The 72,089-nt window shown below is 40.0% G+C and overlaps 1 non-coding gene and 1 pseudogene across 1 annotated transcript; both read right to left on the bottom strand.

Moving 5' to 3' along the window:
- Positions 1-36,520: 36,520 nt before the first annotated feature.
- Positions 36,521-38,041, bottom strand: LOC111763935 (magnesium transporter NIPA2-like; annotated as a pseudogene).
- A 31,043-nt stretch (positions 38,042-69,084) lies between these two features.
- Positions 69,085-69,248, bottom strand: LOC111763936 (U1 spliceosomal RNA). The gene has a single exon (XR_002796660.1). It is a non-coding gene; the product is annotated as a U1 spliceosomal RNA (small nuclear RNA).
- Between the last annotated feature and the right edge of the window lie 2,841 nt (positions 69,249-72,089).

Below are 72,089 nucleotides of genomic sequence, written 5' to 3'. Positions count from 1 at the left end.
ACTCAGCTAGCCACATGGGCACTGGTTTGCTGTGCAGGCACACTTTTTCTTTTTCTTTTTTACCAGGAGTCCCCAGAGATCGAACCTGGGTTCTCCCATTTGGTAGGCAGAAACCTAGGACCTCATATGTGAGAAGCCAGCACTCAATCACTGAGTCACATCAGCTCTCCTGAGTTGTTTTTTTCATGTATTTTGATTGCTGTTTGTTTTTGTTTTTTCTAGGAGGCACCAGAAACTGAACCCAGGACCTCCCATGTGGGAAGTGGGTGCTCTTCTGCTTAAGCCATATCTGCTCCCCTCCCCCACCATGTCCTCTTAATATTCTTTATTTCTTCCTTCACTTCATTAAGTTGACTCATGATATTTGTTTGAATATCCTTGATTATGTTGTTTCACTTTCTGTGTCTCCTCCTGCTCTTTAATCTGTTCATTAGGCAGACCATGTCTTTTCTGTTTCTTAGTATGGCTTGTAATTTTTCGCTGGTGTCTAGGCATCTGTTTATCTTGATGGGCTTATTCAGTCAGTTGGCTTCTCTTTCTACTCTAGGGTTTTATTTCATTTTGTTTTGTGTTAAGGATCCTCTTTGGCACTTGGTTCCACTTATTCTAAATTGGTTATCATTTCAGGCTCTTCACATCTCTGTCACTCCATCTCAGTCCTGGATGATGCACAGCATTTTCCTGGTCTGCAGATCCCCCAAAGCTTGTACAGAACTTTTTTACCCTAATTTGCCTCTGAGGGTTTTAAACTTTCTGGTGATTTCAATATACAGGTGACTGATCCTTGAGCAGCTTAGGTCCCCATCATCTTTTTCCCCAGTGGTGGTGTTTTCCATCCCCCTCAACCACCCAATCCCTTGGGCAGCCCCTTCTAGACTGTCACTACCACATTCTTTTTAGTTTTTCTTTTTCTCTCTTTATTTTTTTAAAATATTACATTAAAAAATATGAGGTCCCCATATACCTCCCACCCACCTTGCCCCACTCCTCCCACATCAACAACCTCTTTCATCATTGTGGGACATTCATTGCATTTAATGAATACATTTTGGAGCACTGCTGCACCACATGGACAATGGTTTACGTTGTAGTTTACACTCTCCCCCAGTCCACCCAGTGGGCCATGGCAGAACATACAGTGTCCAGCATCTGACCCTGCAGTACCACCCAGGACAACGCCAAGTCCTGAAAATGCCCCCACATCTCTTCTTCCCTCTCCCTACCATCAGCAGCTACTGTGGCCACTTTCTCCACATCAATGTTACAATTTTTTCCATTACTGATCATAATAGTTCTATAGTAGAATATCAGTAAGTTCACTCTAATCCATACTCTGTTCCTCTATCCTGTGGACCCTGGGATGGTTATGTCCAGTCCACCTCTACACTGAGAGGGAGCTTAGATTCCACATGGATGATGGATGCAATTCTCCTGCTTGCAGTAGTAGGCACTCTTGGCTCCCTGGTGACTACACATTCTTAATGCCAGTCATCCACTTTGTGGCCAAAATCCCCTGATTTTGCAGATCATGCCTTCTGTGCTCTGACTATAATCCTTAGATCCCATGGCAATTGCCTATCTTTCTATCATATTTTCATTGTCCCTCACCCACTCTATGCCCTTGTTCCCTTACTTACCCAACTGAATTTCATGCATGATAACCAGCCTTGATTGAACACACTTTGAATTTCCTTGTCCCTCTTCTGCTTTGTTGCGCTTGTTTGATAAAACCCCAAGGCTGATTAAATCCAACTCTGCCCACTCTGTACCTGCACTTGGGCAGTTTAGCATCACTGGAGAAGAACAAAAACATGCTGGTTGTTCTCACTTTAAATTCAAAAGCACACATTCAAGCAAGTCCTCAATGCTCATGGTAATCATTCCATACATCTCTAGTCCCTTTCCTCTCCTATTTGTGAACTATTTGATAACTTCTTTCTCCTTGAACCTCTGGTATCTCTTCTCTGCAACTAGCTTTACTATTAGCTGATTCCTTGCATCCTACTTCTCTGAGAAAATGTAAGCAATTGGAGGAGAACCTCCACTGGTTCTTACAATCACATGTTCACACTCAGCAGTGTTTTTCTCCTCATATGCTACTTCCCCCTCCACCCCCACTATCAGAAGTGAAGTATCCATGCTCCTCACTAAAGTAAAGTCATTTCTCCACCTGTTCTCATCCCTTCTTACCCACTGAAGGACACTGCCTTAGCAATTATCCAATCTCTCTCCTGTATTATCAAAATATTTTTTCTCTACTGGATCATTCCCAGTAGCATACAAACATGCTGCTATTCATCCATCTTTACCTACAAGCTATTGCCCCATTTCTTTGCTATTCTTTGCAGCAAAATTTGTTTGAAAGGATTGTCTATACTTGTGATATCTGATTTTTCTCCTTCCAATCGCTCCTGAATCCGCTCCAGTCAGGCTCTTGCCTGCCTCCACCACACACTGAATTGAAACTGCTCTTGTGAAGATTATTCATGACCTCCATGTTGCAAAATCCAATAGTCAGTTCTCCCTTCTCATCCTACTTTGCCTGTCCTCGCTTGGTTTCAGGTACAGCACATCTTCTTGAATTTTTTCCTATCTGGTTAGTTGTTCCTTCTCAGTCTCACTTGCTAGTTTTTCTTTTCTACCTGAATTCTTTTTTTAAAAATTATTATTATTTTAAAACATTTCCTTTTATTTATTTACTCCTCCCCCCTCATTGTTTTGCACTTGCTGTCTGCTCTCTGTGTCTGTTCATCTTCTCTTTAGGAGTAACATAGGAACTGAACATGGGATTTCCCCTGTGGGAGAGAGGCACTCCATCACTTGAACCACCTCAGCTCCCTGCTTTGTTGTGTCTGTCATTATCTTTCCTCTGTGTCTCCTTGTTGCATCATCTTGTTGTGTCAGCACACTGCACCTGCCCATCATGCCAGCTTGCTTGCTCATCTTCTCCAGGAGTCACCAGAAACCAAACCTGGGACCTCCCATGTGGTAGGTGGAGCTCAATTGCTTGAACTATATCCACTTCCCTACCTGACTTCTTAATGTTGGAGATCTCCATGCTCAGGCTTTCTTTTATCCTCTAGCTATACTTACTTTCTCAGTGGTTTCAGCTACTTGCATGACTAAATAGCACTTAAATTCCTAATGCTCCTAATTTCATCTCTCCAATCCAGACCTCTCTCCTGAACTCCAGGCTTGCATATAGTTCCCAACCAGCAGCTGCACATGGTTATCTCAAATTGAACATGTCAAAAACTGAACTCCTGATTTAGCCTCCACACTTGAATCTCCTACAACCTTCCCCATTTCAGCTGATGGCCACTCTATCTTCCAGGTCTCAGGTCACAACCTTGGCATCATTCTTGACCCTTGTCTTTATCTCATACCCCACATCCCATCCAATTCTTTAGGAAATCTGTTGGCTCTACCTTCATAACATGTTGGGGATCTGACCATTTATCACCACCACCTCTGCCGCCATTACCAGCCTCCTAACTTGTCTCCCCATTTCCATCCTCGACTCTCCTGCAGTCTGTTCTCAGCACAGAGCCTTTCAAACCTACAACTGATCAGGCTACTCCACTTATGAAAATCCTCCAGTGATTCCCCAGTTCACTAATAGTGAAATCCAAAAGTCCTTACAATGGTCTACTGTTTCATATGGTTCTGACTTTCTTGCCTGTTTGACCTTTCTCCTATTCTTCTCCCTTTCACTTACTCATTTCAGCCACATTGGTCTCCTTGCTGTTCAAACATTCTAGGAAAACACCCATCTCAAGGTCCTTGCACTGGGTATTCGGGATGAAAAGCTCTTCAGCCTCTGTGCAAATGTCTTCTCAGTAAAGCCTGCCTTGGCCACCCTGTTTTACAGTGTACCTCCAATACCTCCTGCTCTCTTGACCCCTTTTATCCTGTTTTCTTACTTTTTATTTTTACCCATATTTTTGATTGCCTTCTAAAATCTATATAATTTACTTATTTATTATGTTTTTTTATTAACATCTGAAATATAAGCTCTCACAGTGTCAGGAGTCTTTATTTTGTTCACTAAAATATTCTAAGTATGAGAACAATAGTTGGCACATAGTAGGTGTTCAATAAATATTTGTTGAGAAATGTCAATAGATAAGATTATTCATGTAGAATAAGCAAACATTTTGAAAACACTTATTATTATTTTTTAAAGATTTATTTATTTTTTATTTCTCTTCCCCCCCACCCCAAGAGTCTGCTTTCTGTGTCCCTTCACTGTGTGATCTTCTCTGTCCACTTGTATTCTTGTCAGTGGCACCCAGAATCTGTGTCTTGTTTTTGTTGCATCATCTTGCTGCATCAGCTCTTTCTGTGTGTGGTGCCCTCCTGGGCAGGCTGCACTTTTTTCATGCTGGGTGGCTCTCCTTATGGGGCACACTCCTTGCACGTGGGGCTCCCCTACAGGGGGAACACCTCTGCATGGCATGGTACTCCTTGCACGCATCAGCATTGCGCATGGGCCTGCCCATTACACGGGTCAGGAGGCCTGGGTTTGAACCTTGGACCTCCCATGTGGTAGGCCAATGGCCTATCCGTTGGGCCAAATCCGCTTCCCTTGAAAACATTTAATCTTCTTGTTTCCATCAATATTTGTTTACAAAAACTTGTGCTCTGATTTAAATGTAATTTCTAACTTGGGTTTGGAACAACTTACTTAAAACTTCACCTTTCAATTCTTCTCTAGAAAGGATAACTTTCAAAAATGTTTTGATGATGAATAAAATGAGATAGAATAACCAGGTACCTGAAAGTACAGTGAAGAATTACGACAACCATCTGGATATTTCAGAACTCCAGTGGTGATCTCCGGTCATCCAGTGGAATATTTAAGTCCCAAAAGAAATACTTCAATCTGTGAATTGGAGCAGGGATGGTCATGTGTTGGATTGTCATGGGGTGGCGGGGTTGGCAGTGAAAAAGGAGGCAGAAAGTAGAATGGTAGGAACATAAATGTGCTAGAAAAGGCATCAAATACCTAACCCTTGTCAACGACTACACCTTCTGGTACTGGATGGATATGCCTATGCTTTTCTGATGGAGAAAATTGTGATGTGCATTTATAGCACAGCATAAAAAGAATGGCCTTTATTTTCCCTTCAAATCTGAAATACATTTCCAGCATTGGGTTTTTTTGTTTTCAACTTGCACTGAAAATGGAACTGTAAAAAGTTTGCTTAAAACACCCCTATTCCCCATTCCAGGACCTGAGCTCATGCTGCTACTCCAAATACTCGAATCTGTTGGGGGGAAACCAGGGTGGTTTTAGAGAGATTCTTTTCAAGCATGAAAGCATTTGAATCCAATCAGGTAGACAGGAGGGGCAACTACTAAACAAACACCTGCATTAGTCAAGGAGCTCTCAGAAATGGGGCCCAACCCACCTGGGGGAAAATTTGCTAAGAAAAGCCCTTTCCTACAGAAGATGGAAGCAAAACCGCCTCATAGGAAACAACACGTGTATATACACGGTTCTGCAGCTGTTTTGAATCATTTCCCCCAATCTGCTTTAATCAGAGTTCCTTATTAGTTTTTTTCCCAGTTGATTTCCAGTGTTGAGAAAAATTACTTTACCATTCAATGGCCAGTGTAGGCGTAGGGTGGGGGGAGGATTAGGGCACAGGGCAACTGGAAAAAGTAGCAACTCTTCCTCCCTAGTATTGCTATATTTTACTTATTTGTGGGAAATGAAAGGAAGAGACTAATCCTGTCAAGTGTGTTCAGACTCCAGGGGCAGTGGGTAGCCAAGGCAACAGGAAGAGTTTTCTCAGGAGAACAGAGCAACTGACAGGAGAGGGCGGGAAGTAGGATGTGCTAGGATGTGTGGTTGTTGGGGAAAATCGCAGGTTCCAATAGGATGATCAGGGACTATTTTACCTCGAAGAAAAGATTTGAGCCACAACCTAAAGGGAATGAGGGATGAAGTCATGAGTGGGAAGAGCATTCCAGGCAGAGGAAGAGCAAAGACTTTGGAATGGGAACATATGTGGTGGTTTGTGTGGCTGGAGCTGAGTGATCCTGCGTTATCTCTCCCTGTAACATTTGTCACTATCTGGCATGCAATATGTTTTCTAACTGAAGCCTGTATCCGCAGCCCGGGACAGTGCCTGGCATAAAGTAGGCACCGTGGTAGGTGCAGCAAGGTGCTACCCAGGTCCCCCTTCAGGAATGAAGACTTCTGGGAGTGCTGCCAAGGGACAGGCATCACTTCTCAACCCCCACTGGAGATTGCCATGGCCACCTTCCTCCCTGTCTGCCCCCAATTACTGATTGAAGCAGGGATGTAAATGCCTGGATGCCTGGCCTCAACGAGAAGGTCCACCCCAAGTTCCAGAACTTTCCATGGAGTTGGCTGAGACCTTTACTGAGACTGCATCAGAGCTCAACTTCTCCATCTGCCCAATTTGGCTTCCTTCTTCTCTCCTTCAGGTGTCAGTTTCAAGAGTACTCTCTATTTAACATGCTGTATGCTATGCTACATCTCATAGTTGCTTCCCAGGGAACCTAACTGAGATGGTGTCAGGAGGGCACTAAGAAAATAGATGCTAAGATGAGAATTTGGAGGTAGATCACTTGTCAGCTGGCTGGTAATATGGGCTGCAACACTGGTGGTATGTGCAGCAAGAGAGTCCCTCACATTAGATAGCTGTTCAGTCTGTTAAAGTTTTGCTGGTGTAAACCAGGATTGTTTATTAACTGGTAAGAATAAATGCATTTGTTGGTACATTGTACAAGCATTTGAAAAATATAATCTATAAAGTCTTTACAATTGGGTGGCTAATGCTAAGCTCAATTAACACTCAGGAAAAATATATTTTTTTAAAGCTAAGAGTGATTACTCAGCAATTAAAGCCAATCTTGAGTATGCCCAGGAGACTTGAACCTCTGGGCTGTCCATGTGCCAGCTGGGCCCTGAGCCTCAGCAGAGTTGCAGCATCTACTCTCGTTTGTTGGACTTACCAAGGTCAGCCGCAGGGAGGTGAGGATGGACAACCATCAAGGAACCGAGAAGAGTCTACAGCTGTGGGCATGAGAGTCCCATCCACCAGCCATGTGGGTTTGAATTTCCCTCTCAACTGAGAGTGGGCATCGCCATCCCAGGGTCCTCAAGATTGCGGAATAAAATATACATTAGAGTGGACTTAATGGTATTCTACTATAGAATTATTGTGACTCTAGCAATGGAAGAAATTGTATCATTGATGTGGAGACAGTGGCCCTGGGAGTTGCTGAAGGCAGGAAGAGGGAAAAAGAGATGTGATATGGGGGCATTTTTGGGACTTGGAGTAGTCCTGAACGATATTGCAGGGACTGATGCAGGACATTATATATCCTGCTATAACCCACTGAATGGACTGGGAGAGAGGGTAAACTACAATGTAAACTATAATTCATGCTGTGTAGCAGTGCTCCAAAATGTATTCATCAGATGTAATGAATGTACCACACTAATGAAAGAAGTTGTTGATGTGGGAAGGGTGTGGGGTGTGGGGTGTGGGGTGTATGGGAATCCCCTATATTTTTTAATGTAACATTTTGTGTGATCTATGTATCTTTTAAAAATAAATGAAAAATATATTAAAAAAAAAAAAAAAAGCCAAGGTTGAAAGCCTCCTTGTTTCCTGCAGTGGAAAGGCATAGAAAGCTGAAGACCAGGCCCAAGACTTAGTTAGAAGACAAACTCCAAACAACAGCTGGGGGGGTACTGGGCTCCTGGCCGGGGGGTCACTGTTGTGGGCCCTGGGAGAGCAGCGGCAATCCTCCAGGTGCAACGGCAAGAACCAGGAAGGAAGGAGGGCCCAACAGTGGGCTCGTGATACTAATGGTTACACTTTTGAGCCTATACACCTGCAATAAGAACAAGGCCTAGAGTAGCATTGTGCCTGGGGGTTTCCTCCTGACAGCCTGCATGTTACTCAAATGTGGCCACTCTCACAGCCAAACTCAGCGTGTAGATGCGATGCATTCCCCCCAGCGTGGGACATGACACCCGGGGATGAGCCTCCCTGGCACCGAGGGATCACTACCACATACCAGCTGAAGAAGCAACTAGAAAATGACCTTGAATTAAAGATTCAATGCGGAACAGCAGAATATACCTGTCTACATATAATGACATGACTTCGGGAAGCTGTTTGACCTAATGTAAGGGGGAAATGGAAAGGAGAAATGAGATTATAAGGCTGTGAGTCTCTAAAAAAGAGTCTGGAGGTTGTCAGAAGAAATACCCCTATGTACAACTGAACAGAGTCTAAGAGACAGATAAGGTAGATACAACCCCAGGTATTGGTTCTTTTGAGGGATAAAGAGACCCACGGGTTCTATGGTCATGGCAGAAGGGGTTCACTGCCATGACAGATAGCCCTTCTTTGGAGCTGGTGTTTCTGCGTGATGGAATTGGACTCAGAGGGGATCTCTTTTCACAAGACTTGCATGCTACTTTATTGGAATTGTAGTCGGTGCTGGGTTTAAGATATATGTAGGGGATTTGAATCTCTGGACTGATAATATGACACCCAGGCCCAGAGCCTCAACAGACTTCAGCTCCTACACTTTGATTTATTGGACTTACTCCACTCAGCTAACATGGAGTTGAAGAATGTCAACCACCACAACATGGAGCCTAGAGTGTCTACAACTGGAAGTGGGAGGAGTGCATCCAGTACCCATATGGAATCTAAGCCCTCACTTGACATAGATGTGCAATGGACACAACCAATCCAATGTCCACAGAGAAAATGTGGAATGGGTGTGGGAACGGTAGCCATGGTGGCTGCTGGGTGTGGGGAACGGAAGGAAGAGATGAGATGTGGAGGCGTTTTCGGGACGTGGAGTTGTCCTGGATAGTGCTTCACGGACAATTACGGGACATTATAGATCCCCCCAGGGCCCACTGGATGGAACGTGAGAGAGTCTGGGCTATGATGTGGACCATTGACTATGGGGTGCAGTGATGCTCAGAGATGAACTTACCAGGTGTAATGGATGTGTCATGATGATGGGAGAGAGTGTTGCTGTGGGGGGAGTGGGGGGCGGGGGCGGTGGGGTTGAAAGGGGCCTCATATTTTTCATAATGTAATTAAAATAAATAAATAATTAATTAATTAAAAATAAAAAAAAAAAAGAAGACAAACTCCAAAGAATGTTAAGCTCCCAAATGCTCTGATCTTCTTTCCTAAAGTCAAGACCCTAGTTGTTAAAGAATCGGCCCTGATACATGGGCTGAGGATTTCTGAGGTGATGCATTTCAATTAATATCTCTCAAAGATATTTGGTAGACTGGGGTATTGGACTCAATTCTTCATCATGTCCTATACCCACACCTTTTGCCTTGTAATTTTGCATTCGCTCCTACTAAAGACGGAGCATACCTCCCTGGCGCTTGACTTTGGGCCTTGCCATGTGTCTTGTTTTGGCTCATAGAATGATAGCAGATATAATGCAACAAGGGTCATAAAATGCAGATATGTGGTTGGGCATGCCCCTGGGTGCACCATTGCCATCACCTTGACCAAGGAGGATGAGAAACAAGTGGGAAGACCCACTGCAAATTTGCAATGTGAAGCAAAGCCACCCATCTGACTCACAGATTTTTGAGAATAAAATAATCATTTCAGTTTTTGCATTTTGAGGTGGTTTATGCCCTATTAGTGTGACAAAAGCTAATTGATACAAGATGTAACCCTTTCCACAATAAGGCGAGATGTTTACCTCTATACAGAGTAGTTTAGTTACTTATTGTCCTGACCATCCCATTCCAGAATAGTATTTTGACTTTACCTTTTCATAATCAAAATGCAGATTAGAATCCTTTCTCAAAAAATAAAAAAGAGAGAAATCCTCCTATCAAGGTGAACTTTTCCTCCAATTGTAGAGACAGAAAATAAAAAACTACTTTTAAATGATTACTTTTCCATCTCTGAAAAAAAAAAATAAAGCCTTTCTGAGCATTATAATCTAGATGAAAATCCGGATTTACCACAAAGACAAATTAGTGGGTGATTTGTTTTCTTTCTAATGAAGTATTTGTCTATAAATGTGTCCCTCATTTTATTAAAGCATTCCTTTAACTAGTAATTCTTTTAATACGTCTGTCTGCTGTGGCTGTCTGTGCTCTGGTTCTCCTAAGGCGGGGCAGGGACTGTCTTGTTCATCTTCTGTCTCCAGCACCAATTCCATTGCCTGGCTCGTTGTCATTAGCCAATGGCTGCTTGCTAAGATTCTTTACAACTACATGAGGCTATTACAGTAATTTACAAGAGTGGAAAATAACTGAGAATAGGGATGGCTTTAGAAGGTTCAGAGATGAAGTGGTGGTGGTGGTGACCCTGAAAGACTATAGTATTTAGCTTGGCAGAGAAGAGATGGGAAGATGTTTTAAGTAGGAAGTGAAATGAACAAAATGTGATGACTAGAAAGCATAAAGCTCATTCAGAACCCTTTATAATATGCTTTACAAATATTTTTACAGGAAATTTTAAATGAACATCTGTTGTTAAGTATTAATCTGTACTGAACTCAAAGACCAACCAATGCTAATGGTATTTCTTCAGGGTATTGAAGAAAGTAACAAGTGTAGTGAAAAATTGGAAAAAAAAACAAACCCTCTTCTCTTCTCACTAGCATGTTGTAAAACGAGTAAGCAGACACATCTCAATTTCAGTTCTATTTCTGTCTTAATCTTATTGTCCCTAAAGATTTGTAAGGTTGTTTGATCGACACCAGCATTCTATGTAGAATTCCTCATTTCTCAGACTTACCTGGAAGAATATTTGAATCAAATGGGTTCAATATATTCCATCTACTCATTTGTCTTTAGGTCCTAGTTCATTGGTTTGCATGTAGCAAGTGCTCAAAGTAGTTACTATTATTATTATTATTATTTAAAGATTTATTTTATTTATCCCCTCTCCCCTCCATTGCTTTTGTGCTCACTGTCTGCTCTCTGTGTGTTTGTCTTCTTTTTAGGAAGCACTGGAACCAAATCCGGGACCTCTCATGTGAGAGGGAGGCTCCTGATTACTTGAGCCACCTCTGCTCACTCCTTTGTTGTTTCTCATTGTGTTTTCCTCCTTGTGTCTCTTTGTTGAATCATCTTGTTGGGTCAGCTTGCTGTGCCTGTCTGTCATGTCAGCTCACTGTCTTGCTCATCTTCTTTAGGAGGTACTGAGAACCAAACCTGGGATCTCCCATATGGTAGGCGGGAACCCAACCACTTAAGCCATATCTGCTCCCCTATTATTTTTTAGTAATAACTATATTATTAGCAATAGCCATATTAGCAATAGCTGAGGACATTGATTCATCATCTCAATTACTCTATGAGCTTGGTACTAAATTTATTATGTCAAATTTTCAGTTGGGGAAACTGAGGTTTAGAGAAATTAAGTGACGTATACAAAGTCACACTAAGGGTGAGCGGGAGTGCCGGGACTTAAGTTCAGACCTACTTAATACCATGCTATTGATACACATGTTTAAGAAGTTCTTACAGAAATTACTATTTCTCAGCCATACTGCCTATTTCATCCCTTGGCCAAATAAATCACTGCAATGTGAAGTTATAGTTTATACATTATATAATTTTGCATGTAAATATGTATATATATATGATAATTTGCTTCCTCACTTCCTGAAACTATTAAAACTTAAGGAAAAATTCTTTCTGTGACATACAAACTGCATATATATTTCTTTATTTCCCAGATGCTGCAAGGTTCATTTTCTTCTCTTCAGCTTGGGGGTTACAGCTCGCTCACAGCCAGCAATAGCCAGCCTGCTGCTGCCTTAAAGTCAGTGCTTAAAGAATCTCATAAAAATTGAAATTCCCACATTTATTCAAGTTTGTCAGGAAATCTCCCCATAGTCCTTTATATCTGAAAATGCATTTAGCTTGTTTAAAGCACTGTAGGAAACAGTTTTGCATTTTTTCAGGTGCACGTAAAATCACTTTATGAGCTACCAAAAGGAAAACTGGGAAAGCTCAGTGAATGGGGGCACCTCCTTCAAAAACTGTGTGAAATGGAGCTGCCATGTTTCCTGCTTAAATAACTAAGCTGGTTACTTTCTCTCACTTTGCTCCTAAATAGAAATGAGGAATTCTTCAGGACATGCTCATTAATTAAACCAACTCTGACTAGTAGAAATGAGTCATAGAATATACCCCGAAGGCTATTCTGATAGGCCTGACTATTATCCCCTCAGTATGATTGACAGTTCCCAGGTTGGGTTCCTAGTCATGGATGACACTAATGGGCACCCATGAACTATTTTAAAAGACCTAATGTATTATATTAACCTACAAAAAAACTGCTTAGGTTGGTTTTCTTTCCATTTAGCTGGAATGATACTTAGTAAAAGACCCTGATTATCTTGTGCTCTTCACTAGTCCTTATCAGTGGTTATACACACCTGAGCAATTAAAAAGGAGGAAGCAAATTAATATTTACTTGGTAAATGAAAGTCAAATCATGGGCGCTCTAGATAAACAAAACAATAACTCAAGGCATCCTTACGGTGAAAAGGCCAGAAACCACTGAATTAACTCCATATTGAGAGCAAAACTGTATACACTGAGCTCCCAAAATTTATCTGGCCCCTTAATTTTGTGATTTCTCCATGCAGGTCTGATAAATTACTCTGCTTATTTATTAAAAGATTATTTATTTATATCCCCCCACCCCCCTGTTGTCTGCTCTTTGTGTCCATTTTCTGTGTCTGCTTGTATTTTCATTAGGCGGCCCCGGAGACCAATCTGGGACCTTCCGGAGAGGGAGAGAGGCAGTCACTCTCTTGTGCCACCTCAGTTCCCTGTTCTGCTGCATTTTCTTACTGTCTCTCCTCTGTGTCTCTTGTTGCATCATCTTGCTGTGCCAGCTCTCCACGTCGGCCAGCACTCCTGCACTGGGGGCATTCCTGCACTGGGCGGCATTCCTGCATGGGCTGGCGCCCTGCATGAGCCAGTTTGGTGCATGGGCCAGGCTGCCTTCACCAGGAGGCCCTGGGAATCAAACCCTGGACCTCCTATATGGTAGATGGGAGCCCAACTGTTTGAGCCACATCTGTTTCCCTAGGCTGCTTATTAAATACATGTGTATGAGATTCTTCTATAAACCTTTAGTGAAATTTCTCATTTGAAGAATTTGTTATGATTTATAAGTACAGAGAGCATTTTAACTTTATTTTCTGATTATAAAAGTAACACTAGTTCACTGTGGAAAGATTGAGAATTGTAGAAAAGCATTTACAAAATCGCAGCCTGGAGTTATCCATCATTAACATTTTGATACATTTTATTCCAATTTTTTTTCTAGGCCTCTATGCATAAAACTTACAGAGAGGACAGGAGATATATGCATATCTTCCTATATTTTTTCCACAATATTTGATTGTAAATATTTCCTCATGTCATTAACATTACTTTGAGATGTTTTTAGTGGCCATATAATAATGTCTTCTGTACATACAGCATAATTTATTGAATTATTTCCCTATTTTTGGACATTTAGATTGTGTCTAAGTATTGTCTTAAAATAGATTTCTAGAAATGGGATTACCAGATCAATGACTAAAACTGTTTTTAAAGATTTTGCCTGTTGTGATTTTCTTTTCAGAAAGGTTGTGCCAATTTACATTTTGACCAGCAGTGTATCAGTGTGCCCATAGAGATTATATTTTCTGAACCCAAATTGAGACAAACAATTTGACAAATACTAAAATATTTACCAGATGAAAAGTAAAAAATATTTAAAGTTAAGAGTATTCCAGAAAATTTAGGATGAGATTTAAAAGATTGATAAATTAGTTTCTGTGCCCATAACTTGGTGTCCAGTGCACTTTCTCTTTAAAATAACTTAATATTCAAAAAATATACAAGTAATACATGAACACACTGTTGTAAAAATTCAAACTTACAGATAAATACAGAAGAAAAAGTGATTATCCTCTTCCTTCCCCATCCTCAATTCCATTCCACTTCTCAGTGATAACCACCCCTTCCCCCATGTTAGTGGAGATCATTTCAGACATTTTCCAGCTTCTTAAATTTTAAATTTAAATTTTTATTGTAGATATATCTGCAACTTATTTTTTCTTTTCTTTCTCTTTTTTCACATAATAGCATGTTTTGGAGATCTTTTCCCACCGGGACATAGAGATCTGCTTTTATTTTTATCTGCTATCTGGCAATATAACGTGGACATAGCTTATTTAACTGGGGTAGTTTGAGACTGTAGGTACCACAGTAAAGATCACATCCTTCGAGCTAATCCATTCCTGTGGGAGTGAGCCTATTGTAGGGGGCACCTGTTGATTAGATGACTCCATAAGGCTTGACTGAGGGAGGGTCTGAATCCTCTTACCGGCGTCCTTATGAACGGGACGGATATGGAGAGACACATAGAGAAGAAAGGCCACAGCGGCTCAGAGTGGAACCAAACAGAAGCTGAGAGAGAAAGCCACAGGCAGAGCCCCCGAAGCTGAAAGCAGCAGAGCCTAAGGAGAAGGCAGAGGTTGGCAGACTGTGGCAGAGGATTCCAGCATTACCCACAGCCGGTCTTTGTGGGGAGAAGCATCACCTGCTGAAGCCTTGATTTGGACACTGTCACAGCCTCAGAACCATAAGTTTATAAATTAATTAATAAATCCCCACTGTAAAATACAACCCATTTTTGGTATATTGCTTTAGCAAACTAAAACAGTAACCACACATTTCTGAGGATTTTCAACTTGTTTTAATCTCTTGCTTTCACAAATAAGGCTGCAATGAACAGCCTTGGCCATATATCTTTTTTTTTTTGTACCCTGTGCAAGTATCCCCATAAAATAGACACCTAAATATCCAATTGCTGGGCCAATGGGTATGTGCAGTGTAGATACCAGTCAATTATTGATCAATTCTGCCCAATTGACTTCCAGATAGGTTGTACTATCACTATTAATATGGCGGGCAGACTGTATGTACCCCCAAGATGTCCGTGTCCTCATGCCCAGAACCTGTGAGCATGTTCCCTTACACAGCAGGAGGGACTTTGCAGATGTGATTAAAGTTAAGGGCCTTGAAAAGGGAAAGACTCTCCTGGATTATCCAGGTGGGCCCAATCTAATCCTATGGGTCCGTGAAAGCAGAGAACCTTTCACAGCTGTGTTCAGAAAGGGAGCTGTGACTGAGGGAGAATGGTCAGAGAGATGCAGCACTGCTGGCTCTGACCTGCAGGAAGGAGGCTGGGAAGCAAGGAATGCAGGTGGCCTCTAAAACCTAGAAAAGGATGGAGTCTCCCCTAGCACCTCTTCACCTCTTGATTTGTGCCCACCCCGATCTGGGTCAGACTTCTGACCTACAGAACTACCAGATAATAAATGTGTGTTGTCTGATGCCACTAAATTTGTGACAATTTGTGTTGTAGCAATAGTATGAGAATTCAATAAAATAATACCCATTTCTTGAAATTCTTTTGCAGATCTGATAGTCAGAAATGGTGAGCCACTGTTTTCATTGGAATTTCCCTGATGCATCATGGGGCTCAGCTTCTGTTCTTATTTCCTTGGCTCTCTGAATTTCTTCTGTGATTTGACAGAGAATAACCTAAGTTCATTCTTTTGTTGGATTGTTTGACTCTTGTGAATCATTTGAAGAGTGTCTTTCTATGTTATGCATTCTTCTATTAGTATTTTACAGACTTTGTTATATGTGTAGTAACTATTTCTTCCCAACGTGTCATTTGTCATTTTACTTTCTTGTCACTCCTTTCACTTTATCAGGTTGCACCATCTACCTCCTTCCTGGCTCACACATCAGCGCTGTCTCCTGTTAAGTGCTCCTGCGTGTACCATGCACCGGGATGATATGGAAATGGGAGTGATCTATACTGGTGGGCTCCACCAAGGTTGATTGAACAAAACATTTACCCTAAGGAGAAGAGGTAGGGGGTTATTTATTTATTTATTTATTTATTTAATATAAAGGAATGGTACAAGGTACTAGGGAAGTTTGCTTCCTTGAAACACAATTCCTGGAAAGTCAATGAACTGAGAAGTTGGCAAGTTGATTCATAAGAGATTTTTTTCACCAGAGCCGGTGTGACCTTCTATACTGAGAAGAGGAGAAGTTCAGGTGAGTACTTGGCAGATGTGATTTTAGGGCCTGTTCTGATCTCACTTAACCAAACATTTAAAAAGGAAATGTATTGGTACTGGGCAAGTCAGCTATATTTAAAACACACTGTGTGACTAAAAACACTAAGAGCTAATATTTATTGGTGTATTCCTATGTGCCATTGTTATGTGGAATTTGTTTTTTCACGTAATCCTCACAATTCCTTAATGTAGATATTGCTTTCCTATTTTACAGATGAGAAATCTGAGGCTCATAGAAGTGAGTGACTTGCCCAAGGTGACATTCAGTGACAGAATCTGAACTTGAACCAGAACTGTCTTACTCAAAAGCCGGAGGTCGTAACCACTGTAACTATCTCAGATATCACATCTGAACACTAGTCCTAGTCACCCTGCAATAACATCTCTCTAATGACTGGAACTGGTGAAGCATTCTACTTATACCCTGTTTAATTATTTATCAGGATATATTTAGTAACTAGGAACATGGCTATAAAGTATCTGGTAGAGCAGATTAAAAAAATACTTGATTGAATTTATAATTAATAATAGGTTTAGCAGTTGATTATCTGCTGATGAATGCTTCGAAATCATGAAGAGTGCTTCCAAAATATCTCCTTTCCTCTGCAAACTTATTTAAGCTATAATTTACAAAGTAAGTCTTTTATTCAGAGATGGTAAATAGATAAACTTCATTATCCTGCCTATCTGATTTATCTCAAATTCTGTATTTATGGAATCCAAATTAATGAGTTTAACGGCTAGGTTTTGCTTTTCTTGTGCTCTTTGACGTACCTATACCTGGAAAAGGAGGTAATCAGCTGCGAGTGTGGTAGGCAGGGTGGACTAAAAGGAGAAAAATTTATTTTGGGGATATTGGCGGCCTGTTCTGAAGCCCTCAGAGCCCCAGGGCCGCTGGAGAGCCCAGGCGGGCCCTGCCCTGGAGCTTTCTGCCCTGAGGGTTGCCCGGGGACGAGCTGACATGGAGCAGACTCCAGTACGTATGCAGCACCCAAGGCCCCCTTCCCACACTTTTCTCAAGAATCTAAGACACTCTTTGTTCACAGAATAGGTGGGATCAGCCTCAATAAAACTTCCTTCCCCGTATTCTTTCTAGAAGAAATTAACTTCGTTACTGCCCAGAAATACTTAGGCCTCAATTTGAACAAATAATGGAAAAAAGTGTGAGTGTACGTGTGTGTGTGTGTTACTTTTAAATTGTGAAAGGGGGCGCCTGATCAGAAGAGAGTCCAGGTAGGACTTCTGTTGGGTGTTGTTTCTCTCCTTTTTTTTAAAATCTCATTTCCCAAATCCCCAACATTGGCATTTTTGAAATTATAATAGTAACCCACACCCTAACGTTATTATTACTAAAGATGTGGAGGTGTCCTGAAATGGTTGTTTGCCAGAATCCCTTTCTTTGGAGAATGAGCTGCTCTGTGCCCCCCTATTCCACGAGATGGGAGCAGAAGTCTGAGCCTTGTCTCTGGCTCCAGCGATTGCTTCAGGAAAGGCCCAGGGTTCCTACTGGAGAAGCAGGAACATCTCTCTCTTACTTAGCAGGCCATTCTATTAATGGCCTATTAATAGACCTATTAATGTTTTTACCACCAATAATTCTATTATTAGTAAGAATTGAAGTCAGCTTCCCAGTTGCGGCGGCTTGCTCGGTCGGTAGAGGTGGGGTCTGGCTGCGGACGAGGGGTTGGTCCAGCTCTGGACGAGGGGTCGGTCCTGCTTGGGACGAAGGGTCGGTCCCGCTTGGGACGAGGGGTCGGTCCCGCTTGGGACGAAGGGTCGGTCCGGCAGCAGACGAGGGTTCGGTCTCACAGGGGTTGCGCGGTTCGGCTGATGGGGTCGCCCGGCAAAGCCGGCGACAAAGGGGTCGCCTGGAGAAGCAGGCGACGAACTGGGGACAAGGGAGGCCAGGCCCTTGTCGGGGACTCTCAGGACTGGAGGGCGCACGGCAGAAGAACTACCGCGGAGACAAGGTAAACACGCAAGTCCACTTTATTGAGGGAGAGGCAACAGTTTTATAGGGGCTGGGGAAGGCTGATTGGTCGAAGCCACGCCCTGTTCTGATTGGTTGCCGGCGAAAGGTCAGTGGGAGGTACTGGACGGGGGAGGGGTGGTGGTTAGGGATTGGCTGTCGCTGTTGCTGGGGGAAGGGGCAGGGTTCAGGGATTGGTGGCTGCTGTTGCTGGGGTAGAGGGCAGACTGGAGTTTCCCGCCCATGCCTGGCTGTTGCTGCTGTCGGGGGAGGGAAAAGGGCAGACTGGATTTTTCCGCCCACGCCTGGCTGTTGCTGCTGTCGGGGGAGGGGAAAAGGGCAGACTGGAATTTTCCGCCCTGCGCCTGCGCAGGGAGAAAGAAGAAGAAGGGTGCCGCCCCACAGGCATCGTGTGGCGCCATCCAGGAGGAGGGGCGGCCGCGGAAGCATGGCTGCCGAGAAGGGGAGACCCGAGGGCACTCTGCGCCTATGCCGAGCTCCCTTCGGGGGTGGCGGTGAGTCCGACCAGCCACCCTATTATGGGGGCAGCGGCTTGGCCTGCCGCAGCTGCTCCCCCGCCAGGCCAACAAACCACACTTCAGCCCGAGGGGTGACCGCACCCAGTGGCTGTGTTCTTCAGCTCCATGAGGGAGGTGGTTCTCTGGAATGACAGAGATTGATGACAAATCACAGGGGGAAGTAGAGTCTATGGAGAGACAACTCAGGACTTCACCTGAGACTCCAGATCCAACTGTATTTTGCACTAGTTTCACCCGTAGATTCCCAGTGACGTGAACCAAACCAGCTCTTTTGGCTCTAACTAGTTTCAGCCAGGTTCTTTCACTTATGACTAACAGTCCTTCGTAAGACTTTCTTCCATGTATATTCAAACACCCACACACTTTTGCACAATAAGATTATTTTATACATATTGCTTTAGAACTTGCTTTACACTTAATGTGTCATTGGCACTTTTCCAGACAGTACATTTAGAGCAACCTCATTCTTTTTAAACCAGCAGAGCATGCCATATGAATTCATCCTTCTTCTATTTATCTTTTAACTATTCTTCACTGAGTGAACATTTTGTTATTTCTTAGTTTTTGATGTTACAATTCAGACTGTGATATATATCTTTATAAAAATATCTTTAGACACTTATGCAAGTGTTTTTATAAGATAAATTCATGGCAATGGCATTTCTGGGTCAACAATTTCATAGAATTTTTCATAGAAATTTCCCAGTTGCCTTCAGGAAAGCAGTGTTAATGCTATGCTTGTGACCATAGCCTAACGAACGGGCCCCTTTCCCCTCACTCTAACTGAGGCGAGGAATATTATTGCTCCTTTCAATCTTTAATAAACCAAGAGGCAAAAACCATCTCACTGCATCAAGATATAATTCTTTATTTGTTCGTGAGATTGAGAATCTTTCCTTCTGCTTATTGGCTGTGTGTATTTCTTTATCTGGGGCATGCTCGTATATGTCCTCGCCCAGTTTCTGTTGAGGTATTCATGTTTTACCTGGTGATTTGTAATAATTGTTCATTATATATTAAATGTATTGATCTGTTGCTTGCCATAGTCTGTCATTTTTTCCTCATTCACCTTATTTTTCAAAGTTTCTTATTTTTGATGTCTTTTGTCAGGTTGAAATTTTAACTTTCACATAGCCAAAATACAGAAATATTTTCCTCCTTTTATTCATTTTAAAAACTCAATAAGTGGGAAGCAGATTTGGCCCAACGGATAGAGTGTCCACCTACCACATGGGAGGTCCAGGGTTCAAACCCAGGGCCTCCTGACCCACGTGATGAGCTGGCCCACGTGCAGTGCTGATGCGCACAAGGAGTGCCTTGCCACACAGGGGTGTCCCCCGCGTAGGGAGCCCCACGTGCAAGGAGTGCACCAGTAAGGAGAGCCGCCCAGCGTGAAAGAAAGCGCAGCCTACCCAGGAGTGGTGCCGTACACATGGAGAGCTGATGCAGCAAGATGACACAACAAAACGAGATACAAATTCTGGGTGCTGCTGACAAGAATACAAGCTGACACAGAAGAACACACAGCAAATGGACCCAGAGAGCAGACAACTGAGGGGCGGGAGAGGACGGGGAGAGAAAAAAAAAATAACCTCAATAATAAGTATTATGATTCCACACCTAACACTTACTCCCAGATATTTTAATGACTACCTAATAAAGAATACAATTTTATTGACTAGATGAATTGTATTAGGTATTATCAGTGATAGTTTTGTGAGGAAATCACTATACATCTCTTTTAAAACTGTTCTATTTCAATGTATATGGTGATTTTTACTCTGGACAAGTTGTTTGTAGCCGTCTTGGTTTGCCAGTGCTGCTATGACAAATATAGCTTATACAACAGAAAATTTTTGACTTACAGTTTTGGAGGTTAGAAGTCTAAAATCAAAGTGTCAGAAGGCATACTTAATCCAATGTCTGTAGTGTTCTGGTGATGGCAATCCTCCATCACAGGTATCTCCCTCTGGCTTCTCCTATGTCTGGCTTCTACTGATTTCTGGCTTCTATTTCCATATCCAATTTCCTTTGCCTATAATGATGTCAGCCATATTGGTTTAAGGCCCACCCTCATTCAGTTTGACCACACCTTAACTAATAATAGCATCTTCAACGTTTTTATTTGCAAATGTGTCCATACCCATAGGACCAGGGGTTAGAACTTGAACATGTCTTCAGTCCCCATGATTTAATACTCAGCAGTAGCCCAGCCTAACTTAATAACTGGGAACAGTTGAACTGGGATGTTAGAGGACCAGTCTTTGCATCATCTTGGTCAGTGATCTTGGGTGAATCATGTAAGCCTCCTGGGCTTCGTTTTCTTCATCTTAAAAGGAAAAGGTTGGATAAGAAACCGCTGAGAATCTTTCTAGCATCAAAGTTCCAAGAGTCTACAAATTCTTTGCTCATATTTTTATTTACTTAAATCTTGCACTAGTTGATGCATCATTTTCTAATACACAGTAAATGGTATTTCACAGTTTTTTTGTTGTTTATTTTAGATTTGTTTTTTATTTATTTCTCTCCCCTTCCCTGCCCTCCCACTCCCCTCCCCCAGTTGTCTGCTCCATTCACTATGTGTTCTTCTGTGTCCGCTTATATTTTGTCAGCAGCACCTGGAATCTATGTTTCTTTTTGTTGCGTCATCTTGCTGCGTCAACTCTCTGTGTGTGCTGCACCATTCCTGGGCAGGCTGCACTTTCTTTGACGCTGGGCAGCTCTCCTTATGGGGCTCACTCCTTGCATGTGGGGCTCCCCTATGCAGGGGACACCCCTGCATGGCATGGCACTCCTTGCACGCATCAGCACTGCATGTGGGCCAGCTCATCACGTGGGTCAGGAGGCCCTGGGTTTGAACCCTGGACCTCCCATGTGGTAGGTGGATGCTCTATCCATTGAACCAAATCCTCTTCCCCACAGTTTTTTTTAAAGAGTTTTTTTTAGGGGGGGGGTTAGGTAAAGAATTACATTTATTAGATGCCTACCAGGTTCCAGGTACTGCAGATATATTGCTTCATTTAGTTTCCGTAATAAACTTTTGCAATAGAAAATGTAACCCCATTTGATAGATGTGGGAACTGTATTGAGGTTAAGTAACATTTCTGGGGGCACACAACTAAGACGTGATAGAGCTGGGATGTCCCTGGATCCTCATGATTGTTTGTTTGATGTAAGGTTTATTATCTTCTTTAGTTATTGTTGTTGGTAAACTAAATTTTTTGCTGGTTTCTTAAATTTATTTTTTATTTATTTATTTTTTAAAACATTTATTTATTTATTCCTCCCCTCCCCCCTTCCATTATCTGCTCTCTGTGTCCATTCGCTCTGTCTGCTTGTATTCTCATCAGGCAGCTCCAGGAACTGATACTGGCACCTTCCCGAGTGGGAGAGAGGCGATCATTCTCTTACATCACTTCAGCTCCCTGATCTGCTTTGTCTCTTATTATCTCTCCTCTGTGTTTCATTTTGTTGCATCATCTTGCTGCACCAGCTCTCCTGCACAGGGCAGCACTCTTGTATGGGGCAGCGCTCTGTGCAGGCCAGCACTCCACATGGGCCAGCTCACCACGTGGGCCAGCTTGCCTTCACCAGGAGGCCCTGGGCATTGAACCCTGGACCTCCTATATGGTAGACAGGAACCCAATTGCTTGAGCCACATCTGCTTCCCTTAAATTTATTTTTTGATTAGGTAAGTCATTTCTATGGTTTAAAAATCAAAACTATAAAAAGCTATAGAATGAGAAGTCTCACTCCATTCTTCCATCTTCAGTTAATTGTTGTTGGTTTCTTGTGAACCCTTCCAGAGTTTCTCTATGCACATAAAAGCAAATATGACTTATTTCCCTCTTTCTTACTTTAAAGGTAGCATATTTTATACACTGTTGAGTACATTGCTTTTTCATTTAATATTGTATCTTGGAGATTATTACAAAGAGTGTCTTCATTCTTTTAACAGGGTCATAGAATTCCATTGTGTGGAGGTACCATAACTCATTTAATTAGTTTCTCCCTTGATTGTCACAGTCTTTTAAACATTTTGCTGTTAAAAATGCTGCAGTGAAAAACTTTGTACATGTATCATCTCACATGTGCCAAGGTGTATCTGTAGCATAAACTCCCAGCATTTACATTTATAATTTTGAGAGACATTGCCAAATCACCTCGATAGTATTTGTGCCAATTTACACATTTTTCAGAAATTCACAATGGTGTCTGTTTCTCCATAACTTTACCAACAGTTTGCTATCACAGTTATTAATTTTTGCCAAACTAATTATTGAAAAATGGATTTTCAGGGTAGTTTTATTTCTCTCATAAATTCTCTTATAAGAGAATTTTCATTTCTCTTATTGTGAGTGATGATGAGAACTTTTTCATTATCTCTAAGTGCCACTTGTATTTTATTTTCTACACCTTATCTTTTCACATTCATTGTTTATTTTTCTATTAGGTTACTGGCCTTTATCTTATTATTTGTAGGACAGGAGTTCTTAACCTTTTTTGTTCCATGGACCCCTTTGCCAGTCAGGTGAAAACAATGGACCCCTTAGTAAGTCTACACTATCCTATATATTATTTAATAAATATATCACACCCACACCAACACGTCCCCACATGAATAATGTTTTTTTTGAATTTCAATTCAAGCTCATGGACTCCTTGCTAAGAACCCCCATTCTAGGATCTCTTTATATATTTTATATAATATAATAATTATATTTTTAAATATTATAAAGAACTTAATTTAAATAAATAAAAATTTAAGCAAAAGTTTAGCACTTTGAATTGCAAGTATTTGTTCCAATTTGTTATTCTGATTTTATTTACCCATAGTGGATTTTGCTGTGCATTCTAATATAATAAAATGTAACAAATATTTTTGTTTTTACTTCTGAATTTTGACCACAGAAAAGCCTTCTCAATTTCATGATTATACAGAAAATTTCCCATGTTTTATTCTAGAATCCTAGAATTTCATTTTTTATAAATAATTCCTTGACTGATTTGGAATTTAAGTTGGTATATGGTATGTGCTATTAACATTTTATAGGTGACTAACCAGTAGTTTCCATACCTCTTATCAAGTGGTTCATCTTTCCTCACTTTTATCGTAAACTAAATTTCTCTTCATTTGAATTTTTTGCTTTGTTTCTCTGAATTGTATATTCATGCATTGGTATCATTCTGGCTTTAATTGTTGAGGTTTCAAAATATGTTTTAATACTCACCAAGGCTATTTTTCCTTTATAGTTCTTTTTTACATTCACATTTTCCCAATGATTCTTGTTTGTTCATTTTATTTCTATGAGAAAAATTATAATAAAATGAGACCACATCCTGTATAGTCTATGTAGGGTCAGGATTCAATTTTTAATTAATCCAAATCTTATCAGCCAAAATCCTAGTGTGTTACCCAAATTGCAAGCATAACCTATTTACATTACTTTGATTGCATGGAATTACCAACTACAGTCAGCTGCCCTTAAGATTTGAATTGATTGGGGTTAAGGACATGTACAAAGGCAAAAATATATCATAAACTTTGGAATGCATTGAACTGTATTTGAGATCCATGGAAAGTGATGTTGGGCATATTGTGTTTTTCAAAGATAGTTGTACAATATATATCCCATCCCACATGCTCTTAACAAAATGATGCTGACGCTCCTCCTTGGAGAGATGAGATGCATATTTACTCCTTTGAAACTGGAAGATCTATGTAACTACCTCACCCTATAAAATATAGCAGAAGTGATGCTTTGTGATTTCCAAGGTGAGGACACAATATCTGCTACCCTGGCTCTCTCTTGGGACGCTTGCCCTTGGAACCACCAAGTCACCACCTTGAGGAGAGGCCAAGTGTGAGAATTCTGCCGAGCAACGCTAGCATCAATCACCATACATGTGAGGAAATCAGTTGTCCAATGATTAAAGCCCCTACGCTTTGAGTTTTCCAGCTGAAGGTCCAGACTTGGAGCAGAAATGACTCTCCTCAATGTACCTTCTGTGAATTCCTACCCACAGAAACAATGTAAGGGAACAAGACATAGGCAGCTCCAGAATTCCAGTCTACTTTTGTTTGTGGTGTATTAGGGTTACCTGCATCAAATGCGCAACTGAAACTCCAGCGTGTCTCAGTTCATATGGCAGAGCACCCTCATAGGCTGCTTAGTAAATGCTGCTTAAAATGAAATGTGAAACTTAACAGAGACTGGGGTAAGGAAATATGAGGGATTTTGTTTGCTTGCTTTGCCTTCTAGGGAAATCAGTGGAAGAATTCACAAGAACTGAGAAGAATGAGGAATCGAATTTAAGGGGAAAATATGGGAAGATGCCTTTTTTTTTTTTTTTAAAGCAGTCATTTAATTAAAAACAGAGGAACCAAAATCCTTTGCTCCTTGATCAATCGACTGCTCCTCTCCCCAGTCCAGACCTTCCAAATATGTCCAGTTGGGAAAAACTGCATAACACAGTTCTCTATTCCAGCTAAGGCCATCAGATTTTCTCCTTGTAACATGTGGACTCAAATTCCTGAAGGTGATAGAAAAATGTACACAGTCAATTAAATCCCAAGACCCCCAAAACTTAGAAACAATGAAATTAGAAATAAATATTCTGAATCTGAGGAACTTTAGGAAGTGTTTCTCCTAACAGTTTGCTAACAGGTCATTTCCCCAGATTGCTCCATGGCACCCAGTCCACTCAGCCTCCCTTTTGTGGCAAACCTCGTCCTCTTGGCACTGGGAAGGCCTAGTGGTAAGCTCACTGAATGAGGCTACCATCTCAGGTCACCCGTGATAGACCTGTGCAGACACACCCGTCCAGGGCTTTGAGTCTTTAGAGCTCAGGTTATCATGATCATGTACCTCATGTCTGTGGCCTGTGGATCCCTGTACTTTAGGCAGGGATTTAAGGTCATCAAATTTATGAAGATGATAGGCAGGAAATAGGTGGGTGATTGTCTTTCTACTTGGAATGGTATTAAGAAATTCAAGAGGGAAGCAGATTTGGCTCAACTGATAGAGCGTCCCCCTACCACATGGGAGGTCCAGGGTTCAAACCCAGGGTCTTCTGACCCCATGTGGTGAGTTGGCTCACGCGCAGTGCTGATGCGCGCAAGGAGTGCCATACCACACAGGGGTGTCCCCCGCGTAAGGGAGCCCCACACGCAAGGAGTGCGCCCCATAAGGAGAGCTGCCCACACAAAAAAAGCACAGCCTGCCCAGGAGTGGCGCTGCACATGCCGATAGCTGACGCAGCAAGATGACCAACAAAAAGAGACACAGATTCCTGGTGCCGCTGACAAGAATAGAAGCAGACACAGAAGGACACACAGCGAATGCACAGAGAGCAGACGGGGGTTGGGTGGGCGGGGGGTGGGGAGAAAAAAAGGAAATTCAAGAAGTGATCTGTTGCTTTTCTTTTCTTCTCAGTTTTTGGTCAAGATCAGCGGTTGCCCTGACGAACCAGAGGTGACCAACAGGTAGGGCTTCTCAATTCTACTAGACACTATTAAGGAACTTGATGTCGATGGATAAGTTGTTTTCAAGATGCATCATTAAAGTAACATGGAGTTTATATTCCCTTTGCAAATTTATTTGTCAAGTTACATCAACTTTTGTCAGCAACAAGAAGTAGTTTTTGTTGTTTATTTTGTTTTTTTCTTTGCTTTTTTTATTGTAAAGTTTTTGAAACATACAGAAATTTAAAGGCATAACATACAATTCATGCATCCCCTACCTAGTGTTATCAAGTAATTACATTTTTTCATTTGTTACCAATTATTCTTTTCAAGAAATAAAACGTTATAGATAGAATTGACATTTGCCATGTACACTCCTCCTTCTCAAGAGGGAAGCACTATCCTGAATTAGGTGTTAACCTGGCAAGTTTTGATGCTATTACTATATATGTATATATCCAACAACAGTAAATAACACTGTTTTCCAATTTTCAAACTTCATCTAATAACAACATGTTTATGACAGTTATCCATGTTGATATATGTAGTTCAAACTAATTCATTCATTTTACCTTCTGCACAAATTCCATTTTAAGAATGGACCACAGGCGATTTATCCATTCTCCTATTCAGGAATGTTTACTTAGTTCTCCAATTTGTTGCTATTACAACAATGCTGCATTAAACATCCTTATATATACCTGTCTATATAAGAATAAATGTAGAGAAATAAAGTGGAATTTCTGATTCAGAGTATATATATTTATTAATTGTATATATTCTTCAAAATTATCTTTAAAAATTGGTACAAATCCCCATTAGAGAATACTCATTTTCCATACATTTCTGAACATTAGACTTTAGTAATCTTAAAATTTTGCTAAACTGATAGGTAAAATAATCAGGTTTTTAAAAAATTTTTCTAATTAAAAGTTAATTTTTTCTATACTTAAGTTTAATTTTTTCTACACTAAGTGTTTATTTCTTCTGTGAATGCCTTTTCATATATTTTGTTTCATATTTATATTGGATTGTCTGCCTTTTTCCCACTAATATCTAGACATTCTTTAAATATTCTAGCTTTAAATGCTTGGTCGGTTACATGTGTTGCATTTAACTGTCTGAGTAAGTCTGTGACATGCTTTTTACCTTTATTTGTGGTAGCCTTTGTCATACAAAAGGTTTTCATTTTAACATGGTCATATTTGTCAGTCTTTTTCTGACAAATATGGTTTGTGGTTTTTGCATCTTGTTTGAAGACCTTCCCTACTCCCAAGGTCATAAAAATATAAACAAAGTTTAGAAATTTTTAAAATTTGCTTTTCTTCTTTAGGTTATAATCCATTTGAAATTGCTTTTTGCATACCATTTGAAATAAAGAGCTAATTATATTTCTTCCTTACTAAGCAATCATCCCAATATATTTTACTATATTGTCCATAGCTCCTATAACAAGTTGAAGTTGATAGGCTATCAGTGTGCTATTAGAATAAAGATAAATAAGTAGATCAATGAAATAAATTCTATGTAATAGAGACTTTCTATAGAGTATATAATATGGCCAATTGATTTTTAAAATATATTTTTATTAAAGTTGTGAAATTATGAAACAATCATGCTCATGTGTGGAATTCCCATACAATACCCCTCCACTAACAAACTACATTTTTGTGGAACGTTTGTTATAGATTATGAGATAATATCTTCAGACTATTACCACTAAGTAGGTCTATAGTGTACATTTGATATATTTTTTCCATACTCCCTGATTATTAACACAGTACATCTTTGGCATTAATGCAAGAATATTGCAAAAATAAAATGAAATAAACCTCAACCCTTACCTTACACCAATATATAAAAATCAACTCAAAATACATCAAAGTCCTAAATGTACGAGTTAAATTTATAAAATTTATGGAAGAAAACAGACACTTCATTAAAGAAAAAATGCAGATGTGAAATAAACACATGAAAATATGCTCCACATCATAGCCATTAGGAAAATGCAAATCAATACCATAATGAGATACCACTTCACACATGCTAGAGGACTAAAATTAAATAAAGGCCAACAATATCAAGTGTTGGTAAGGACGTGGAAGAACTGGAACTCTCATACACTGCTGGAGGAAAGGTAAAATGATACAACTTTGGAAAACTGTTTGGCAGTTCCAAAAAAGTTAAACATACAGTTACTTATGACCCAAGAGAGAAGAAATATGTGTCAGAGATTTGTACACAAATATTCACAGCAACTTTATTCAGAATAGCCCAAAACCAGAAACATCCTAAATACCTCTCAGCAAATGAATAGATAAACATTCTGGTTTATCTATATAAAAGAACACTTCTCTGCAATAAAAAGGTATGAAGAACTGATACACCTAACAACATGGCTGAATCTGAAAATAATTATGCTGATCTAAAGAAGACCGATAAAAGAGAGTAAGCTATAATTCCATTTATAATATCCTAGAAAATTGTAGTTAATCTACAGTGGCAGAAATCAAATTAGTGGTTTTCTGGGGAAAAGGCAAATCAGGCGGGAGGGAGGATGACAAAGTTGCATGGGGAATGTTTTTGGAGTGATGATATGTACGTTATACTGATTCAGATTGTGCACTTAAATATTTACAAAATATCAGTTAATTTTTGGTCCACTGTGCCTCGGATAAAGTTGTAAAAAATTTAAAAATTAATACATTCAGATAGAAATTACATTTGCAGAAATTAATAGATAAATGTGCTAATAATGAAGACAAAAAAGAATCCACATCTTTTAAACCAAAGCTTTTATCATCTTTTCAGGCTTATTTTTACGTTTTTAATGGCCAGCTTGATTACTTAAGTGTAAAGAAAACACTTCTTAGTTAATTGTGGCATGTATACACCGGTTTTTCCATATCACATTTCTGTTGCCTTAAAATTTTTTATTAACTCCAGACTGATTTCATTAATATTACCCAAAGCAATGAGAAATTAATCTCTTAGGCCTGGAATGGAATGTTGGGTATGTGAGATTTTTAAAAAAACCTAGAATATAGAAAGCACTTAAGATTCCTTGCCAAAAATGTGATCTTAGAATACTTTCATTCTGGTATTGTTAAAAAAAAAGAGTGTTTTATTTTCTTAAAAAATAAAAGAGCTTACTTTTGATAACCAGATAATTTAAACATGAACTTTACCATCCTGTTCTTTAACTGATGGTTTGTAAATAAATATTTCAGAATCTTTAAGTTCATATGAGCCCCACCTCCAAAACAGTCATGATATGAGGACATGTATGTAGTGACTTCTGAAGATACTGCCCTTTCTCTGTAAACATTTTGAAAATTTCTCTTTGGGATAGCCATCTCTGAATCAGGAGAATTGGTCTTTTCATTATATCCACAAATGACCCAAAGTGTTATTACCAAGTTTGATAAACCACTCTCTCTACCAGACCTAGTTCCCCATCATTTTGGACTATGTCCATAATCCCCAAGACAATTTCCTCTAAACAAAGAAAGATTTTGATTTATATGAACATTTAAAAAATATTCTACTCATATTTAAATACAGGGACATGTCTTTATTTTCACCAACAAAAAATTAAAGTCTTTATTTTTCACATTTAAAAAATATAATTTATTGCTATTAATGAATTAGTTCTTCAGGGGGGAATCAAAATATAAAATACCTATACAATAATACAGTGTAAGTAGAGACAGAAACCAGCCACATACTGAAGTCACTTTAGTTTGCTAATATAGCGTAAATATAAGAAAATTAATTTCTCTCAAACAATGTTGTTTTCAGATATGTTCTGAAATTCAAACTCATTTTATAATGTGAGGCAAACACTGGAGAAACTAAGGGAAGGAATAAATGCCTCTACATTTACAGCGGGGGACTTTAACACACCACTATCACCATTGGACAGAACACCTCAAAAAAGAATCAATAAAGAAACAAAGACTGTGAACAATATTTTAGAGGATCTGGACCTAATATACGGAACATTACATCCAAATACAGCAGGATATACATTCTTCTCAAGTGCACATGGGTCATTCTCCAAGATAGACCACATGCTAGGCCACAAAGAAAGTCCAATGAATTCAGAAAGATTGAAATCATAGAAAATAATTTCTCTGACCACAGTGGAATGGAGCTGGAAATCTGCAATGGCCAGAGACCTAGATTTGGCAACAAGATATGGAAGTTAAACAACATACTCTTAGAAAAACAGTGGGTCAAGGAGGAAATCTCAAGAAAAATCAATAACTACCTTGAAACTAATGAAAATGATAGCACAACATATCAAAACTTATGGGATGCAGCAAAGCTGTATGGAGAGGGAAATTCATAGCCATAAATTCATACATCAGAAAAGAAGAAAGCTAAAATTGAAGAACAAACTGCACAATTGGAGGAATTAGTAAAAAACAACAAACTAATCCCAAAAAAAGAAGAAAGAAAGAAAGAAAGAATAAAGGTAAGAGCAGAACTAAATGAAATAGAAAATAAGAAAGCACTAGAAAAAATAAACAAAACAAAGAGCTGGTTCTTTGAGAAGATTAATAAAATTGACAAACCCTTAGCTAGACTAACAAAGAAAAAAAGAGAGATGATGCAAATATACAAAATAAGAAATGAAAAAGGGTATATCACCACTGATCCCACAGAAATAAAGACTATCATAAGAGGATACTTTGAAAAACTATATTCCAACAAGGAAGACAATTTAGAGTAAATGGACAAATTCCTAGGAACACATAAGCACCCTACATTGACGAAAGAAGAAATCGATGATCTCAACAAACCAATCACAAATAAAGAGATAGAATCAGTCATTAAAAAACTCCCAAATAAGAAGAGCCCTGGGCCAGATGGCTTAACAGTTGAATTCTACCAAACATTCTGGAAAGAACTAACACCAGTCTTGCTTAAACTCTTCCAAAATATTGAATAGAACATTGCCTAACTCATTCTATGATGCCAACATTACCCTAATACCAAAGCCAAACAAAGACACTACAAGAAAGGAAAATTACAGACCAATCTCTCTAATGAACCTAGATGCAAAAATCCTCAATAAAATACTTGCTAATTGTATTCAACAACCATTAGATGAATTATACACCACAGTCAAGTTGGTTTCATTCCTGGTATGCAAGGATGGCTCAACATAAGAAAATCAATTAATGTAATAATTAATTTCACATAAACAGATTGAAGGAAAAAAGTCACATGATCATATCTATAGATCCAGAAAAAGCATTTGACAAAATATAGCATCCTTTCTTGATAAAAACACTTCAAAAGATAGGAATAGAAGGAAACTTTCTGAACATGATAAAGGATATATATGAAGAACCCACAACTAACATCATTTATGATGGTAAAATCTTAAAATCTTTCCCTCTAAGATCAGGAACAAGACAAGGATGCCCACAATCACCCCTTCTATTTAACATTGTGTTAGAAGTACTTGCCCAAGCACTGAGGAAAGAGCCAGATATGAAAGGGATCCAAATAGGAGAGGAAGAAGTAAAAAGTCCACTATTTGCAGACAACATGGTCCTATACATAGAAAGCCCTTAGAAGTCTACAACAAAGCTTCTAGAACTTATAAATGAGTTCAGTAAAGTTGCACATTATAAGATCAATGCACAAAAATCAGTAGTATTTCTGTACACTGATGATGAGCAATCTGAAGAAGAAATCAAGAAACAAATACCATTTAAAATAGTAAATTAAAAAATCAAATACCTAGGAATAAATTAAACTAAAGATGTAAAAGATTTATACACAGAAAACTACTCAACACTGTTCAAGGGAATCAAAGAAGACCTACATAAGTGGAAGAATATTCCCTGTTCATGGATAGGAAGACTAAATATTATCATGTCTATCCTACCAAAACTGATTTACAGATTCAATGCAATCTGAATAAAAATCAGCACAGCATTTTTTAATGAAATAGTAAAACTAATTATGAAATTTATTTGGAAAGGAAAGAGGCCCCAAATGGCCAAAGACATATTGAAAAAGAAAAATGAAATTGGAGGAATCACACTATCTGACTTCAAAACATGCTAAAACCTACTGTAGTGAAAACAGCATGGTATTGACACAAGGATAGATACAATGACCAATGGAACTGAATTGAGAGTTCTGATATAGATCCTTATATATACACTCATCTGATATTCGACAAGGCCACCAAGCCCACTCAACTGGGAAAGAATGGCCTCTTCAACAAATGGTGCTTGGAAAACTGGATATCTATGTGCAAAAGAATGAGAGCAGAATACCATCTCACACCTTATACAAAAATCTACTCAAGATGGATTAAAAGTCTAAATAGAAGAGCCAAGACCATAAAGACCTTGGAAGACAATGTAGGGAAGCAGCTACAGGACCTTGTAATAGGAAATGGCTTCATGAACTTCATACCCAAAGCAGAGGCAGCAAAAGAAAAAATAGATAATTAGACCTCCTCAAAATTAAAGCCTTTTGCACCTCAAGGGAGTTTATCAAGAAAGTGAAAAGACAGCCTACCCAATGGGAGAAAATATTTGGTAACCATATATCTGATAGGAGACTTACATCCTGCATGTATAAAGAACACCTATATCTCAAAAATAAAAAGACAAACAAGACATTTTAAAAATGGGAAAAAGATTTGAACAGACACTTCTCCAAAGAAGAAATACAAATGGCTAAAAAGTACATGAAAAAAAAATGCTCAAAATCACTAGGTATTAGGGAAATGCAAATCAAAACTACAATGAGATACCATTTTACTCCCATAAGGCTGGCAGCTATCAAAAAAACAGAAGACTACAAATGCTGGAGAGGATGTGGAGGAATGGGAACACTCAACCACTGCTGGTGGGAATGCAGAAGGATCCAGCCATTCTGGAAGACACTTTGGTGGTTTCTCAAAAAGCTAGCTATAGATTTGCCATTTGACCCAGCAATTCCACTGCTGGGTATATACCCAGAAGAACTGAAAATCAGGACACAAAGCAATATATGCACACCAATGTTCATGGCAGCATTATTCACTATTGCCAAAAATTGGAGTCAACCCAAATGCCTATCACCAGATGAATGGATAAATAAAATGTGGTCTATGCATACAATAGAATACCACTCAGCTATAAGAAGGAATACAATACAAACACATGTGATAACATGGATGAATCTTGAGGACCTTATGTTGAGTGAAGCAAGCCAGGTATTGAAGGACAAATACTACCTGACCTCTCTGAAATGAAACAAGCAAACCAAGCTGTCTCAGAGAGCTAGAGACTGGAAGATAGGTTTAAAGGAACTTGGGGGTAGAGGAAGGCTGCAAGCTGATGCCTACATGGGAGAAGTCTATGATAAGCTGGGGGTAAGTATTTGTACAGGGAAGGGAAAAGATGGTGGCATAGGGATACCTTTGGGTGGGGTTTGCAGGCTTGAGGGGGATAGGATTGGGAGGATGGGTCAGATGGCCCAAAGACTTGGGGGAGGGCTGGGGGGAACAGTTGAATATGGGAGATGGTCAGGTATATAGTTGAAACTATAATGTTGAGAAAACTCTTTAGAAAATATAATAAGGAAGGATTATGTGTTTAAGGTGCTTAAGGGGCGGCATCTGGTACAGGGACAGGTTTCTAGGGAATATGTACATGCTCATTTTGTCATAGTGTGTTATATCATTGGGTGGAGACCCATACAATGAGTGTGAAGATGTACCCACATCCTGGGGAGACCTGATGTTCTCAAACAGAGGGAACTGTGTCTCTCGAGAGAATCGGTGGCTCCCAGTCAGTTAGGGCAGTCTAGTGTGTCAAGCCCTCAGCATTGTTGCAAGTGTCTGTAAATTTGGTCCCTCAAGTAGTGAAGACTGATAGTAACTGTGGGTCCTGAGGGGAGGGGTAGAGAGTTATAGAACAGATGGAAGCAGGGCAACACAAGATCATATAATGAAGGATACAGGACATGTTAACTTACACCAAAAGTGTATGAAAGTCTATAAGCTAAAATGCAAACCATAATGTAAAATATAAGGAAACTAAAAATTTAAAAATGTGTACAGTCTAAAATATAAACCATAATGTAAACCAAAATGGAACCATATTTGGTAGCTATGTTTCGAAATCTGTACATCAGGTGCAGCAAATATAACATGAACATGTAAAAAGATCGTTGCTGGGGAAAGGGGAAAAGGGTTTGAGATTGGATATATGGGAGTCCCTATATTGTATATGTGAATTATTGTGATCTAAAACTTTTTTGAAGACAAAATTAAAAATTAGAAGAAAAACAAAAGAAAGAATATAGACACTGAAGAAGAAATTAAAGAAAGTGCCTTGCCACTGTACATACAGGGCAACACCTATTATAGTGATGAACGGCAAAATGTTAAAAACAAAATCTTATAATATTTTTCATTTTTCAATACATGAATTTATTTTTACTTTATTTTTGTATTTCTAAATTAGTATGTATTCTATTTCTAAACTTTAAACCCATCACTATATTTCAATTTCCTATTAATTGAATTTGGCAGTATATTAGGCTTCATTGTTGAAGAAGTTTTGGATCACAGAAGGGTTCAACTGGCAGGGGAGGAACATTGGTGTGGGGTGTTATTGATGGGGGGCACATGGGTGGGAGGGATTTCTCCAGGGCATTTATGTAGGGGACATAAAAATGTTCTGATATATGTTGGGTATTTTCAGAGTATTTACAGTTACAAACATCATCTGAGGGAGTGCTCAGTTCCTACCCAGGGGAGCTCCCAATGGAACAGCAGTAATCCCCCAAGGGCAACAGCAAAGACCAACAAAGAAAGATGGTCCAAAAATGAACCCTTAATACTGATGACTATGCTTATGAACCTGTGTGCCTGAAATATGAACTAGGCCTAGAGCAGCCTCCTGAGAGCCTCCGTGTTGCTCAAATGTGGCCACTCTCTAAGCCTAACTCAGCTTGTAAATGCATTACCTTCCCCCCAGCATGAGACATGACTCCCGGAAATGAGCCTCTCTGGTGCCGAGGGATTACTACCAATCACTAACTGGTGATGCAACTAGAAAGAGACCTGGAATAAAAGGATCAACAGACCACAGGTAGGATCATGTAGGCTGAGAATAAAAGGGGGAAATGGCAAAGATAAATGAGTTTATATGGCTAAGAGTCTTCAAAAAGAGTTGGGAGGTTGTCAGAGGGGTTGCGCTTACACGTGCCTTAGCAGGACCCCAGAAAAAGCCAAAGTAGATACAACCCCTGAAGGCTACAGAGACCCATGGGATATATGGTCATGGCAGATGGATTTGGAGTTCTGTACCATGTCAGTGGGCCCTACTTTGGAATTTGTGCTCCTGAGTGTGATGGAGCTGGACTCAGATGTGATCTTTCTACACATGCCTCTTCTGTCACTTTTACTGAACCTGTGGTTGGTGCTAGGCATGGTGTATACTCAAGGGACTTGAATCTCTGGACTGCCCATGTGCCAACTGGGTCCAGAGCCTCAGCAGAGTTGCAACTCCTACTCTCTGGTTCATTGGACTTACCCAGATCAGCTAACAGGGAGGTGAAAATGGTCAACCACCACACCAGGGAACCAGGAATGCCTACAACTGCAAGCAGGAGAATTGCATCCATCAGCCATATGGAATCTAAACCCCTCTTGATCTAGAGGTGGAGGGGACATCACCATCCCAGGGTCCACAGAATGGAGGAATAAAATATGGATTAGAGTAGACTTACTGATATTCTACTATAAAACTATTGTGACTAGTAATAGAAGAAATTGTAGCATTGAGGTGGAGAAAGTGACCACAGTGGTTGCTAAGGGTAGGGAGAGGGAAGAAGAGATGTGATGTGGGGGCATTTTTGGGACTTTGAGTTGTGTTAAATGACATTACAGGGTCAGATGCTGCACTTTATGTATCCTGCCAAAAACCACTGAATGTAGTGGGGGAGAGTGTGAACTACAGGGTAAATTATTATCCATGTGGTGCAGCAGTGCTCCAAAATGAGTTCACCGAGTGCTATGAATGTGCCACAATGATGGGGGAGGTAGTTGGTGTGGGAGGAGTGGGGTGGGGGGTGGGGAGTATACAAGAACCTCTTATGTTTTTTAATGTAACACTTTTTGTGATGTATATATCTTCAAAAAATACAATTTACAAAAATGATGAGGGTGGGGTGGTGGGGTGTGGGTTATATGGGATCCTCTTATGTTTTTAAATGTAACATTCTTTGTGATCTATTAACTTTAATTAAAAAATGTAAAAAAATAAAAAATAAAATAAACTTAATTAGAATTTTGAAAAAAAACCAAACTCATTCTATAGCAGAATTATGGAATAATGTTTTACTTAAATCTGTTTCTCAAAACACCATCAGATTTAGATTTCTTTAGGAGATACTTTCACCAGTTTGGTGTTCTATTCTACAGGTTAAACTTTATTAATTATTAAAGATATTAGGGAGATTGTCATTCACTGCTTTTCTTCTTCTTGAAAAGACCTAGGAGTCTTGATAGACTGATCAGCCATTCTTAAAGGCAAGGCAAAAATGATATCACCACGATGATTTTTAATGAAGCCACTCAAAGTACCATTAATATCATCAACAGCCATATCTTGTCCCTCCTTAAATAAAAGAGCTGAACAGGTTAAATCTGATGCTATTACATAATACATTGATGTCTATCTAGAAGGGATCAATATGCCTAGGCCCTGTTTAGATAACTAATCTGTATGGTTAAAAGACTATGAAGCTTGGCAGCAGAATCCAGGCCAAGGAATGTCTCTGTAGAGGCTTTTCAGCAAAAAGTTCTTCAAAGCAATGCCCAGGCCTCTAATGTAGCAGACTGAAAATGCTCCAATTAAAGGGCAGGTTATTATGTAAAAAGAATGTTTATTTGTCATGGTGAGGCCTTAATATGAGATTAATATCAAGGATACAATGACAACAAGTATTGTGAAAACTGCACAAAATCACCTAGTTTGCAAGACATTTCATTTAAGGTTTTTACCTTCTTTAGGATCACAAATGACCATAGCTGTAGACCTTTACAAGGACAAAAAGAGCTCCTAATGGAGCTAAGGTCCAAAGGCAGAAGCAGCGAAGTTGATGACCTCACCAAGGAGGTTCTTCCATTGAGAATGCTCCAGTCCACCACAGCCATTCTTTAAGATATGCATGGTTTAGTGGACCCCAGAAAAGTATGTTCTTAAGCTAATCCAGTCCTGTGGGTATAAACCTATTGTAGATGGGACCATTTGATTAGATTCAGGTAAGGGACCTTCCTTTGCCTGGATCACTTCAGTAGGGCATGACCTATGTTGGATCATAATTCTCCTACAGGAGTCCATGATATACTGGAGTAACACAAAGAGAGGAGACCATGGATGCCGCCACTGTGCCTTGTCATGTGAGAGAGAAACACCCAGAAGCTGAGAGACCTGAGAGACAGAAGCTGAAATCGGAGGAATAAAGAAGCTGAGAATAGCCACTGAAACCAGAAGCTGAAAGCAACGAGGCCCGGAGGAAAGAAGAGAGATGAGAGAGGTATGATCACCCATAGCTGCAGCTTGGGGAGAAAGCATCTCCTGATGAAGCCTTGATTTTGGACACTTTCACGACTTCAGAACTGTAAACTTCTAAGTTAATAAATCTCCATTGTAAAAGCCAACCCATTTCTGGTGCATTGCTTCTGAAGACTTTTGTAAAGTAAAACACATGGCCACCTAGATCTGCTCTCATAGATCCTATCCTGGCAAATGACAGGAAGCCTAATTTTTGTTTGTTTTTTTGTAAAATGCATTTCATGCAAATAAAAATGCTGAAACTCATAGTCAATCTCAGACCAACACAAAAGTTATAATTGCCATGCCTCTGGCTCATCTCATTTGCTACTTAAGAAGCTTCTGCGAATCATGTTGATCACAGAAAATGAGATACTGAATTTATCTAGACAGTGCTATAATCTCAGACTTTTATATCCATATACAGGCTGCAGGATCTAACATAGCCAGCTTCATCTATGTCCAGAGGGAAGTGAGCAAGTCCAGGGCTGCAGGCAGCATTTTCCCATGGAGGGATGTCAAGCTGTACCTCCCCAGGAGGATCTCTGGCTACCTTTGTGTTCATTGCCAGGTGCAGACTATATTTGGATCCTCCACAGAATCTAGTTCTGGCTTTGTCATAATGGAAGTCAATAAATATGTATTTCATGGTTGAACTGAATATGCCACTGGCTGTAATGCTCTTTGCAAGAAGGAGATTGCCATTAAACATGTGGCCTCCCAAAATGATTACTTAAAAGGTGGTCTGAATTTGTATATGTGTGTATCTAATTCTGTAGGCCCAGTGAGATCAAATTTTAATAGGCTTAGATCAGAAAATCCCAACCCATGAGAAAGTAAAGGGAGAGTGCTCATAGGAAACCATCTTTTCAAAACATCAACCTCTCAGAATTGTTCATTTCCAATTGTGAGCTATAAGAAAATAAGGGTTATCAGTCATTTTTTTTTCTTGAATAGCTATGCCCTATCAATGGACAGGCATATTTGTCATTTCCTTTTCCTTCTCCCCTGCCTACTTCCCTGTTGCTGCCACGTAGAAGAAAATTGTCTCTGAGCAGAAAAAAAATCCCTGCCAACTTACTCACTAAACAGAAATAGATGAGATGCTTCAATACCTAGGAACACTTCCAAGCAGAATCTAAAGGATATCAAAGACTAAAAACTTTCATTTGTTTCTGCTTATTTTTCTAGTAACTTTTCTCCCTTTTGTTGTGATCAGGACACACCCTCTGTGTCCTCAAGAATGCCTCACGTTTGTCGTCCAGACATAGTCTGAGGGGACCATGTCCCTGAATGATGGGATAGCTTGCTGTCTACACTGTTGAACCCCTGGCCTTTTCCTGTCAGGGAGGTGCAGGAGAAAAACTTTAATTTGTGGACCTGCATGGAAAATGGAGACGCCTTTTGCTGACACTGCTCTCCTGCAGCTTGTAATTGCAAAATGAAACTTGCTGTGTTACTAATCTAGAAAGGCAGCTGGAATTTCATCTTTCTGTTCTCAAATGCACTGTTAATGTCATGTTGGATTATATGATAACTGTGGGCTAAATCCTTTAATAAGTTATCTTACCCATACTGCAGCTGGTACAGTGAAGCAAAGTGGGCTAGGTAAGACGTCAGAGAGACAAGAGGACTGGATTCATGAACCAGGTTCAGTTGTGGGATTTGATTTGATTTGCTGTCTGGTTCACTTGTTTCTGGGTAGAGACCACCATAAGTTTATTCTACATATTGTGATTGATCTTGCCAATTTTGTCAGTTGATTTATTTATTCTCCATGTAAAACATACATATAAGGAAAGCACCTGCATTAGTTGCCATTACTGAAAGTGCCTATTCCTATAATTGTTCTTTTTCCCAGTGTCATCTTATGGTAGGTGGGTGGGATAAGAGGGGGGAGTGTCTTCTTACTTTGTTTCTCCCAAACAACCTAGAATAGGGACCTGAACATTTTGTCTGTTCCCATAATCATGACTGGCGGTTTATTGCTCTTTACCCCATAAGGTTTAACCGGGGTCAACACTCTCAAGAGAGAGTGGATGAGATGGACACAGTGCTGAGTTTGTGTATGGAAATTGTGGGTTCAAATTCAGGCTCTGACCTTCACCAACTTTGTGAATTCTCTGGGTTTCACAGCTTCATTTGTAAACAGCAGGTTATGTTACCCTCCCACTTCAGAGAGTAAGAGTCAAGGGATATAATGGACATGGAAATACTTTTTAACATAGGAAAAGCAATATAAAAACATAAGACATGTATTTATAAGACACATTTAAAAAAAAAAAGATGTGAAAGTCAACTTATGAAATTGAGTATAAAGTTTCCCAAGGCAGATAATAACCAAAATTTAAAAAGGTAATAATAGGTATACTTACATGGGACAAAATGGATAAGGATCAAATGCATCATTAAGAATTGAATGGGGGAAGTGGATTTGGCTCAACTGATAGAGCATCTGCCTACCACATGGGAGGTCCAGGGTTCAAACCCAAGGCCTCCTAACCTGTGTGGTGAACTGGCCCATGCGCAGTGCTGATGCGTGCAAGGAGAGCTGGCCCATGAGGGGTATCCCCCACATAGGGGAGACCTATGCTTGAGGAGTGTGCCCCATAAGGAGAGCTGCCCCAGGTGAAAAAAGTGCAGCCTGCCCAGGAGTGACACCACACACATGGAGAGCTGGCGCAGCAAGATGATGCAACAAAAGGACACAGATTCCCAGTGCCACTGACAAGAATACAAGCAGACACAGAAGAACACACAGTGAATGGACACAGAGAGTAGACAACGGCGGGGGATGGGGGGGCGGGAAGGGGAGAAAATTAAAAAATAAATCTTTAAAAAAAATTGCATGGTAAATTCATAATGAAAAAGGTTCAACTCATCACAAATGTGTAGCAATTGTTATATTTTATATGAAAATATAATAGCCTCAAATAAAGTAAAAAAGAAACAAGAAGATATAAAATCAGTCATCATAGTAAAAAATTTCATTTCTCTGTCAAACAAATGATAACATGTACCTAAGAAACAAAAATTATATTTGAAAAAAAGAAAAAAAAATTAGGCAATTGAATTCCTGTTTACTATGGAGTACCCAGGACCTCCTGGTCAAAAATGAAAGAAGGCGTCCCAGACCTGCACAGAGGTGCATGTCTCCCTGTGGCAAAGCTATGCACCAAAAAAGACAATGACACAACCAGATAGAAAAAACAAAAAAACCCATAAGGCTTTATTATCATTCACCAGAGACCAATGGTTCCCAAGTTTAGCTGATCATTTGAGGTATGTATCGTAATGTATTCTTGGCCCCTATCCAGACCTATTGGAGGTGAGGCCTGGAAATCTGTCCTTTTGGAGTTTCCTGAGTGATTCTGACAATCAGGAGCATTTTGGAATCACAGTCCTAGGCTCTGAATTTCTTGAAGGTGGGAACTGTATATCTTGGTATTTTGAAGCCTCAGCACCAAGCACATGACCAAATGATGACCACATATTCTTTGTACAAATATTCACTGAGGGCTACTCTATGCAGACACTGTGCTAGCTACAGGGACACAACCAGCATAATCTTGGCCACTACGGGGTAGATTGGTGGGATGGGTGGTACAATACAGTGACATGTGCCTGCTAAAGAGGCTGAGCTGTTGAAGTGTTTTAAGCAGTACTTTGATATGATCTGATGGTGTTGAACTAATCAGTTTGGCCTTCATCTTTGTTTCCTGAGACGATCCTATTTTCCAGGCCTTGTGGGCAATATTTCCTCTAGAAAATAGCAAGAAACTTTAATAAAAACATTTTGTGACTCTTCTCATTGGCCAGCTTTCTTGTTTCCCCCATTTTCCCTGGATATATGCAGCATGTTCATTTTTATACAAACAGCCTGTGGAAGGCAAAGGCTAGAGCAGATGCGAAGTCTAACACTACAGGTGCAGAGCATAAGATGCCAAAGGACATGCCATGAGAGGGGAGAGTGAGAAAATTGATCCTTAGGGAAACCTCACTCAAAGAGCAAATGAGTTTTTAAAACTGAAAGAGACTGTGAGAAGGAAAGTTAAAAGTCCAAGATCGTCTTGGAATGTGAAGAAGAGCAAATGTTCTTGATTCAACCAAAACAAGGCTGGCTGACCCCAATGCCTGACTGACCCTAAGAATGCTGGCTGACCTCAGCTTTTGCCCATCCCTTGAACCAAACTTGAACCTTATGGAAGTCATTGAAGTCATTGGGAAGATCATTGGAAAATATTTTCTTCTCTTAATCTGATTTGTCTGAGATTGCTCAAAGAGAGCTTTGCAGACCCACAGAGGAGAGAGCTCTTTTTTCTATTTTATACGTGCTTTTAAAATTAAATTCAAGTGTGGTAAAATACATACATATTTTATATAAATTTTATGTTGTATAAAGAACATAAAGTTTGTCCTTTTAACCATGTTTGATACAGTGGCATTAGTTATAGTCATAATACTGTGCAACCATCATCACTATCCATTACCAAAACTTTTTCATCACCTCAAACAGAAACTCTGTCCATCTGGCTTCCCATTTGGCCCACCCCCCACCTCCATCCCCTGTTAACTTGTACTCTGTTTTCTGTCTTTATGAATTTGCCTATTCTAGATATTACATATAAGTGGAATCATAGTCCAGTGTATTTCACTCAACATGATGCTTTCAAGTTCATCCATATTGTAGCATGTATAAGAACTTCATTCCTTTTTATGGCTGAATAATATTCTATTGCATGTATTTACCACATTTTGTTTCTCCATCCATCTGTTGATGGGGGCTTGCATTCTTTCCACTCTTTGGCTGTGACTATTGGTGTGCAAGTATCTGTTTGAATCCCCATTTCCATTTCTTGTGGGCATATACCTGGGAGTGGAATTGCTGGTTTATATAGCATTTCTGTGTTTAATATTTTGAAGACCTGCCAAACTGTTTTCCACGTTGACTGGCTACACCTGTTACATCCCTATCATGAATGTATGAAGGTTCCAATTTCTTCACATACTTGTCAACACTTATTATTTTCTATTTTAAAAAATCACAGTCATCCTAGTAGGGTGAAGTGGTATAAATATCATTGCAGTTTCTTAAATTTATTTGTATTGGAGAAGCTCTAGATTTAAAGAAAGATCATGGGAAAAACTAGAGATCCCATATGCTCTCACACATATAGTTTTTCCTATTATTAACAGTTTGCATTAGAGGTAACTTTGCTACAATTGATAAAATGACATTATTATCATTATGTTAGTGACTAGAGTCCACAGTTTACACTGGGGTTCACTGTGTTTTATAGACCTTTGGTTTATACAACCTAAAATTTCATCCTTTAACCACATTCAAATATGTAATTCAGTGATGCTAATTACGTTTATGATGTTGTGCTACCATCAACACCATCCATTATGATTAACATTTCCAACAGACCAAACATAAATGCTGTATTCATTAAGCATTAACTCCCCATCCCTACCCTCACCCCATTCCCTGGTAACCTTGGTATTTTAGTTTCTGACTGTATGAATTTCTTATTCTAATTATTTCCTAAAAGTGAGATCATAAAATACTTGTTCTTTAGTGTCTGGCTTATTTCACTCAACACTATGTCTTCAAGGTTCATCCATGTTGTTGTATGTAACAGAATTTCATTTCTTTTTATGGCAGAATAACATTCCATTGTGTGCATATACCACATTTTTTTTACCCAATCATCTCTTAATGAACAGATGGGTTGCTTTCATCTTTTGGCAACTGTGAATAATACCACTATGAACATGGGTGTGCAAATATCTATTCAAGTCCTTACTTTCAATTCTTTAGGGTATATACCCAGAAGTGGGATTGTTGGATCATATGGTAATTCTATACTTCACTATCTGAGGAACCACCAAACTGTTTTCCACAATGGCTGCACCATTTTATATTCCCAAAAACAATGAACAATGAGTGTTCTTATTTTTCCACATCCTTTCCAACACTTGTAATTTTCCATTAAAAAAAAAAAGCCATTCTAATGGTGTGAAATGGTAGCATCTTTGGTTTTGATTTGCATTTCCCTAATGGTTAGTGATGTTGAGCATCTTTTTATGTGCTTATTGGTCATCTACATATCTTCTTTGGAGAAATACCTTTTCAAATCTTTTGCCCATTTTAAAAATTGGATTTTTGTCTTTTTGTTGTTGAGTTGAAGTATTTATGTATTCTGGATATAAAAATCCTTATCAAATATGTGATTTCTAAATATTTTCTCTCATTCTGTAGGTTGTCTTTTTATTTTCATGGCAAAGTCCTTTAATGTACAAAAGTTTTTAATTTTGATAAAGTCCCAATTATTTATTTTTTTCTTTTGGTGCTCATGCTTTTGCAATAAAATCTAAGAAACCATTGACTCACACAAGACCCCGAAGATGTTTCCCTACCTTTTCTTTTTTTTTCTTGTTAGAGCAGTTGTGGGTTTACAGAAAAATCATGCATAAAATCCACACTCCCATATACCAATCCTTTAGAAACACTTTGCATTGAGGAAAGCACATTTTTATAGTTGTACTATTAACTATAGTCCATGTTTTAACTTAGACTTCACTGTTTGTACAGTTCCCTGAATTAAAAAAAAAATTTAATAATGTATATACAATCCAAAATTTCCTCATTCAAATTTATAATTTTAGTGCTGTTACATTCACATTGTGTGTTTCTATCACCACCATCCATTACTAAAACTTTTCCATAGTTTCAAGTGGAAATTCTGTACATTTTAAGCATTAACTCCTTATTTCCCACCCCCCACTCAGTCCCCTGGTAACCTGTAGTCTAGATTCTAACTCTATGAATATGTTCCAATTATTTTGTATTCGGCTTATTTTATTCAACATGATGTCTTCAAGGTTTATCCTGATGTTGCATGTATCAGAACTTCATTCCTTTGTGCAGTTGAATAGTGTTTCATTGTATGTATATACCACATTTTGTTTCTCCATTCATTGATTGATGGCCACTTGGATTGCTCCCATCTTTTGGAAATTGTGAATAATGCCACTATGAAAATTGGTGTGCAAATACCTGTTCCAGTCCCTGCTTTTAATTCTTTGGGGTGTATACTGAGAAGTGGTATTGCTGAGTCATATAGGAATTCTATATTATTTTCTGCCAAACTGTTTTCCATAGCAGTTGCACTATTTTATATTCCCACCAGCAATGAACGACTCTTCTTATTTCTCCATATCCTTTCCAACACTTGTTAAGTTTTCATTTTTTAAATAAAAACCATTCTGGATGGTGTGAAATAGTTTCTCATTGTAGTCTTGATTTGCATTTCTCCAATGTTTAATTATGTTGAGCATCTTTTCATGTGTTTCTTGGCCATTTATATATGTTCTTTGGAGAAATATCTTTTCAAGTCTTTTTCTCATTTCTTAACTCAGTTGTTTGTCTTGGTTGTTGAGTTGAAAGATTTATTTATACATTCTGGATATTAAACCCTTATCAGATATATCGTTTCCAAATATTTCTCCCATTCTGTAGGTTTTCATTTTACTGTCATGATAAAGTCCTTTGATGTACAAAAGTTTTTAGTTTTGATGCAGTCCAATTTATCTATTTTTTTCCTTTGTTTCTTATGCTTTGGGTGTAAATACTAAGAAACCATGGCCTAATAGAAGGTTCTGAAGATGCTTTTCTAACTTTTCTTCTACGAGTTTTATAGTACTGATTTTTATATTTAGGTCTTTGTTCCATTTTGAATTTATATATATATATAGTGTGAATATGTAATATATATATATATATATATATATATAGTGTGAGGTAAGGGTCCACCTTCATTCTTTTGAATACAGACATCTAGTTTTCCCAGCACCATTCTTTGAAGAGACTATTCTTTCTGAATTGAGTGGGCTTTGTCCCTTCATCAAAGTCAGTTGGCCATAAATGTGAAGGTTGATTTCTGAACTTTAAATTTGACTCTATTGTCTGTATGTCTGACCTTGTGCCAACACCATACTGTTTTGATTGCTGTGTCTTTGTAATAAGTTTTAAGATTGGGAAGCATGGGTTCTTCAACTTCATTCTTCTTTCTCAAGATGGCTTTAGGTATTTGGGGACCCTTACCCTTCTAAATAAATTTGGTGATTGTCTTTTCTATTTCTGCAAATAAAGTTTTTAGAATATTGACTAGGATTGCACTGAATATGTAAATTATTTTGGGTTGAATTGACACTTAATATTTAGTCTTCCAATCCATGAACATAGAATGTCCTTCCATTTATTTATATCTATTTTGATTTCTTTCTGCAAAGTTTAGTGGTTTTCTATGTACAAGTCCTTTACATCCTGGGTTAGATTTATTTCTAGATATTTCATTCTTTTGGTTAATATTTTAATGAATATTTTTCTTGATTTCTTCTTCAGATTTTTATTCATTTACATTTTAAATCCTGTAAGAAGTAAAAAAGTAGAATTACATACCAAAAATACAATACAATAATACTGGCATTTATAGTTACTGATATAGTTACCTTTACCAGATCTTTATTTCTTTATGCAGCTTCAATCCACTGTCTAGTGTCCTTTCCTTTCATTTAGAAGAACTCCCTTTGGTATTGTTTGTGGGACTAGTCTAGTGGTGACAAACTCCCTCAATTTTTGTTTATCTGGAAATGCCTTAATCTCGCCCTCATTTTTGGAATACAGCTTCACTGAATATAAAATTCTTGATTAGTAATTGTGTTTTTCCCCCCAGTACTTTAAGTATTTCAATCCACTGCCTTTTGTCTCCATGATTTCTGATGAGAACTTGGCACTTATTATTAGAACTCCCTTGTATATAACACATTGCTTTTCTCTTGCAGTTTTCTCTCCTTATCCTTGGCATTCGACAGTTTGGCTACTATTTTTGTGTCTGGGTATGGTTCTTTTCATGTCTACACAGTTTGGGTTTTGTTGGACTTCAAGAATATGCATATTCATTTTTCATTAATTTCGAAAGTTTTCTGCACATATTTTGTTTACTATTCCTTTTGCCACTTACTCTCTTTCTTCTCCTCTGGGACTCCCATAATATGTATATTGGTAGACTCAATGGTACCCTACAGGTCTCTTTGGCTATGTTCATTTTTTTTTTTCTGCTCTTCATCCTGAATCATGTCAATTGGTTTGTCTTTGAGTTCACTGTTTCTTTCTTCTGCCAGCTCCAATTTGCTATTGAAACTCTCTGGGAATATTTTCTTTCATGTTTTGTGGTTTTTGTCTCCAGGATTTCTGTTTGGTTCTTTTTAAAAATTTCTATTCCTTTATTGATATTTTCATACTGTACTTTCATCATTTTCCTGATATCCTTCCATTGTTTCTCTGTGTTTTCCTGTATCTCCTTGAACATATTAAAGATCATTTTTTTCATAGTCTGATTTTCTTCAATGAAGGTTTCTGAAATTTTTATCTATGTGCCTTTTGAATGGGTCATCATTTCTTGTTTCTTTGTCTTATAATATTTTGTTGTACACTGTATATTTTAATATTTTAATGTAACTCTGGGGTTTAGTCTCTGAGCTGTCTATTCCTTAAATATGTGAACAGCTATTTATATGAAGAGATTTCTTGAGTGCCAGGACCAAAGTAAAATAAACAAATGAGAAAAACACCTTTGCCAGTCTTTGCAAATTGGCTCTGAATTGGTATTTTAACTCCCCTATCAAGAAGTTCAGCCCAACGTGAAAGTGAAATGCAGAGTTCTCTTTGTGTTTTCTGTGCTTCTGTCGTGTCCTGGACTTGTACTTGCTTGTGGATTTATGATTTCCCCATTTAAAAGAATTCAAATGTTTCTTCTACTCCCTATGAAATAGGCATTCCCCCATCCTGGGTGCTCTATTGTATGACTTAAAGCCATTAATCCTTTTCCCCAGGCTACTTTGGCTTGATATTTCCTTCACTGCTTTAGCTGTCTGTAAGCTGTTTCTGCAAGACAATTTCTAGGAGCATGATCCAGTGACCATTTTCCTTTTTCAGTCTTTCAGATTGCAGACCAACAGATTGGCACCACTATACAGGAGCCCTAGTATGTGCATAGAAATTACTGTGCTCCCTCCAGTACCATAGTGGGATCCCACCACACTAGGGAGGGGATATGGGAAGGACTAGCAAGGGTGCCTCATGCTCCTCCTACCATTTTTAAAACTGCATTTTCCTAATTTGGCACTTGCCCAGTTACTACGACCATTTAGCCATTTTCTGGAGTTTTGCTGCTGAATATATGAACGAGTGAAAAAATTAATAGATGGCATTTCCTAGGCCTGATGAAGACAATTCACCAAATATGAGACTAAAATCCATGAAAACCAAGAATCAGAAGGTTACCATTTTGGGGGTGTAAATGTAACTCAGATTACTAGGTAGGGAGCAGAGACTTAAGATGTAGCCTCTGCTAGGTGTTCAGAATCTGAGCATAACTGAATATATAGACATAGAGCTCTGAACTCTATAGGCAGCTCACTGAAGGAGAGGTCTGGTATTAGATTTGGCACAGAGGAGGGGTTCAGACCAGAGCTGAGCTTCGAAGGGTGAAGAGGGTTTGGATAGGCTGAAAAGAGGGAAAGCAAGCACCTTAAGTAACAGGCTGAGAAAAAGCACAGAGGTGGTTTGAACCATAATAATAATGTTTGTGGGACAGTGACCTGACCAAAGACGCTACTGGGGCATGAGAGGGGGCAGGTTGGCTGGGACGCTGACAAGGGCATCAGGACTTGGTGGAGATGGCAAGAAGGAGACCTAGAGGCCCTTAAGTTGAAGAGCACCTCCACACCCACCTCCTGGCTGAGTGTTACTCTCAGTGATTGAGGCTGGATGGAAATCCAGCTAACATTTCTGTTGTTCTCCCAGGTGAACAGATCTGCAGATGTGTGGGGCGAGCCCTCATACACTCCCTTGTTTGAAAATTAAGCACCATAATGGAGACTAGATCACACACCTTCAAAACAAACCAAGTGCCTCTTCCCTCTAATATGATTTGCCAGATGACAGATGATCCTAATCCCTGTAATTACTTAGATACTTTAATTGACTTTTAGTGGCAATAATAAGTAACTGGAATTCAGGCCTGTAGAATTTCCTTCCTAATTGTTGCTGTTAGCCTACTCATTATAGGGATAAATAACATACCACTTTATTTAAATGACTTCCTCTGAACATGTGTCCCAGCATTTGCAGGCCCCTAGGAGAGCTGTTTGGGGTCTAGGAGCAAGGCGCTGTGTAGTTTAGGGAGCTGCTCAATTTGGTTGGCTGTTTAGTTTGATTAAGGGAGCCACGAGGTAATAACATTGACCTGCTTCCTTGTGCTTTGGATTTTAAAGGCTGTAGAAAGGATAACTGACCACAGCTTGTCAGCACGAGAGATTTACTGTCATTAGCCCAAACTTGAATGAATTACTTTAATATTAGGGAATATAAAAAATTGCCGGATACTTTCCTTTCTTAATACATTCAGAGTACTTAAACAGCTTTTCACACTTCACTTATGCATTTGGGTGTAAAGGAGGGAGGAAATCATAAAGGGCCTATGAATGGGAGTGGAGGGGAGGTGTGGACTTGACTTGGCAGAAGTCGAAAAAGGCAGATCTCAAATCAAATCCAAGAGAGCAGACCTCTCCAAGGTTGCTTGTTTTTAGGGAGATGTAGAAACTAAATAGAAATTCATTTCTGAAAAAGTTCCCAATTTTGATTTGTATTTTTCAGTGGGGTGTTAATTTAGAAAATTCTATTATAACTTGGGTTCTTTGTGTTTTGATTCAACTGTAGAAAGAAAGAACTAGACATATTGCAAGATAGATTCTAAGCCTTTATTAAAACCAGAGATGCCAGCTTGGGAGATCTGAATTGTTTCATTCAGAGCCATGCAAATATCACCTCGAACGTATTCTATTTTTTGTTTGTTCGTTTCATTTTTGTTTTTGAGTCATCCATTCTTCTGAGGATTGTGTACAAGAGACCCAGAGTTCAGGCACAGAGAATGCCTAGACCTGAACCAATTTATTTTCATTTTGCCTTCCCATGGTTCTTTTATCAAAAATATTGCCTCCTAACTCTTAGAACTCAGTGCAAGCTGTCACTGGCAATTATTTCATTTTGTTTTCAGGGGGAGGGTATCATTTCTGTCTGATCATTGAATCCAGGTTTGCTTTGCGATCTGTTCCCTGCTTCCACCAAGATACAAACATATGGGCCTGGTTCCCATTGTAACTGAAATGGAACTAATCTCACTCTTTCTGTAAGGCTCAGCCCTCCCTGCAGGTTAATAGCTGTGCATGTTGTTGCCAATTACTATTACTCTGTTAGTCCACAGTAAGATCTATTTGCTCTTTCTAGAGTTATTTTCTTCCTTTTCATTTCTTAGACTGTAACACATTCGAGAGGTAAAAGTCCTGCAGATTCCCTTCTGAAAGGTGTGTGTTTGTGTGGGGAGGTGGCCTCTGGAAGAACGGTGGTGGTGAGGAGGCGGGGCGGGAAAGTATCTGGGGGAATACAACACCAGCAGCATATTAAGAGCCTGCTTATTTGATTGCTTTCCTTTCCCCCCTGAACTTCATCGACGTAATAGAGGAAAAAGAATACTTCCTAAAATAACTCCATTTGAACCAATATTTTAAAAAGCACGTAAACAACAGCAACCAGTTTTAAAGGCATTATGAGCCATGGTCTCCTCGCCGCAGCGGTCTTGCTCCAAAGGCGTGAGGCATGAGGGTTGGGATTTTCAGGATCCGGGAGCGGCAGCAGAGCCTTGGTGCTGCAGGGACTCTAGGCGACCTCCGGTTCCTGTTTGCTTTAGGTTGCTGCTTCACCTAGGTCTCGTCGGTCTGGTGCTGGAAAGAGTCATAGTGTGTTTGCTAATTCCACATTCAAAATTAAAAAGGAGAAGAGCTTCCACCCCCATTCCAACTATTTGTCCAGATTTTGTGTTTGCGTGTCACTGAGAAAGACGTGATGTTCATATATATATTTTAAATTCCTATAAAGGAGACAGAGTCATGAAAAATTTGTGGAAATAAATTCAAATTTGTTGAAGTCCAGTTATAAAATTTTTGATGCTCCAAACTTACAGGATGGGCAGTAGCAGAACTACTTTATCATTGCAAAATTTGTGTGAAATGATGGGAACCTACATATGAGAAAAAAGAAAATGGCAAGAAATAGCACTGTACCTGACTAGGATGTATTAAGGGTATGATGATTTGCAGTAACCGCTATTGCCAGGGCTCCTATCATTTTCCCCAAAAGAGATTGTATGCAGACTTGACCAGGATGACAGCCCTTCCTCGAGTGGACAGCCATGCAACCTTTCACAGCCTGCATGCTCTGCCTCTGCTTGGGAGGCAGCTTTAACTGCCCACCATGTGGCGTGCCTGGTGGTGTCTGAGCACAGGGCAGGCTGGAAACAAGGCCACACGTCAGAGTGGGGACACTTGCATAAATACTGAGAGGCTCAGCCTGCATGCTGCTCACTCCTGTGGCCAAAAGTGCACAGCGTGAGCTCAGCCCAGTTCCAGGCCCAGGATTCAGGGGAAAAGAAAGGCACTTTTCAACTTAAATATGCTAGGCTGCTACTCAGAAAGGCTTAACATCTCTCTCCAGGGATGGCCGGGTCCATATGGCAGTGAAAAGACAGGGCATGTTTGAAATTTCCAGGAAAAAAAAAGAAAGAAAAGAAGGAAGGACCAAAGGAAAAAATATGTTGATTTAGTTTTTGTGCCTGTTTCATTTTTGCAATGGAACGTAAAATGATTTGTGTCAAATGTTTCACTTTGTTGTTTCCAACTGAATAAATGCATTTCTCTGTTGTATTAGGCATGTGGTGTATGGACACACTTTCCTGGATTTCACCTACCCTGGGTGACATGCCTCTCCTCACTGTCACCTCCCGTCCCCTGATGTCTCAGCTCATCTTTCTGCCATTAGAGAGGCATCAATCTCCAGCAACCAGTGAATATATATAGGTGGGGGGACGAGGCAGAAAATATTAAATCACAAATGAGACAAATGTGAAGTGACACCACTGGAAAATTTCCAGGTCGTTTTAAAAATCATGACTTCCTCTAACCTTAACCATGTCACTGGACCTAGATGAACCCAGAGGGGATTTTCAATAACTATAATAGGCTCCTGATATTTTGTGTTTATAGATTTTGATAGTATGTTTTAATAATACATTTCAATTTGCCATTAACATTTGAATGCACTCTCTGTCATTGTGTGCCACCCCAACTTAAATAGTTTTATTTTTGTTCTCTTACAAAACAGTCTATATAGTACAAAGAGGAATAATTAAGGAAGTGAATATAGTTCTAATTTTACTGCCCATTGATGACCCATTTACATTGCAGTAAATGTTTTTTTCAAGATATTTTTTCTATGCATGTATATACACACAAGCATAAATAAGCATACATATATTCTTCCAAAATCCTTTTTTTTCCTTTAAAAACATATCATGCCCAAATTCCCATGTCCATAACTATGATTCTACATCATTCTCTTAACTTGTTCCTTAATATATTTATATAATTTCCCTTTTCATTTTTTCAAAAAGATTTATTTATTTATTTCTCCCCCTTCCCTCCATTGCTTGCTCTCTGTGTCCATTTGCTGTGTGTTCCTTTGTGTCTGCTTTTATTCGCATTAGACGGCGCTGGGAACTGATCCTGGGACCTTCCAGAGTGGGAGAGAGGTGATCATTCTCTTGCACCACCTCAGCTCCCTGGTCTGCTCCCTTGTCTCCCCTCTGTCTCTTTTTGTTGCATCATCTTGCAGAGCCAGCTCTCCAAGTGGTCCAGCACTCCTGCATGGGCCAGCACTCTGTGCCGGCCAGCAGTCTGCATGGGCCAGCTCGCCACACAGGCCAGCTTGGCTTCACCAGGAGAAGCTGGGTATTGAACCCTGGGCCTGCTATATAGTAGACGGGAGCCCAACCGCTTGAGCCAAACCCGCTTCCCCCTCTTCATTATTGTAAAACACTCTGCAACTTATATAATTGTGGATGTGTATATATCTTTGCACACTTTTATGGCATCTTCTGGAAGTGAATTTGGTGAGTCAAAGATTATACACATTTGAAATTTGGTTGTGTGTTCTCATATTATCTCCTCGGAAGTCACATCAGTGGTAAGCATCGTGGATGTGTCCATGGCAGGCAGGGTTCTTTTTTTTTTCTTAAGGAATTTTAGTATAATTATTTCCTGCCTTCCCATGGGTCAGGAAATTTTTTATTTCAATGAAAGACCCTTTAGAAGTAAAAGTCATGCTCTATCCAGATGATTATATTGTCAAATTAATCGTCCTTTTGCAGTTCCTGGATTTAAATTATTATCTGCTGTTAAAAAAGAAAATTGAGGATTGTCATTTCTTTAAGTTACTTTGTGATTTTCAGCTATACTTTGTGCTTTCAATCTAATTATTTTGTGTGGGCATGGTAACTTTGGGTAGCTTATGGAATAGCAAGAGACAAATACATTTATTATGTTTGCTTTGGAGTTTATATTACAAAACTGCTAGATGATTCCCGTGGATAGTGCAGTATAGATGCCAAACAGAGGCAGGGAGGAGGCTCATCCTCAGTCAGCCCCCAAATGGTATTCCATCCCTTGATGCATATGCATTCAAGACACATGCGTGTATGGTTTAAAGGGTTCTTAGCCTCTTGCTAAAGAAACTTTGCTATGCTATGATGATGAATAACCAGACAACAGGCAAACTGAATGTCCTTTTTGGGTGGGGTGAGATGGAAGAGGAGTTTTTGTGGCTGCACCCTTGGGGGTAGAGAAGGGAAAATCGGGGGCAGTAGCTGCCTTTCTCAGAAACCACTATATTCAGCCTTTTTAGACATTGGCAAAATAATCAGATTAAGGCAAACAACGTAGTCCCTGTAGCAAAACTGAAACTCAGACATAAAATAAACTGTTATACAAACTCAACCAGTTTGGTTTTTGCTGATTTCAGTGTGTGTGTATGTATATGGTTGTGGCTCTGTTTAGAATTCATCATTTAGTAATAGGAAGACATGCAACATACAGCCTGATACCCTGTGTAGTGAAGCACAGTTCTTTAAACATGAAATCAGAGCCAGCTTCTCTGGGTGCAAACCTGAGGCATGAGAACCAGTCCAGCATCACTGGGGTTATCATCTGTTATCTGGGCCTTTCATTAATATTTAGGGAGCCCCCAGTATGCATAGACCATCACTCAAGCAGTGAACCAACACTGAACTCCAAAAATACTTTAATCTTGGTTTTTAATGTAAAAGCAGAGCTTTAAAAATGTTTGCAAATCCAAAAAAATGTGCCTCAAGATAAGCTATATGGCTAAAAAATATTCATTTTTCCTGAATTGAGGACTCATGTTCTGTTCTAAACATGAACCCTGCAGACAATTTTGGCTCTTCTCCCTGTCTAAATGGTCTTTTTAAAAAAAAAAACAAAAAAACTGCATCCCAGAGGGATAATTTTAAATGTTTTTCATTTTGTCTTGTTTTCTTATGCAGAAGGGAGGAAGGGGTTAAAAAAAAAATCCTGTAATTTGCTAAGTACCAAGTACGTGCCAGCTCTGTGCTAACTGCTTTATGTATATTCAAACATTGAGAGCTTACTTGGTGGATTGTATCAGTCAGATGTAGGGAGAGTTGTCTGAGATTGCTCCTCTATTAACACTTGGTGGAGAAGGACTCAAACTTAGGTTAGCAGGATCCCAAACATGAAATCATAGTCATGTGCCGAAGCAGCAGAGTTCTCAGAGCTCTTCATTGCATCGTAGAAGTCACTCTTTTGAAGAAAATCAGTTCCGAAGTCTTTGTAACAATATACACATTATTTGTACATTGGTGTAAACGGCATTGCTTCTTCACCTGCTTGTGCTGCACTTTGTGTTCTGGATCATGCGGGTGGGGGAGGGCTGTAAAAGAAGAGGTCTTGGCCTTTACCTAGGAAAGCCTCAGTCTAAAGTGCAATTGGATGCTCCCAGGAAGCATTAAGCTATGCACTTTCACAGCCAAGGCAGCAGGCATGACTCAAAAGAGGGCTCTGTCTAAATACCTTCCCACAGGAACAATGACAAGCAGACTTGGGACGTTACTTGTTCTTGGTAGCCACCGTTTGGTAAATAGTGCTCAAGCAATCTGAAATAATCTGAGTATGTTTTCAATTAATTCTCAATGTATTTCAGGAGAAATCTTTTGCTTTGAGTAACTTAAAAAAATAGATCAGGGAATATTTTCCTACTTTAAAAATTCTCTTTGCAAGTTATTTGCTCTGATTTTAGTATTAAGTCCGTCAGCATGAACCTGATGCTGATAGCAAAATATATTGACTCCTCAGTAAACTCTGGGCTAAGTCCTCTGCTTGTATTCCTCATGTAGTCTTCATAACAATCCTATGAGGTATGCACCCATCTTACTTACGAGTAAACTAAGACCTGGAAAAGTTAAATGAATCACCCAGGGTCTCAGTGTGAGAAAGAAGTAGATCCTGGACTCAAAACACAAGTCTGTGTGATTACTTCATATATATTTTTCTTTAAACAGCAGAAACAAATTTTGCTGTTTTTGAATAACACTGATTTTACTGGTAGACCCAGCTGGGTGTACAAGTTGCCTGAAATGGCAGGACTTGGCCAAGTTGTGCCTGTCTGTGTGCAGTGGGCCCACCCTGCTTTCCTGCGCAGGCCTCTCACCTCATGACCTTGTTTCCTATTTAATCTGTAAATCTCACTATTTGTGTTCTTCCTTGGGGTTGCGTAAAATCATGGGATTAACTTCAGGAAGCTGCTCCGAAAAAGTGCTACCCAGAAGAGAGGAAAAGGTCCTGGGGTATGGTTGGACTGGGGAATCTTCTTTAGCGTTCTCCCATTTAATCTCCCATTGACTAGTGGTATCTTCTGAAACTATTGAGAAGTTGAACCTCAAAGCAGTGGGTACAGAAATGGTGAATTGTTCAGGTTCAGAAATGATCCCCCACAGGCTCATGGTAGATTAGCAGGAGGATGTAAAAGCCACTTCGTTAGATGGCAGTAGGCAATTCTTTGTGAATGGCTGGTAGACACATATGAGATAGGTGCCAAACACAAAATTTTTGTGCTTCTGAGAGCATTGTTCAGTGTTTTCAAGTAGAAATCAATTTACTGAACCCTTCCTATGTGCAAGGGACTTTGTAGAAGTGATAAAGCATAGACAGTTTCTGATTCATATAAAACCTAAGCAATTGATAAATTCTAGCATAAATTAACCAATACTAATAATTCATTCTAATACAAATCGACCAACACCAAAGTAGAACAAGGAGAGGAAAAGGCAAACAAGACAAAGTGCTATTAGGGTACATGCCCTGATTCCTTATTATTACTTCATTTTGGTCAATTCTCTCCAACACTTTTTGAATTCATTCAAATATTTATTGAGCACCTGTCTTGGGCTCAGCACCACGACAGGGGAACAAAGAAGATATGGACTCAGACTGGAGATAGAGAAATGTAATAGTAACCCAAAGAAACCAGTTTTGTTTTGTTTTTTTAAGATTTATTTATTTCTCTCCCCTCCCCTGCCCACCCCCATTGTCTGTTCTGTGTCTATTTGCTGTGTTTTGTTTCTTTGTCCGCTTCTGTTGTTGTCAGCGGCATGGGAATCTGTGTCTCTTTTTGTTGCGTCATCTTGTTGTGTCAGCTCTCTGTGTGGGTGGCGCCATTCTTAGGCAGGCTGCACTTTCTTTTGTGCTGGGTGGGCTCTCCTTACGGGGCGCAATGCGCGTGGGGCTCCCCTACGCAGGGGACACCCCAGCGTGGCAGGGCACTCCTTGCGCCCATCAGCACTGCGCATGGGCCAGCTCCACACGGGTCAAGGAGGCCCGGAGTTTGAACCGTGGACCTCCCCTGTGGTAGACGGACGCCCTAACCACTGTGCCAAGTCGGCCGCCCAAAGAAACTAGTTTTACTAGCAGTAGGATCAAAATACTGTAGGTCACCTCGAGCTGGATCTTACTGGCTGAGGGATAATTTTTATGATGGAGAAGGGAGGAAATCTTTTTCCCAGCCAGCCAACAACTGCTGGAATAAGAGGAGGATATGCAGGGTGATTGAATGTAAGGCATATGGTAGGAATTAAGACTGGAAAAAGAACAAAAGATAGGAGTCTGGAGGGTTCTTGAAGGCTATGCTTGGGATTTTCCATTTTTCTATAAAGTGCTAACACCCCATGGAAATGTTTCAGTCAAAAAGTGACGAGGTTGGCTTTTTCTCAGAACTAATTTATATACCTTCCTGGTTAAGGACTGGTTGGAAGTCGAAGATATTGAAAGTGGTCTCTTCCTACGTATTGTCTGTTGAATTACGTATTCCAGCAAACATGTTTTTAATCTTAATCCACGTCCCCGTACCTGTGGTGTGAGCCCATTGTAAATAGGGCCTTGTTAAGATGTTGTTTTTCTTTAAGGTGTAGCCATTTAATTAGGGTAGGTCTTAACTCATGTTTCTAGAGACCTTATAAAGAGAATCCAGAAAGGAGAGGTCATCCTCATGAGATGGGAGGCAGGGATACAAGCCAAGGAAGCCCAAGGACTGCAGGCACCCAGCACCTGAGCTCTACAGAATCTTGCTGATATCTTAACTTTGGGTTTCTTCCAGCCTCAAAACCATGAGCCAATAACTCCCTGTTAAGCCAAAGCCACTTGGTGGTATTTGTGACAACAATTCTGGCAAATGAAGACACCAGGTATTCCAGAGGGAATGTTATCTCATTTGATTTGCAAACACATCTTGCTCTACCCTCCAGTCATGTATAAAAAGCCACTATGTCTGGATTGCCCCTAGTTAGCTCTGGGTCCTTTTTAGCATCCATCTGGAGTAACCTTTCCCAAAGCTACCTTGCTTTCTGTGGGTCTTTCTTAAGGCAAGCCTCTCTATCTAAACATTTATCTGGGCCCAGAATTGGGACCCATCTCCAGGAGTTCTGAACTAGTGGGAGCAGAAAGGGACAGAAAGATAGGGAGAGACAAACAGACCCTCCTGATGACTCTTCTGACTTCAATGATTAAAAATCTTCCAGAATGATGGGTGGTAAATATTTAAGGACTAAATATGTTAAAAAAACTATAGAACCCATAAAGTCATGGACATTTGGTGCCAAAAGAAGTCTCTGAGAGCCAGGATTTGCTTTTCAGGAGCAAAACACTAGAAAGAGTACAAGACTTCTTATAGAGAGCTGGGTGTATCTAGGACTATGACTTTGGGTAAATTCCTTAACTCTCTCTGAGTTTCAAGTTTATCTTTTAATTAGGGATAATAATTTATATTATTTGTAATAATAATATAAATCCAATATTACATGGGAAAAGGTTAAAACCATGTACAAAACTGTTTGTAATTTCAGATAAAGAAACTGAAACACAGGGAGGGTAAGTGGGCATATGGGAAGGTGGCCTTTTAACTGTGATGAATAGATTTTTCTTCCCAACCCTGACCTATGACACCCCAACGTGACTTTTCGAAGCCTGTAAGCATTACCAAGCTGACATGATGCTTTTAATGGAAATGGTGAAATCTTTTCACATGCCTTGTGTTCTCATGTTCTTCGCATTTATTATGTGTCTTGCTTTAAAGTAGCTGGTGCCATTGAACCCTGACCGTCTGTCAGTCTTGGTTTTAGCTGTGAAGGCTTAGGGTGGATTTTGTCTAGCAATTCACAAACTGTCTTGGGGATGCCTTAGCATTCTGTGTCTCCAAAAAGCCCTTCGCAGTTGTTTCTGGAATGAGTTTGGTACTTACCTCACACAGGTGTGTTAGCATTTTAGGCTCCCTGACTTATCTCTTCCCTTCTACTCTGTCACCAAAGAAGGATGTTTCCTTCTCTTTGAGCAATTGGACAACAAAATACAACATTTCCTTTACTCTTTTGCTCCTTCTTATAGCAACTCGGTGTCCTTTCTTGTTTTTATGCAGACCTACCCTTTTTCTTCCTGAAGTCGTTGTCTGTCTGACTGCAATGTGCTCTTCAGTAAGCCCAGTGGCTGATTACATCAAAGTGAGAGATTTCCAAGGTGCCAATGAAAAGGACTGATTGCAAGAATGTGAAAGTTATCACATATTCAGAATGACTTTGTAATAAATATTCACTGAAAGTAATTAACTTTTTCCTGATGATTTAATTTTCTGCCTGGGTAAGACTAATGTCTTGTCTGTGTGTACTCAGCTCCCACCATTGGCCATTCCATGGCTGCCATAGCTGGTCACTGATGACTGATGGTCCAGGAGTGGGAGAATCACCCCCGCAACCCCCAAATCGCCTATTGTCCATTACAGCTTTCCTTCCACCCAGCTCTGTTGCCTTTCCTGTCATGATAACACTAACAAAAACAACAGCAGTAATAATAGCTCTCATTATATAGTGCTTGCTGTGTGCCAAGAGCTTTCCTAAGCATCATACTTAACATTAACTCAATGCCTATATACAACCTCCTTATAACCCCAAGGAAGCTAGAGTAGGAGCTGCTGGACAGAGCTGTGACAGGGACCTTTAGTGCCACACAGTGGTTTTCAACAGAAGGCAATTTTGTCTCCTAGGGGAAATCTGGCAATGTCTGGACACATTTTTGGCTGTTACAACTTGGGGGATGGGGGCTACTGGCATCTAGGGGTAGAGGTCAGGATGCTGCTAAACATCCAACAATTCACAGGCTAGCCCTGCACCACAAAGAATTGTCCAGCCCCAAATGTCATTATGCAAAGTTTGAGAAAGTCTGATGCCACAGGGTTTAAGTGCTCTTGCCCCGATTGCCTAAATTAAAATCTTGCTCCTGCAATCACCTGGCTTTGGATCTTGGGGAAGTAAGCTAACCTCTTCATGCCTCAGTTTTCTCATATTAAAACTGGGAAAGCCAATAGTAATACTGCATCATGGGGTTACCATCATGGCTAAACATATTAATATATGTAAAATGCCTAGAAGAGTGCCTGGCATATCCTAAGTGCTTCATAAGTTAGCTGCTATTACTATTATATAGAGGCTGACTGGCCCTTAGGGAGATAATCTGGGCTTCACTTTACTCTTGATGGAAGTCTTAGAGGATCCCTTCAGTTCATACCACCCAAGGAAATAGTTTTTCTCTATCTCAATCCTAAAAAGAAGTTCGTATTTTAGCCTACTAGGAAGTCCAAGAAAAGTTATTTTTATTCGTTTCAATGGACATCTTTTTCATCTTTATTTCTGTGACTTGTTTAAAAAAAGTCAAAGTTCTCTGCCACACACTTGCAATTTTGTTGCTTTGCTGTTTGCATGCCTACCTTTGAAGATGTGGGCTGTCCACCTGCTTTCCGCACTTCATTATAAGGGTGATGCTAAGTGGTATTGTTGGTGAGACGCCTCCATCCCTTTCCAGTATGGGTGTGTTCTTGGCATGTAGGGGAGGAAAACCATTTCTGCTTAATTATCAGGTAGAATTATGGGCTGATAACTCTGGAAAGCCCCTTATAAATCATCTAGGAATGAGGCTGGGAGAGGTTCACTAATTTGCCTAAGTTAGCCAATAAATGAGTATGTTAGGGATATATCTAACCTCTTGCCTCCCAGTTCCATGTTCTTTGCATTTTCCACTACCAAATTGTCAATGAACTATTTACTCCTATTTCAGGTCTCAGAGTCTCTTGCAGTTATTTACTAGGTTGTTGGGGTGGGAACCCCACTTTGAACCTGATGTGGGTATCTGATTAGGATTCAGGCTGCTTGAGCATTTCTGAGCTGATGGGGCAGGTCTGCCAGCAGACTCTCTACAAGAAGGACAGTGGGACTTGGGAGCATCTCTTTCCAAAGGAATAGGAAACTTGATAAGTGTGACCAGGTAACAGAACTTCAAGGTTATGGGGGAAAGGAATCGTTGTAAGCACAGCATGGTGTGGTAATTTGAGGCTTTTATGGACCCCAGAAATCATGTCCTTAGAGTTAATCCATTCTTATGGGTGTAAACCTAGTGTAGGTGGGACCTTTTGATTAGATGACTTCAGTAGGGTGTGACCTAGTGAGTCTTAATCCTCTTACTGGAGTCCTTTATAAATGGGGTGAATATGGAGAGTGAGACAGAGAGAAACCCCCAGAAGCTGAGAGAGAAAGCCGTAAGAGCCGAGAGAAAGCCAAAGGAAACAAGAAGCTGAAGGCTCCCTGGAGGAGAGCAGCAAACACTGCCATGTTCCTTACCATGTGAGAGAGAAGGCCAGGATTGCCAGCAGCCAGGCTTTGGGGAGAAAACATTGCCTGATGATGCCTCGATTTGGACACTTTTCTCAGCTTCAAAACTGTAAGCTTACCACCAATTAAGTCCCCACTGTAAAAGCCAACCCATTTCTGGTATATTGCATTTTGGCAGTGTAGCTAAGTAAAACATATGGTGTCTGTCACTTGGTATCCATCAAGACCAGTCTTCTCCTGGTCTAATGAGTTTTTTATATGAGTCCTGTAGTAAGAAGGGGAGCAGTGAGTACATTTGAAAGATTTATTTCAGGAAAACTTTGCAAAACTTTACGCCCAAGGAGCACAGCTGTGGGTCTAACTAACAGTGTGAAAGGTAACAGAACACCCCACTCTGGCATGTGGAGGGTTCCAATGCCTCAGCTGAGGGGAAAACAGATGTTCTAAAAGGTCATGGCAGTACCAGCAGATGCCTGGGGAAAGATGGCGGAGAAATAGGGGCCAGGCTAGAGCGGACATGAGACCCTCACTGGGGATTCATTAGAAATTACTTGGGAATATTCTGCAGCCAAGAGCTTGTAAATTCTGATTTATAATGTTACCACAGTGGCATGTACAGGCCTGAGGAAATGGATTGCGTTTGAAATTTCACAAAAATTTTGGTATCTCTAAATGCTAACAAGGATGGTAGTTTATTACACTTTCTTTCAGTCCTTCAGATTGGTGACATCCCCCGGCATGCACTGTAATCTATTATTTTCAAAGGCCTGTGACACTTTGCTAGAAACAATATTCTTACAAAACAGCCTGAAATCCTGGAGGAATGGTCTCATCCTATCATTTGCAAATTACCTCTCAATCAAACAAGGCAGTCACACAGCAATCACAACATATTAATTTTAAATGAATGTCTGTTTTTAACCACAACTACTATATCCATATTGAAGTAGTTTAAATATAAATGAGGTCTAGAGAAATGTTAGGCAAAGTCCAAATGCCAAAATTATAATATCATCGACAAAAATTTGAATGGCAGCCCAGGGCTGAGCCTTGAAAGATTGGGAAGAAACTCCCAAAGAGAAATTCAAATTGTGCAAGCAAAGATATATTTTGCAACTTCATCCACTTGGAATTCATTCACTCAGTATGTTGACTGCCTGTTTGTACCTGGCACCAGGCTAGGTGATGGAGGTGATGGGGTGCTGTGAAGCTGATTGGTGAAAAAGGTTAGTGTCTAGGTTATCAATTACTGTTTAACACACCATCCCAAAACTTAGTAGCTTAAAATACCCCCCACTTTATTATCTCTTTCAATTTTGGAGGTTGACAGGGTGCCACTAGCCTGTTCTTATGGAGTTTCTCCTGTGGTGAGAGATGCTGGCTAGAGCTGGATCATCCAAGATGACTTCACATACTTGCCTCAAGCCTTAGTAGGCTGAATCACCCTTCTCTTTCTCCATATAGTCTCACCATGGGGCTGGCTTGGATTTCTTAAAATAACATTTGCATCTCAAGAGTTCAAAAGCAGAAGCTACCAGGTCTTTTGAAAACTTCAACCAGAACTAGCTTGGTGTCACTACCTTTATATTCTTCCAGTTAAAGTGAGTTCATAGCAGCATTTTTCACAATTGGTAAAAGGTGAAACAACCCAAGTGTCAGTCAACTGATGAATGGATAAAAAAAATATGGTATATACATGTGATGGAACACTATTCAGCTCTAGGAAGAAATGAACTTGGGATGACAACATGGATGAACATTGAGGATATTCCTTTGAGTGAAATGAACCAGGCACAAAAGGGTAAATATTGTATCGTCTCACTAAACTCATGGAGTTAAACTATAGAGTATAGATTAGTAGGATACAGAATGTGGGTTGAAAAGGGGATGCTGATGTTGAATGTATATAGAATATTTAATAAAGTTCATTGTAAATATATGGAAATGATTAGAGTTGATGGTAACATTATAATGAGTATAACAAACACTGCTGACTTATAAAAATGATTGTGGCTGAAAGATGCAGTCTAGGGAGGTTAATGTTAATTGAAAGACAACTAGGGAAACGGACTTTGGCCCAGTGGTTAGGGCGTCCGTCTACCACATGGGAGGTCCGCGGTTCAAACCCTGGGCCTCCTTGACCCGTGTGGAGCTGGCCATGCGCAGCGCTGATGCGCGCAAGGAGTGCCGTGCCACGCAGGGGTGTCCCCCCCGTGGGGGAGCCCCACGCGCAAGGAGTGCGCCCGTGAGGAAAGCCGCCCAGCATGAAAAGAAAGAGCAGCCTGCCCAGGAATGGCACCGCCCACACTTCTCGTGCTGCTGACAAAGAAACAAGATGCAGCAAATAGATACCGAGAACAGACAACCAGGGGAGGGGGGGAAATTAAATAAATAAATAAATCTTTAAAAAAAAAAAAAAGAAAGACAACTAGAGGATAATCTAGGGACTACATAATATAGTGATTTTGTTGGTAGATGAGGATCATGGTTAAAAATACAAATGTAAGAATATTCCTCTATTACCAGGTATTAAGAATATGATGATATATGGAAAAAATACAACTAATATAACTTACAGACTGTAGTTAACAGTAATATGGTAATATTTTTGTAGCACAAAGAAGGTACTGTATCAATGCTAAAGGTAAAAAAAGAATATGGGATTTAGTTTTATGAGATATGAATATGATCAAGCATTTTTTCTTCATTTTCTTTTTTAACAAGGAGACCTTAGTCATGTCATTTAACCAATCTTTGCTCATTTATTCATCTTTTGGAACACTGGAGAAACAATTCAGGTTGTTTTTAGGATTAAATGAGATAAATGTGCCTGGACAGGATTTTTTTAAAAGTAATTCTTCCATAATTTAAGCAGCCTTTTGTTTGTTACTGTGTTTTTTGACATTGAAATACACACACACACATACATATATATACATACATATATGTATATATATATATATTTAAAAGGCGAGTCTCAGGACCAGCCAAGATTCAAGAGAAGAGGACTACAGAAAGACGTGAATGCTGAGAGGTGTGGTCCCTTGGGGGCCATCTTGGAGACCAGCTACCATTGACAACCAAGGTTATACCAGTGAAAAAAAAATAGGGAAAGTGAACTCTGAGCTTTGGCAGACAAAAAGAGATAAATCATAAATAGATCAAATGATGTTAATTAGCATTAGTTACCCTAAAAATTCAGTAAGTTATACAAATGTATGAATAAGGATTTTTTTAAAAAGCCTGAAAGACATATTGTATGACAACGAATTAGATAAAGGTCACCTTGGTTTTCTTATCCTGAAAATGTACTCAAGGTAAGGGTGGGATTACGTTATTATATGAAAAGAAAATGTAGACCTGATTCACTGAAGAACCAGAGAGGGAGACCTTTTAAAGTAAAGAAAAGCTTGAAGTGGAGAGACTGAGGATGTTCTTATGGAATGACCATCATTTTCTTGGGATAATTAGAAGAATGATCATTAGTTCAGGATTGAGAAGGGCAGAGGCAAGTTTGACAAATGCTGTGGAGAATGGGAAACAGTTCCAAATAAGGAGAAATGGAGTGCCGAGAAGCATTGCGCCCAGCTGACATTGGACTCACAAACTTATAGTGTGGTCCTTTGATAGAGCTGTGTGATTTTCTTCTACAGCACTTTGGCAAATTAGGTCCAAAACAGAAATCAGTAGTTAGGCCTCAGAAAGGAACGGGTTGTGTATGTTGAAAGTATATTCCTCTTTCCTTTCTTTAGGGAGGGCTATGTGGACAGAACTTGAGGATGTTGAAGGTATCAACTTTCAGGGCTGTCCATCCATCCAGTGCCTTCTTGGGAAGCACGGTTGACTGATAAGGCTTCCTCTCCATGGGTGGATTCTTCCCAATAAACTCTACATGAAGAATGAGGCCTATGGGACTCCATAGTGGACTCCAATATAGAAAGAATACTTTTTCTAATATTTCCCTATCAACAATTTACAAAGTCTGTTAAAAATAATTATCCTTATATAAGTAACGCATGTTGTCTCGATTTGCTAAGGATGCCATAATAAAGTACCACCAACTAGGTGGTTTAAACAACAGAAAATGATTGTTTCACAATTTTGGATTCTGGAAGTCCCAAACTTGTAGGGGACAGTCCTTCCTTCGCTCTTGCTAGTTTCTGGTGGTTTGCCGACAATCCTCACATTTCCATCTCCACTTCAGCTGTCACATGGCATTCCCCTCCTGTCTGTCTGGGTCCAAGATACCAGTCATATTGTATTAGGGCTCACTAGTTTAGCCTCATCTCAAATAATAAAATCTTTAAAGACCCTTTTTCCACTATTTCACATTCACAAGATCAGGGGTTAGTACTTGAACATGTCTTTTTGTGGAACACTATTCAACTCATTATACATGTTCATCTCAGAAAATTAGAAAATATAGATAAGTCAAAAGGATAAAATAAAAGATTGTCCTAATCCTGTCTCCTAGAAGTAACTGTGCTAATAATTTGATACAAATTCCATATTTTTTCTTACGTACATACAAAATTGACTAAGTAAGTATAAAGCAGTGCCTTACAACCAGAACCAACTACATAATTTTTAGGGCCCAATGCAAAATAAAAAAGTGGAGCTTCTTGTTAAAAAATTTCAAGAGTTTCAAGACAGTTACAGTAGAGCGTTAAAGGAAATGTCAGCCTTTTAATTGTGGGGCCTTGTGCAACTGTGCAGGTTGCACACCCATAACGTAGGCCCTTCTTATACCCTAATATCAGGCATCAACAATTTACTGGCTACAGGATTTTCCCCCTTCTTCCCTTCTCTTTGCTTCAAAGGCAGCTCTTGCACTACTAGGATGCTTGCAGTTGCAGACTTGTCCAAGGTCACTCCAAGGCACTCTGCCTAGGATTCATCCTCAGCAATAAATCAAAATGGGTCTTTGGTTTTCTTCAGATATTTTGCATTTTTCTCTTTCAGAACCTGCTGCAATCCATTCAGCCCCACCTCCAGGGCAATTTCCTGAGTGTCAGGGCCCTTTCCACAGCATTCCCCTTACTGTGCCCCTGTGTCTTGGTGCTCCAGATTCTTCTTCTGGCCCTTCCTTGCTTAATATCACCCTTCGAGCTAATCTCCTTACTTTTGGATCAGTATTCTAAAGTGCTGTTCCTTTGAGTGTATTAGACAGCTGTGGTTGAAGGGAACCAAGCCTCATTTGGGCCACCTTGAGAAATGGGGTGCTCTGTTTAACAGGAATGTGAACTGGAAATGAGGCAGGATCCCAGGTAGCTCCAGGGACTGACTGCTCTCTTGGCTGCTCCTGTGACATGCCAGCTCTCTCTCATGGTGCCCCTGCTTCCATCGGTCTTGCAAAACGGTCTTCATACTATTCCTTAGCACTAAGCTGGAAGCTTCTGAAAGCCAAGCCTGTTCCACTCACTATTCTATCTGCAGTGCCTGGCACAATGCTTGGCACATTTATAATTCTATAAATGGCTGTAGAATTAAACATGGGCTGGACAGTTCCCTCTATATTCCTATCTTTTTTGTTGTTGTTGAGGTACTAGGGGCTGGGGATTGAACCTGGGACCTCATGTGGGAAGCTGGCGCTCAACCACTGAGCCACATGGGTTTCCTGAGTTGGTCTTTTCATTTGTATTGCTTGTTGTTTGTTTGTTTGTTTGTTTTCAGGAAGCACTGCACTGGAACCAAACCCAGGACCTCCCATGTGAGAGGTGGGTGCTTAACTGCTTGAGCCACATCTGCTCTCCCTCTCTATATTTGTTAGCCCAAATTCTGGAGGAAAAAAAAAGGTGAGAATGGCTGGGCTAATAGGCAGAGTCCTCCAATGAAGCCACATCACTAGCTGTTGGTCTTTGTTCATGTACTTATTCAGGATGAGACCTGGCTGCTCTCATAATGATATGATCACAGGCTAGTGCTGGTTCCTCGAGTCAGCGTGTTGTGGGTAGGCATTTAGGTTAGAAGGGAGCATTGGGAATAGCAGGGGCCTTGACTAACATGTCCAGTCAGGCTAGCATTTTCATTTCTAAGTGGCATTCCTGAAGACAAAGTTCTAACCCAAAGGAATGACTTGAATGTCATCTGACAAGTTGGTAAAGAATATATTCGGGGAAAGGTGTGCTTTCTGGTGTCCCCAAAGTGATTGCATAGATGACTGTCTATCATCATGTTGGAGTCTGATTCTGTCATTTTGTCTAGAGTCTAGTCATTCAACAAATATGTGATGAACAGTCCCTCTGAGCTAAGCTCTATTATAGACATTGGGAATGCATTGGTGAACATAGCAGACTTTCTCATGTACCTTACATTGTAGGGAAAAAGAGAACAAATAAGTAAACCAATAAATAAATACATAAATAATGATTTAAAATAGTATATATGCTATGAGAAGAATACAACTGGGTAATGCTCTAAAGTGAACAGGGGGCAGTTCACAGCATTAAACAAGGTGAATGGAAGATCTCTTTGGAGAGATGATATTTCAGCTGATTAAATGGAGAGACATGTCCAGTCATGTGAAGATCAAGAAGAAGAGCATTCTAGGTAGGGAGACCAGCTATGCAAACGCTCTGAGGTGGGGACAATTTTGGCATGATGTATGAGCCATGGGTAGAAGACCAGTTTGACTGGAATAGAGTGGGCATGAAGAGAGTGGGGAAGAGGTAAAGTCAGAGTGGGAGGCAGGAGGTTGATCCTGTAGGGCTCTGGGGGCAAGATAAGGAGTATGGGTTTTATTATCAGTTTAATGGGAAACTTTTGGAAGGTCTAATGTAGATAGTTCCAAATTATGGCCATTTGAAAATGAGCTCTATAACTGGAGCAAGGGAATGAAGAGTGGCAGTAGAAAGACAAGTCAAGAGTCTTCCTCTGGTACAGGCAAGAGGTGAGGGTGACTGAGACTGGGGTGCTAGTGACAGAAATGGTTAGAAGTAGCTGGACCCAGGATACATTCTGAGCTCATGAGACTTGCTTGTGGACTGGAGGGGGAGGGAGGTAAAGGAAAGGGAGAAACCAAGGCTGACTCCAAGGCTTATCATCTGCTGAGCAGGGAGACTTGGAGAAGAGAAGGTCTGGGGATGTTTAACAGTTCCCCAGACTGAGGTCCTCATCACATTCCTCATGAAAATTTCAAGGACTACAGTCCTCTCAAGCCCAATTTCCCAGCTAGTCCAGAGGCAGCTGGTTGTCCAGGAAGCCCCAACAAGCCCCAATGGGGAGGCTTTTACTCATCCTTGAATGTGAAAAAGTCTACCTGAAAATGAAGTCTGATTTGAAAGATGATAGAGGGAAAACAATCTGATGACATTCTTTGAATTCTTGGATTCAGCAATGCCTAAAGTCTGGCCCATCCCTTTGGTTTTTTCATTACTTGGACCAATAACTTCTCCCTTTTTAATACTTAAATTAATTTAAGGGGGGTTTCAGTCATTTGCCTCCAGAAGAAGCCTGAGAACAATGAGAAACATAATCCAGCGAATAATATAACAGAATTGATGACACAAAAAGGTACTTTCTAAATAGATACAAAAATTTTAAAACAAAGTTTACCACCCATTTCCACCTGTTTGAAAGAAAGAAAGGAAGGAAGGAAGGAAGGAAGGAAGGAAGGAAGGAAGGAAGGATGGAAGGAAGAGGGGAAGGAAGAGGGGAAGAAAGAAAGAAAGAAAGAGGGGAAGGAAGAAAGAAAGAAAGAAAAAGGAGAAGGAAGGAAGGAAGATTTGAGGTTACTGTAAGACAGGTTACTACATTAAAATATTATTTCCTAAGGAAAAAATCTCAATTACTTTTTAAATGTTTTTTTTCCTCATTCCCCCCCTCAGATGGCTCCCTCATCTGTCTGCTTGTTGTCTCTGTTCATTGTGTCTGTTCATTGTCTCCACTCATTGTGTCCACTCATTGTTTGTCTTTAGGAGGTACTTGGAACTGAACCTATGACCTCCCATGTGGGAGGCAAGTGCCCAACCACTCGAGTCACATCTGCTCCCTGCTCGTTGCACCAGCTCGTGTGCCTGCTCATCTTCTTTAGGAGATACCAGGAACCAAACCCAGGACCTCCCATGTAGGAGGCAGATGCCCAGCTGCTTGAGCCACATCTGCTCCTTCACTTCTTTTTTCTTTCTCTTTTTTCTTTTGTCTCTCTTTTCTTTTCTTTTGTCAGTGGGGGAAAGGGTGGATGCAATCCCCTACCAACACAAATTATGCAGTCAAGTTCCCCCCATGTGGGGAAATTGCAGGGGTCAGCAGGACCCCAGTGCAATGGATCAATCTTGCCCTGGGAAAGCTGCCTTGGCTGTCATGGTGTCTCCCCTGCCAGGTAAGTATCTCACTTACTTCTGAATATAAAAATGTGAAACAAAGATGTGTAGTTCTTCGGTTGTGCCTTCTTACCCAAACTCTTTCTCATCACACCGCATAGCTCCCTCCCATTAGTGGTACCAGGGAAGCAGTGGCTGTCCCCTGGTATCTGCTCTCTTGAAGCTGTCCTCTCTCACCTCTTGCAGTTCTCAGGCTTCAGAATTAGGTTTCATCTGCCAACAGCTGGTTCTTGCTTCAGACTCCAGATCCTGGGAGCCACATCCTTGGGGCTTACTACCTTTCCCCACACAGGAAGAGCAGTGTGGCATTTGTTTCTGAGGCACTGCAGGAAAAGAGAAGCATTGCCAGGTTGGAAGTATTGTTGACTTAGCCTTATTAATAAAATAGGGTTAATGATTTATTCATAGCTGGGACAATGCGCCTCTGCTCTGGAGGACAGCACAGAACTGTTACATTAGAGATGAGCAGCTGCTGTGGGAGAGATGCAAACATACCAAGAAATTGTCTCGGGCTGTTTCTATAAGTCAGTGAGCAGATTTATCTGACCAAGTCAGAGCTCAAAGGCAATTATTTGTATACTGTGGGTGTCGTAGGATAAATGCTGGCAATGGAGGTCCCTGGAAAGATGCCCCCTTACTTTTCCATTTCTCATCTAATGAGTGTTTGTTCACCTTCTTGCTTTATCCTCTCTTCCTCGGTTCCTGGAAGATGCCTGAGTTTGTAATTCAAGATGTGTTATCTGGGGAATATTACTATGATACACATCTGAACGTGATCCCCATCAAAGGGAGATCATCACAGGAAGCAGGAGAGAAAATAGTATTTGGACTTCTCCAGTACTAGGTAAGAGTAGACTATTTTTAAGATGAAATCTTTCAAAATAATATCCATTCTTTCCCAAAAGGACCGTAGAATGTTTTATAAATAATTAGGAGAGAAGCTTCATGTACTGCAGAAACCTGATAAATACTGGGAGAGATGATGTTAAAAAAATGCTAATAACTGTCACCCTTGTGTAAGGACAGGTAGATTTCTGTTAGTTCATCTGTTTGTTGGATGATTGATTGGTGGATTGATGTGGTTCAGAGGGCAAGGTGTAGGATTTGACAATCTCCAGAAAAACAAAAGTGAGGCACTCACTTTCCCAGCAAACCAAACCAGCTTTGGCTGGAATGGGTAAGAAGATTTATTTACTGCCATGTTGCTGTTTTTGCTCTATTGTCCCCCATCTGAACCTGCCTGGCTTCCCCTGTGACTTTAGGAGATTTAGATCAAATGTCAGAGAGGAGAGCTGATCCCCGCACCCCAACCCCCACCCTGGACTAGAGGGAAGAACTTCAGGGCCATGGGAGGTATTGAAGAAAATCGCATTGTTGGTATATGAGCTTCCACAGAGCAAGGCTTCCTGAGGGGCTCCCCTCCCCTCTGCTCAGCTTCCGTGAAAAGAGATCAAATGTTTCAAAGCATTTCCACCTTTACTAATTTTTAAATGCCTCTACCAGACTGAGTTTTGCCCACTGGGAAAAAAAAATCTATGCTCATTGAAACAGCCGAAAATAAAAGCCACCCTCGAATAGCAGCACATTTAACTAACTCCCCCCATGACTCCAGCAGGAGCCAAGGAGCGCAGCTTTCTCCCAATATATTAAGCACTAAAAATGTCTTGGGGAAATAATCACACTGGAAATCAAAATATATTGAAATACAATTCTCAATATTCAAAGTCTCCTTACAAAAAAGCCCAGAAAATCAAGTCCTGATATTTCCCTGAAACTTCTCTAGCTCCTGGCCCCACCCTACTCTTTCCTTTTGCTCCTTTGCCCAAATTTCCCTGAAAAGCCACCCACCAGGGTCTAGGCGGGAACCAGGAATGTAACCCTGGGATTTTGTTTCCCAGGCCATCAGGAGATAACAATGCCTATCAGCCAAAAAATAAAGCTTCCTGACTGCAGTTGCAGAAATTACAGCTAATTATACGCTCCATGGTTCCTGCAAAAGATATATATTTTAAGCTGCTGGGCTGACTTTCTCCCTTGGCTATATTTAAAGGTTAGTTTCTGACCTGTTTCCTGGTTTAATGGAATAGTTTAAATATTACAAATCATTACTTGATTCTAATGAATCCTATCTCCCCTGGCAGCTCACAAAATCCTTATCATGCCAGAGGAAATAGTTGGAAGGAACAAGGCAATCTCCATGATAATAAACAAAATAGCATGCCATGGGGTTGCAGACTTCAAGATCTCGGCTTCTTGGGTGGTTGCAAGCATTTGGCCCTGGCCTCACACTCTGCCAGGCACCCGAGGCATGTGGCTAAACAGCAGGAATCCTGCTCCTCCCGCCTCCACCACTCTTAGCTCTGCTTAATTGTCAGCTCCTGCTAAGACCTTGTAACATCTCATTTTCCCAGAGACTGGGGAAGTGTTGAGCACGTGGTTCCTTAAGAAATGCTCGTGGCCAAGCTGGGTGGCTGAATATGCAGCGGTTGCCTTCCTTGGGGTACAAATGCCATAGATGGTCAGAACCTGTACCTGTACCTGTACCTTTTATTGAGTTCCACCTTCCAGTTCGAGTGAAGACCTCCACCCAGTTTGGCTTTGTCTGTAATTGTGGGGGCAGATATTCTCGTCCAGCTCTGCCTGGCTTTTTACGTGTATTGCCATTCTTATTAAACAGAAGAAAGCACCCAAACACTTATTTTTTTTTCCAGCAACAAAAGTTTAATTCAAGGCATGGAAGAGAAGATCACAGGAAAAGCTCTTCTTAATCCCCAAGAGCTAGAGGGAAGAGATTAAAATCTCTTGATAACAGCAAAGCAAAGAGCGTTAAGGGAAGACTGCAGAGAAG

The sequence above is a fragment of the Dasypus novemcinctus genome, chromosome 5, assembly GCF_030445035.2.
Source record: "Dasypus novemcinctus isolate mDasNov1 chromosome 5, mDasNov1.1.hap2, whole genome shotgun sequence".
NCBI lineage: Eukaryota > Metazoa > Chordata > Mammalia > Cingulata > Dasypodidae > Dasypus > Dasypus novemcinctus.
This window is presented reverse-complemented; position numbering and strand designations above follow the sequence as displayed.